We start from the raw sequence: 72,089 nt of genomic DNA, 5'->3' as shown, positions 1-72,089 counted from the left end.
AAGCTATATTGCTCAGCAAAACCTTGGGGGAACTAGTGACTCTTTTCAATATGGTACTAAACAGTTTCCACAGTTTGTTGGTTGGCAATATGGCATCCAAAAGAATGTCCACTTTACTCAGAAGATCTCCCGGACTCTTACTCTTTATGTTGTATCTCTAAACTCACTATACTCTTGAGCACCACCTAATTGGATAGGGCCTCCCAAAATAACAAACAAAAATAAAGAATACATATGGGCGTGGTCATGACCCGATGAGGGCGGAGCTAACTGTAATTTAAAGTGAACCCAGGGTGAGCGTGATATGGAGGCTGCCATATTTATTTCCTTTTAAACAATTCTAGTTGCCTGGGAGCCCTGCTGATCTATTTGGCTGCAGTAGTGAACTAAATTACACCAGAAATAAGCATGCAGCTAATCTTCTCAGTTCTGACAATATTGTCAGAAACCCCTGACCTGCTGCATGCTTGTTCAGGGTCTATGGTTGAAAGAATTAGAGGCAGAGGACCAACATGGCAGCCAGGCAGCTGGTATTGCTTAAAAGGAGATAAATATGGCAGCCTCTATTATTCTCACCTCGGGTTCCCTTTAAAAGTGCAACGCAAAGACAGAGGGCCCAAGTTTTGGTGACCCTTTCCCGAGAAAATTCACATAATTGTGCAGGTTTTCTCAAGAAAATACACGTAATGTGAGCAGATTAGAACAAAAAACACGTTCAATAATTTGTCAGATCTGACCGCAATATGGACAATCGTTGGCAGATCTGACCCCAATATGCACAATCGGTAGCAGATATGACCCCAATATGCACAATCGGTAGCATAATATGACCCCAATATGCACATTCGTTAGCAGATATGACCCCAATATACACAATCGGTAGCAGATATGACCCCAATATGCACACTCGTTAGCAGATATGACCCCAATATGCACAATCGTTAGCAGATATGACCCCAATATGCACGCTCGTTAGCAGATATGACCCCAATATGCACAATCTTCAGCAGATCAGACCACAATATGCACAATCCTCAGCAGTTCTGACCACAATATGCACCACCTGTTGAAAAAGAAAAACCCATTTACTCACCTACAGTCAGAAGACCTCCTGTCCCGTCCTCCCGTCCTCCAGCTCCCACAATCCTCTTCCTTCCCGACGTCTCGTGACTTCCTGCCCACGCTGAGAGCAGGGCTACAGGAAAATGGCCGCCCAAAGCCCTGCGCTGCAGACTCCAAGTCTGCAGAGCAGGGCTTTCGGAAGCCATCTTACCGTAGCCCTGCTCTGCTGCTTCGGGATGCCGCTGTGAACTGACTCAGCGTCTGAACTCAGTTCACGCCAGGGGGTGCTTTGGGGGTGCTTGGACAATTCTAGGGGGTGCTTGAGCACCTCCTTGCACCCCCCTGGCGCCGCCCCTGATTATGATGATGTTGCTTCCGAGGCAAAAAGTGCATTTCCTGATGTTTGTCAGGTGATTGCTTGATGAAGGGTGAGGTTCATCTGAAACTGGCGCTGTATCGACTTATGTTGCTCAACGAGGAAGAGCTTGTGTGCTGGATTTATGAAAAAAAATGTATTTAGTTATTTATTTTGCAATGTGGCTGCAAGTGCAATATTGCAACAAAATATACTCGGGGTCAGTCTGGGGGCCCGCTTCCACTTGTACAGTGTGGAATCGCCGCAGATCCCCCGCTGATGAGATCACATGTGGGTGCGATTCCGCATGCATATTTTACCGCGATTTCGCATAGGTTAGTAGTGATGCGATTTTAACCATGTCACTGCCTATGTGATTTAACATTACTTTCTATGCGAAATTGCATGTGAAAGCACAGTAAAATATGCATGCCAAAACCGCATGCGATTTCCCTATTAAATACATTAGTGGCGATTCGCATAGCGGTGTGCGGGATGCGAATTTTGCGGGGTCTACCGTGCAGATTTCTCCTGCACAGAAAAACGCTCAGGATTACTGACAAGTGGAAACAGGGCCATCCACTTGTATTGGCTATGCGAATCCGCATGCGGACAACGCATGTGGATTCGCGATAGTGAAAACGGGCCCTGAGACTAGCCACATGTAATTCTTGAAACAGCAAGAGGTGTGTGAAAACTCTTCTGAAAAAAAAGAAAACACTTCTGAAAAATCAACATACTAAGCCCCTATTCAATTAACCTTTCTCCTGTGTTTTCTCCCAGGAGATAATTCTTCATCTCACCTACAAAATCCGATTGGGCTTTGCTATTTCCGCCAGAGCCCAAGGGGGAAGATGGTACCGCTGGATCCAAAAGATAAATTTGGCTGCGTGCTGCAGGCTCTACTGTGACAAGCAAATCTTATTTTGGGGCGCCTGACTATGGACAATGTGCGATGTGTACTCAATCTGATGGCCAGGATGAAGCCATGCCAGATGCCTTCTATGCTCCTCTCTTTGGATGCGGAGAAGGCGTTCGACCGGGTGGACTGGAGGTACATCAGACTAGTGCAGCAAAATTTGGGATTACAGGTGGAGGGGAAATCCTGAACGGGGTAAGAAGCCTGTACATGGGTCCCATGGCAACAAGGAGATTTCCTCTTGTATTTTTCAGATTAAAAACGGGACCAGGCAGGGGTGCTCCTTATCCCCTTTATTATTTGTCATATGCATTGAGCTCCTGGTGATCAGGGTTTGAGGCTCTATGAATATAACCGGCATCATTGTTGGTAGTCATGAATTCAATTCTGCACTATTTGCGGATGACACCATTTTCTCCTTAACCACTTGAGGACCGCAGTGTTAACCCCCCCAAAAGACCAGGCCATTTTTAGTTAAATAGGCCACTGCAGCTTTAAGGTCAAGCTGCAGGGCTGTAAAACTCAGCACACAGGTGAATTCCCCCCCTTTTCTCCCCACCAACGGAGCTCTCTGTTTGTGGGGTCTGATCTCTCCCCCACTGTTTGTTTTTCTTATAAATATTTATTTGTATTATTTTTAAATAAAATGTCGTTGTTTTTTTTAATTTTTATTTTATTCACTTCCCTCCCTCCCCTGGCCAGCCTATCAGCGTGATCAGCTGTGAAAGGCTTCAGCCTATAACAGCGGATCGCTTCCCTGTGTCCCAGGGGGACAGCCGTGTCACACGGCTGTCCCCAGTACAGCGCTGCTGCAGATCAATTTTTATCCTGCTGGCGCCTCTGTTCTCTCATTACGATACTGTGTCCACCCCTGGAGGGGTGAGCTACCCCCTTCTTTCCGATCTACAGAGAGAGACATCTTATTCCTGAATGAGGACTGGTCTAATCTCCTCACCTGCCTATACAGTGGTTGTCTAAGTGGTAACCCATGTTTGTGAGTATCTACATCTCACGCTTTACTTTCCACTTGTTCTAATACATACTACACTATATTGAGCTCTTGATTTCTCCATTTTTATCCCTTAGAGAAACTAATGTCTCTATCAACAAAATCTGCTGCTCATCTGTGTGGACAGCACTTCATATTTCCTATCTTGGCATCACCCTGTGAAGTGGTTCAGCAGCATAGACGTCTCATATGGAGTACTGTCGATTGAAACAACTTTTTTTTTAATACTCTATATTAGTGTACACATTACCACTAGTGCTAAGGGCACTTTATTTATTCACCCAGGTCTCTCTCTCGCTATCCCTGTTCAAAAATTCATTTCTCACACAGCTCATAGTAGTTTGGGTCACCCTGAGCTGCTTGGTTACTCTGTCACACAGCTCACAAATATATGTCACTGTGTCACTCACAGCATGCAGCAGACATGAGGAGAAATAGGCTGATCTGAGGTGGTAACAGGTAACTAAATGAGCTGGAATATTGCTGGAATATAACAAGTTATAACACTAGTCTGTGTTTACACTCAGACTGGCTGCCTGCTTGAGGCGATTCACTCCAGGCTGCATCCACTTTACAAGCTGCTGAGAGGGGCAGACCACTGTCTACAATTAGCATTATTAGTATCTTTATCAGTCAAGAGAAGCAAAGATAATAAACACACATTGCTAGAATCTTTAACCCCTTACCACCATATCAACAAGATTGTTTCAGCAAGGCGATAATTAAACTATAAAATGAGGAGTTGATAGCAACTCCCCGGTGCAGAGACATGGTCTAGCCCTCTGGGAGCTCAGTATAGATACATTTTGTATCCAACACTGACGCCAAAACTGAAGGAGGATTTTACAGCTGAGAGGAACAGCTGTGTGAGGAATCAAATTGCTCCTAGTACTTCCCCTAATGTGTGCTACAACATACAGCATTTAAAAATAAATGCATACATCGATAGTATTCCTTTAATCGGTTTCATTTTATAGTATTGTTCTACCAAGCATTTTTTTCCTCATATGTGAAGTTATACAGTTTGTAATAATATGTGGTTATTGCTACATATTGGTTTCAGTGGACTTTCTTTGCTTTGCAGCATTGGTTGTTTTATGTTTATCGTTTTGAAAAAAAAAAAATTCTGAATAAAAAGAAAGCTGAAAAAAAAAAAGAACTGTAATAGAAGGCAAAAAATCAGGCGATAGAGAGAGTCATAGACACTTGTTGCTGTATGCTCTAGTCTATCCCCTATTGCCTGATGAAGCGGGGCCACACGGGCGAAACGCATTGCTTTGTCCCTTTGGCTTATTTGTATAAATAAATTTGCTTGTTGATATAATATCAGCCTGTTTTTGTGTCGGTTTGGAGGAGGTAAGTCCACCACTGCCTCCCCCGTTATTTTTTTTTTTTAAGTTTTAGCTACTTTTATCCTTTTAGCGCCTCTGTTCATTTCCACATTGTTCGAGTTCACCCATGGTGGAAGAGTGCTAATAACCCCTTGTTTCCAGATCTACAGAGAGCGACTTCTTAATCCTGAGTGTGGACAGGACTAATCTCCCCACCTGCATCTACAGTGGCTGCTTTAGTGGTAGCCCATGTTTGTGAGTATAACTTTGCATACTTGCCTCTCATTACCCACATCAATCCAGTACATACTGCACTATATTAGGCTCTCGGTGTTCTCTCTCGTTTTCTCATCGCAAAAATGCAGGGATGTTGGAAATGCATAACGGTGCCTAAGAAAAAATGGAGGATGAAGTCACATCTGAAAAATGCAGACAACAGGTAAAGGTGCGAACAGTTGTTCTCTGCTAAGAACCATAATCTTTTCAACAACGCAATGCCACTCCTATGATGATTGGGTTATGCAACTTAGCACTATGACAAATGTGTCTAGGCTTATCTATATTAGACAGTACATGACTGTTACTGTATGTTTGAAGTGAATGGGAACCGCATTTAAAAAAAATGAGACTGTTACTTACCCAAGGAGAAGAAAGGCTCTGGGTCCTATAGGGCCTTCCGGCTCCTCTCCTGGTCCCTTCGTTCTGGTGCTGACTCGCACGGTAGCAGTTTTTGACTAAATTAGTCATATACTGCTTTATCCGGCCGAAGGAGGCTTCAGAAGTCTTCAGGGATCCCGAGTGCTCCTGAAGAAGGGCGGCCCTGTACTGTGCCTGCACAAGCACGCTCTCTTGCACGCTCACGCCTGTGCAGTATGGAGCCGCACGTCTTTGGGAGGACATGGCTCCCAAAGACTTCCAAATACCCTTTCGGCGGGGGATTGAAACGGGGGGGGGGAAGGGAGCCAGCACAGGATAGAGAGCACCGAGAGAGGAGACGGAAGGCTCTATACGACCCAGAGCTTTCCCTCTCCTTAGGTAAGTATTTGCTTCATTTTTTAAAAAATGCTGTTCCCATTCACTTTAAGTATTAGTTTGTATAATTGGGACATGCACTGGTAATATTACATATTTATGCTCAAAGATTGAGCACTGAAATGTACTACTACACTACTGACGATGTTTACTATGCCATTGTATGACTATACATTATATTGTAAGAGAAGTACTATGTACGAAGGTTTTCTCTTCTCTGTTTATAACTTCTCTCTATTTATCAAATAAACAATAAAAAGATAGTGTTTAAAAAACAAATCTTTCATAATGTCTTTTATCTTGGCTTATTGAATTATTACTACTAGCGAAAAATGAGAACAGGCAACCAAGACAACTTCCGCACTCCTAATTGTTGCAGAATGCAGCACAACTGATCATACCACAGTGAGTGGATGTTACACAAAGCTTAAGGACATGCCCAACCACCACACTCTGATTCTTCCTGCTTTTTGTTTTAACTGCACAGCATGAGAAGAGGTTTGGACTGAGTGATAATTATGTCAATGGACACCTTGGCCCCATAGGAAGAATATTGCAACTTGATGGATAGGGAACAAATATTATGTGACCACAGTATTCATCCTAAAAAGTAGGCAAAGTCCTTTTTTGAGGAGCAAAAGTGACAAACCCCTAGCAGCCATTATGTAAGCCTGTGGACATCTTGTTTACCTGATAAGTTATGTTACTCTCATTGGCCCTTCCATTCAATTCACTTTTTTCCCAAAGTTTTGTAACAAGCATGCAGCTAATCCAGCCAGACTACAGTCAGAGTTCCTGATCTAAGGCTAAACGTATTAGAATCAGAGGATCAGCAGGACAGACAGGCAATGTGCATTGTTTAAAATGAAATAAATATGGCAGCTTTCATAATTCTCTCACTTTAGGTGTGCTATAAACCTTTGACAATGGAGTCTTTATTATCTGTACATGTGTCTGGCTGGCCGGTATTCCTCTTTAAGATGATGTCTGGTTTCAGTGCACATATTTTGCAAACTGGTTTTGAGCAGTTGGAGGATCAACGTCTTTTCTTAGATAGGGCTACGAGGCACAAATATTTACTCAGAGCCTTGCGGAACCAGTTATGATTAGGACAGGTGAAAGTGTGCCCAGTCACTGAATGTTCTACCCCTCATCCACTGAACCACTCTGCTTGAAGTCAGTTTAGCCATGTTCCTTCTGCTTCTAGGTCAAAATTGTTCAAAATTACTAACAGCAAAGATCCACTTACTCATATTCTCAAGAAAATTCATCATATGGTGGAAACAGATATCTATGATAAACATTTTGAAATCTGGAATGGCATAGATGGCCTTCTGAGGATACCTCTTGTCAATTTCCAAAACGGGGGAGCAGGGATGTGTAGCAAGTAGTCCTGTTGCCTACTGCTCCCCCCTTCTCCGCCCCCCTCCGCTATCCTGTAAAGGCTGCTTGAAGCTTCTTCCTGGTTGGCCAGGGTTGGTGAGCAGTGCGCAGGCTCTGCACGGCAACATCATGACTACGCAGTACGCATGCACAGAGTGCACCCGGCCACAGGCACATGACCAAGGACACGTGTTGCCGGGCAGTGCCTGCACACTTCTCACTGACCCTGGCAGACCCAGCAGTAACTTCCGGCAGCCTTTACTGGATAACTGATGGGGCGGAGAAGAAAGGGGGGGGGGTGGCATCATGACTATTTGCTACACATGCCTGTCCCCCCCCCCCCTGTTTTGAAAACTGATAAGAGCTAAGGTAGATGTGGGTTGAAGCTACTGGCTATTCAGCAGTTGGCATTCCAAGATGTATCAGTTGTTGTTTTTTTTTACAGTTAGGCTCTGTGGATGCAAAATGGCATGTTAAGTGAATGTTAAGCGAATCCGCCCAGCACATGTGTTGCACATCCGCGCCATCTGTTTTGCATCTGCTCCATCCGTCCACTCCGTCCGCTTTGATCGCTGTGTTTGATCGCTGATTTTCCCCGGTTCCGCCTCTGCTGACTCCTCTGCTCGGTCCTGAAGCTCACAGACCGAAGGCCCCATTCACCAACAGTGGTTACCGTCCTCAAACGCGACAAGAAACCTTTTGGCCACCAGGTATTGCCACTGTGAAAAAGAGGAACTATAACCAAGGATTGAACTTCAACCCAATCAGTAGCTGATACCCCTTTTCCCATGAGAAGTCTTTACATTTTCTCTAATAGATCATAAGATGGATCTGTATGGCTGATACTGTGGTGAAACCCCTCCCACAGTGTGATGTCATGACCATGGTCCTGACACTTTTCTGTCTGTGAACAATGATGCATTGTGGGAAATAGCGTCTGTTTTCAACTGCCAAGCGATCCCTGTATTCCTCTGTGCATATGTAGATCTATAAGAAAAAAACCTTTTAGCCTAGCTTTATCAGCCTAGCATTGTTAGGGGGCATTGTGGTTGTAGATAATGGCAGTTGGTGCTATCTGTTGTTTTGTTTTTTTTTATCTCTGCCAGTAGTAAAGATGATTGTGTAAAGTCAGAGGATTGCTTTTATCCTCAGCAAAACTAGCCACACATGGATTGATTTATTTTTTCTTACATGATTTAATTTTAAAGAGAATTTGTATTTTTAAAATCGCACAAAAGTAAACATACCAGTGTGTTAGGGGACATCTCCTATTCCCCCACAATTTCACCGCTCCCCACCGCATTAAAAGTAGTCAAAAACAGTTTTAAAAAGTTTGTTTATAAACAAACAAAATGGCCACCAAAACAGGAAGTAGGTTGATGTACAGTATGTCCACACATAGAAAAATACATCCATACACAAGCAGGCTGTATACAGCATTCCTTTTGAATCTCAAGAGATCATTTGTGTTTCTTTCCCCCTGCAGCTCTCACCCACTGAAGAGTTACAGGCTGATTGTTTCTTCCTGCGGACAGCTCTGCCCGTGTCTGTAATTCCTCAGCATGTGACTCCTTTCACAACAGAGGATTTATCCAGCTTGTAAAAAATAAGAGAGCAGAGAAAAGCTGGCTAATGTAAATAACACACACACACATACACACACACACACACACACACACACACACACACGTGCATAGCAGATCAGCACGGAAGAGTTGGCAGCCTTCCAGACACAGGGCGACAAGTCCGACAGGGGAAAGATACATTGATTTATTACAGAGACGGTGATAGTAGAAAATGCTGCAGTAAGCCAGAGCACATTAGAATAGGTTTAGGAACTTGTAGGATGGTAGAAAACAGGATGACATTTTTGTTACAGAGTCTCTTTAAGATTTATCAATTGATTAAATCATCACTTTTTATTATCACAAGTATTTTTGGAATTATGTTTTTTATGAATCAAATAAATAACATGTATGGGTTGGGTGGGGAAAGTTTTAGTCATATGTAAGGTACAGTACATGGAAAGTTTTTTGAGTATTGATTTTGTGAATGATCAATAACATAGTGTGTGTTTATACAGGTATGGTTGAGTATAAAACCTGGGATCAATAACACACTGGTTTATGGTTGTGATCAATATTTTCCTATTTTCCTACATCTATTGATTGCTTATAACATCAAATATAAAATATTGTCACATCAGATCAAGAAAAAAAATTAATTGATAATATAAAAATAATCATTTGATTATATATATATATATATATATATATATATATATATATATAGAAATTTTGCATACTTTTTGCATAGTTTTGTGCCGAACTAAGCTATTAATATCAATGCCCTCATACATGCTATCAACACCAACATGCTATTCCCCTTAACATACCTAGCAATTTTGGTGATGATAGCATGTATGGTGACAATGCTATTAACTACTAAATTTGGTAAGAAATTATGTGAAAATAACCACCTATCTATCTTTCTATCTATCTATCTATCTATCTATCTATCTATCTATCTATCTATCTATCTATCTACGTATTACCACCTTCCCCTAAAGGTAGGTAAGCAATTTTTTTATAGTAATCATTATTGTGCAGTGGATTGATTTGTTTTGTTTTTTTAATTTGGTGTTACCTACATGATCCTTAAAACAATTTAAATTATAAATAATGAAGAATTGATCACAGATTATATAACTGTACTGTATAGCTATCAGTTTTTATTCATGTATGTTTACTGTTCTGTTCATCTACAAAACTAATACTCAAAACGTACAAACTTCCCATATGCTTTACAGTTTCAGTGAGTTCAAGTGAATTTTGTTTCCTCACCTCTATGGAAATATTCACCAATTTGATTCTAGAAAATGTATGAAAATAATCTGTTAAATAAAAAAAAAAAAAAAAAGATCAGTTACAGAGGAACTGTAACCAAGGATTGAACATCATCCCAATCAGTAGCTGATACCCCTTTTCCCATAAAAAAATATTTACCTTTTCTCAAACAGATCATCACCAGGGGGCGCTGTATGGCTGATATTATGATGAAACCCCTCCCACAGTGTGATGTCAGCGCCTAGGTACTGAAATCACACTGTGGGAGCCTTGTTGCATTGTGGGAAATAAGAGCTGTTTCCAACTGCCAAAAAAGCAGCATCTCCTTACACAGACATCACCAGCCAGCAGTAAAGATGTTGCCATGTTATACATTTCAGAATGTAAATCAGAAAGATGAAATATTTTACAATGGGCAAACACTGACTAAATCATTTAAAAAGTAATTATTGTGAAAATGAAGCCCTTTTTTTATTACGTTATTTTCACTGCAGTTCCCCTTTAAAGTGAATTTAAACCAAACTACAGAAAAGAGTTTTACTTACCCGGTCCTTTCACTGTACCACTGCCCTGTGCCTGCGCCAGGACAAAACAATCCTCCGGTCCCTTGCAGTGGCTTAGTTTCTTTTTACAGTGACTGGCCAGTCCATGGCCACTGCGCCTGCATGGCCCTGGCCGTGCGCATCCTCGTTCACGCTCAAGCTGCCGGGAGCATCCTGTGCATGTGCATTACGTGGAAATCTCATACTGCACATGCGCAGGAAGCTTTTGGCGGCGGGTGCATGAACGAGAATGTGCTGGGCCAGGGCCATGCAGGGAATGTGCGGGGCCAGGGCCATGCAGGCGCAGTGGCCATTAACTGGCCAGTCACTGTAAAACGAAGCTAAGCTATTGCGGGGGACTGGAGGATCATTGAGTGATGAAGTGGGCACAGGGCAACTGCAGGGGGCTGTTAGAAACCCCAGGTAAGTGAAGATGTTTTTTTAAAAAATTTTTGCAGTTTGGTTTCGGTTTCCTTCAAGCCACTCTCCAAAAATCGTATTACTAATACAGGTAATAAATTAACACTTTTGCGTTGCAGAATAATTCTACATGTTAGCTCACTGCCCATACAATTCTATGGGGCTGTTCACAGTACTGCGTTATAACTGATCACATTTTTCTAACTCACTGCATGCAGGCTTTGTATGAAAATCTACGTCCAGTCTCCATTCCAGTTCACAGTCATTATAATCATGCATGTGTTATGTAACTGGCCACTGTGAACCTAGCCTTATGGTGTGTACACACTTGAAAGATAAATGAAAGATCTTAGACCAATTTTACCACCTTCCATGTAGTATGAGAGCCATACTCTAGACCATTGGTCCCCAACCTTTTCCGGCCTGGGGACCGCTTTCTGACCACATTTTTCTCTGGGGACCGGGGGGGGGGGGGTATTATGGGGTGATCAGTGGGTTGCGCGACCTAGTGAACAGTGTCATGCGCAGCGGGTTACGGGGGGATTCTGGGGTGCAGCTGCATTGCTAGCATAGTTGCCCAAGTATAGGTAGTTTAGTTGCCCCAGTATGGCTAGTATAGTGACCAGTATAGCTAGTATAGTCCCAGTATGGGTAGGTAGTGCCCCAGTATAGCTAATATAATGTCCAGTATGGGTAGGTAGTGCCCCAGTACAGCTAGTAAAGTGCCCAGTATAGCTAGTATAGTGCCCGTATAGCTAGTATAGTGCCCCAGTATGGCTAGTATAGTGCCCAGCATGGCTAGTATAGTGCCCAGCATGGCTAGTACAGTACCCCAGTATGGCTAGTATAGTGCCCAGCATAGCTAGTATAGTGCCCAGCGTGGCTAGTATAGTGCCCAACATGGCTAGTATAGTGCCCAGCATGGCTAGTACAGTACCCCAGCATGGCTAGTATAGTGCCCAGCATAGCTAGTATAGTGCCCAGCGTGGCTAGTATAGTGCCCAGCGTGGCTAGTATAGTGCCCAGCGTGGCTAGTATAGTGCCCAGCGTGGCTAGTATAGTGTCCAGCATGGCTAGTATGTGCCCAGTAAAGTGCCCTAGTATGGGTAGGTGGTGCCCCCGCTCATGTTACCTTATGAGCAAGCGGGCGGGCGGCCACTTCCGGATTCCCCCAGGCGCCGCTCTCCTTCATGCCTCATCTCCGATACCAGCAGCGCGTCTTGTGGAGGAGGGAGGGAGGAGGAGCAGCAGCTTCCTGTAGCGGCTATATGCTACGCCGCTACCATGGCAACCGCTGCCCCGCCTCCTTCCCTTCTCCGCAAGACGCGTTGTTAGCGGAGATGCTGCATGAAGGAGAGAGGCGCCTGGGGGAATCCGTAAGCGGCCACTCGCTCATAAGGTAACATGAACGGCGGCCGCGGGGGGGGGGGGGGGGGGGGAGGGGCGAGAGGACAGACCCGCCGCGGCCCAGCTGGAAACTGCCAACGGACCGGCAGTGGGCCGCGGCCCGGTGGTTGGGGACCCCTGCTCTAGACAATCTATTCTACTGAGCTGAACTCCCCATCAGATAAAATCTTTGCAAGATGCTGTACACAAAGATGCTGTACACATTCAAAAGATCAGTATCTGCAAAAAATCTGTTCCTGCAAAAGATCCGTTCCTGCAAAAGGCATTCATAGTCTATGATATCTGCAGATCCTCATACACACCTTGTTTAACAGACATTCATCTGCAGATCAGACAATCATCTGCAGATCTGTAGATCCATCCTGGTGGATCTGATCTGCAGATTAATGTCTGTCAAACAAGGTGTGTATGAGGATCTGCAGATATCATAGACTATGAATGCATTTTGCAGGAACGGATCTTTTGCAGGAAGAGATCTTTTGGTGATACTGATCTGTTGCATGTGTGCAGCATCTTTGTGTGCAGCATCTTGCAAAGATTTTTATCTGATGGGGAGTTCAGCTCAATAGAATAGACTGTGTAGGTATGGCTCTCATACTACATGGAAGGGGGTAAAATTGGTCTGATAACTTTCATTTATCTTTCAAGTGTGTATGTAGCATTTTAACAATTAACTTAAGGGAGGTGTCCACCTGTGTAAAGGTAGCCATACTCTGGTCGATTTGCCATCAGAGTCGACTAACAGATAGATCCCTCTCTGATCGAATCTGATCAGAGAGGGATCGTATGGCTGCCTTTACTGCAAACAGATTGTGAATCGATTTCAGCATGAAACCAATCACAATCCGTGAAGCTGCCGCTGCCCCCAAGCCCCCCCCCCCCCCCCCCTCCTGCATACATTACCTGCTCTGGCCAGCGAGAGTCCCCCTCTGTCCCTGCGGCTTCTTCTCCGCGCTGGATTCTGGACCGGCTGCAGCTTCATTGAACTGCCTGTCCGGGGAAGCTTAAACAGTAGGGGGCGCTCTACTGTTTAAACTTCCTGCAGGGACAGGAAGTTCAATGAAGCTGCAGCCGGTCCGGAACCCAGCGCGGAGAAGAAGCCGCAGGGACAGAGGGGGACTCTCGCTGGCCAGAGCAGGTAATGTATTGCCGCTGTATTGCATTGGTCGTCGGGCATTCAAACGCCGCTATCGATGCACTCTCGACCCGCCGGGGATCGACCAAAATCTTCCGCACGGATGGATCGACGGGAACGATTGATTTTGGACGGAAATAGATCGTTCTGTCAGCATTTGCGCAACGATTTCACAGCAGATTCGATCACAGTGATCGAATCTGCTGTATATCGGCCGGAAAATCGTTAGGTGTATGGGCCCCTCTAGTCTGACGTCTGCAAGCAAAGATTAATTCAGAAAGAAATAAGACACTTCTCATGGTGTACAGCACTTACACAAGCTACTCAGGACTTCAAAGGCAGTCACTGTCTTTCATTTCAATATAAAAAAAACCCTAAAGTTTCCCTTCTTAAAACAGAAAGTATTTGCAATTATTCAGATTGGAGTAAGCATATGATATCTCCCATGATGCATCACTGATACATATGCAAATCATCCTGTGTTGGCCCTGTGAGCTAACCTCACCTGCAGAACCACTGGAACAACAAAGGATGATTTGCATTTGCATTTTGCATAGCATTGTAGTAAGGAGGCTTTTTGTCCTCTTTCAGCCCCTACACACTCATAGGATTTCTGGTTCACCATGAGCTGTATTTCATTATAAAATTTGAGAAAAATATTTTTCTTTGAAATAAACACTTTAAGAACATCATACCATCCATTTTGCATGGAACACTAAAATAAACATAGAAATAATTATACTGCTCCTTTTAGATAATATACATAATTACATTATTTACAAAATCAGTAATAAATATATTAAATACCCAAGCAAAGTCCAGTTTGGCTTTGGGCCCCTAAAGAGGTACCTGAGTAACAGTAAACAGTCAGCTAAGTTGCAGGCTTATTCAGTCTCCAATGAGCTTCTGCCTTATTGGGTTGTGGCCAGTGCTCAATAACAGTCTAGCACGTCCTGGGGTACCAAGTTTTATTAAGCTCTCCCTATGGGCAGCTCTTGGGGTTTAGTATCATAAAAAGTCCAGTTCAATATAAATAAATAATTTAGTTTCATAATGTCTGGAAAGGAATTAGAGCCCATTTTACTTATTCAGAAGACGTTCTTCATGTCCTTTCACTGGGATTTACATGATACAGCATGGGTTCAACATGAACTCCAGATAAGTACAGGAAAGAGCTTAATGGTGGTACATATTTCTTCTCTCTCTATAAGACAAGTTTTCGTTCCTATGAAACACAGCAGTCTGGCATCGGTAATTGTCCAGACTGATACAGTCTGTAAGGCTCTATAAAATGTCATTTCAGCCCTCCTCCTGTGGTGGTGGCTCGAAATCCTCCTCCCATTGGGGCATTGACTCGTTATACGTTGGTGGAGGGGTCAGAGGCTCTGGCCACCTCTCTTCCGGGAGAAATCCTGCTGCTTTGATTTCATGAATGTCAGATTGGACCCGTAGGAGCATAGGGTTGGTGATGATAACATTCACTGGCACTGTCCCTCTCCTGGAAGCAAGTGAGCTTGAGCTATGGTAGGGAGGAGGCTCCAGCTCTTGGCCAAGTCTCACTGTCCAAATTGTAGCATCATATTGGATAACATCCTCATACCTCGGGACATCAAATTGTCCTGTATCTCTGTTAAGGATCAAAGACAAATAAACATATTAAACTTGTACAAGTCAATCCACCACCAACAAAAAAACATTTACTTGTTGAAGCTTCAAGCTAGTAGCAGAGTATTGTACCGTATTAAGCATTATATAAAGCAATACTGAATTGACTGTGGGAAATGAAAGGCAGATTCTCACCGATGGAAAGGCAAGACTCTAGATCTCATAGAAAGTTCCCGCACTTCTCTGTGTTCCCCCTCCAGCACTGTCCCGATTCAAATTTGCTGCCTCCAGGAGCCTGTGAAGGCTTCAAAAGCACTTGTGTCCCGAGTGCATCCAAAGATGGGTGGCTCCATACTGCGCACGTGCGAGAGTGCACTTGTGCAGTTTGATGCCAGTATGATGCCACGGAAGCACTCAGGGACACAAGTGCTTTTAAGGCCTCCTGAGGATTCCCAAAGATGTATTGGACCAGTTGGGCAAATACCTGCAATGAGGGTGACAACGCTGGAATGAGGATACTGAAAGAGGGCCAGCAAGGCTCTTTGAGATTCAGAGTCTTCCCTCTCCATAGGATGGGCATCTACCTTTTTTAAATCGTTTCAGTATCACTTTAAAGCAGAACATTTTGGATAAAGAAAACGCCATTAGTTGAATCAAAAGGTTAAAACAGCTAAACTCTCAGCATAACATATATCCGGTTGGACAAGAGTCTTATCCAGAGACATAACTATGGAGAGCAGATCCTGCAGTCATAGGAGGGGAACCCAGGGTTGTGAGAGTGCACAACTTCAGTTTTTACCCATCCTCCAATACCGGGGCCCTCCATTCAGAGAAACAGTTTTTATGGCCACAATTGTTATGGTGCAGTTAGTCATGGTGGCCACACTTGGTATGGTTAGGAGAGTCATGTTAGCAGGGCTGGTTCTAGACTTTTTGTTGCCCGAGGCAAACTTGTGAGGATGCGCCCCCTCCTTCCTGATTTGGAATGATCACACAGCATCTAACAATTTACTTATTTAATTCAAATGAAATACTGCTGCTCCCCTGTCTCCCCCCTCCTCACTCACTGTCAGACTCCTCACACGGCACAACAAGCTACTTTTCCCCAATGATGACCCCTTCATCTCGATCACAGTACAAAAATGCTGCCCCTGTAATCTCTGCGCCTGATGCAAGTGTTTCACCTTGCTTCATGACAGAACAAGCCCTGCATGTAAGCTGCACTTTTCTGGAAAATGATGGTGGTCATACTTGTTATTTGACACAGGCTGTGGGGGTCACCATGGCCCCCAGGCTATGGGGGTCACCACACCTCATAAGTGGATGTGATTGTTGCTGGGGGCCCATCAAAGTCTCGCTGGAATGGGTTATACATTTTCTAGCTACATCACTGGTATAATATTTAGGTTCTTCTGAGCTGGGAAATGTAATCTGATGTCTCCAGTTTCCTCCCACATCCAAAAAACCCATACAGATAAGTTAATTAGCTTCCTTCTAAATTTGCTGTAGACCACATGTGTCAAACTCCAGGCCTGGAGGGCCAGATCCATGCCAGTGTTTAGGATGGACTGAGAAAGAAAGAAATGTGTTCTACCTGATGGACCACACCTTTCCTGAATCAGACCCATCAATTCATTTGAGCTGTATCAAAATTGTGTGAGGATCTCGGCCCTCGTAGGACCGGTTTGACATCCCTGCTCTAGACTATGGTAGGGATTAGATTGTGAGCCCCTCTGAAAGACAGTTAGTGTCTGGACAATATACTCGGTACAGCGTTGCGGAAGATGTCAGCACTATATAAATACTAAATAATAAAGCTATTGTTCCCCATCTTTTTGAATCACATAGTTGAACTTGATGGACCGATGTCTTTTTTTAACCATTAACTATGTTAATATAGTCGCACCTGACCTGACTAGTTTACTAGTTGAGTCCAGGGAGGACTGGATCAAGCTGTACCACAGTGGTAAACACACTTGGCCCATGAGAAAGTATCCTGTCCACCACTTTGCTTTTTATCAAATGTATTTATTATGCTAATTGCTATTACACAGGGCCAGTTCAAGTAACAATTGGGCCCTAGGGAAAAAGTAGCCTGGGGCCCCCCCAACAGACACCCCCGGGCCAAAAAGAGTCATTAGAGGCCCTTTGATGCAGCCAAATTTCCCTCCTGGGCCCCTGAGCTGGCTGCTGACCCTCCCCCAATCACCTCCCAACTTAACAGACTCTGCAGAGTACCTGGGGAGCAACAGTTAAGATGGGGAGGGACACCTTGGGGGCCCCTACAGGCTCTGGGGCCCTGGGGCAATTGCCCATTTTTTCCTATGGTAGCTCCGGCCCTGCTATTACAGTTTGTCTTATTCTATTCTGGGTTTGATCTATTTTTACCAACATATCTGATCAATTCATTACTGCACAATTTCATACTGTTTATAAAAGAAATGCGATATGTCCTTTGCGTAAAGCCCTGTAAACGTTATCTGTACAGGCAGGTTTGGTAAATCTACCCCAATACGCCATATATTTTTGTAAAATGCGATAAAGAGGCACTAGAAAACATAATTTGCCTGTTAGCAAACTTTGCAATATGTTTTTACAACTAAATACTCTGACAAAAATACTGTTTCCATAGCAAAAACAATTTGTTAAATTTTGCATGCTCATCGCTAATCCCCATTCTCAGTGAGGCCTAGTGCACACCAAAAATCGCTAAGCGTAATCGCAAACACTCAGAGTTTTTTTAAGCAATTTGCAGTAATGATTCCATGCATGCATGTACCACTGCCTAGTGATTTCCTGTTAATGACTAACGATTTTTGGAGCGTTTTGGTTTAGCGATTTTATACTCTGTTCGGGGTTTTTTAGAGCAATTTCCCACTTTCCCTATACTTTACATTGAGGCATAATCGCCTCCAAAATGCTGCAGGACCCACGTTTGCATTTGGGCAACAATCACATTGCTCTACTGTGAAGCCCTTGTAAACACTGCTAAGCGCTTTTTGAAAAGCTGTCAATTTTAATAGTGCTGAGAAGAGCTCTTGGTGTGCACCAGCCCTTAGTCAGTTTGATCAACTCTATCAGTGACTAAGTACCCACATGTAGATGGATCAGGGAAACCGCACCATCAAGCAAATGAAAAACGAACAATGCGGCGCGAATGATCATTTAAAGGAATACTTAAGTCAAAATAAAAAAAATGATTTTTACTCACCTGGGGCATCCCTCAGCCCCCTGAAGCTGTATGGTGCCCTCGCAGCCCCGCTCAGATCCTCCTGTCCCCGCCGGCGGCTACTTCCGGGTTCGGCGACAGCCGGCGTCAGGCTGGGAATGCGAGTGATTCTCCGCATTCCCAGCCGCTATATCACCCTCTATGCTGTCGGCGGCTGTCGCCGAACCCGGAAGTAGCCGCCGGCGGGGACAGGTGGATCAGAGCCAGGCTGCGAGGGCACCATACAGCTTCAGGGGGCTGAGGGATGCCCCAGGTGAGTAAAAATCATTTTTTTTATTTTGACTTAAGTATTCCTTTAACCACTTTACCCCCGCGCGTACGTATTTCTCCGCCCCTTTTTCCATCCTTTAAAAACCAGGGACGGAGAAACACGTACTTTCCGCGTTCCCGACGCTGCCCGCGCTCCCGCTCGTAAACACGCCGCCCGCCGCTAGTAAAACCGCCGCCGCCCGCTCGCCCAGAGATCAATGAACGGGAAAATCCATTCCCGTTCGTTGATCTAAGCCCCGCAATGATCAGCTGCTCTCCTATGGGCAGCGCGATCATTGTGAGAAAAAACTCACGTGTCCAGCCTCCTTATTCTTCCTCCAAGCTTCCGGAAGGAAGCTTGGAGGTCGCATTAAAACAAAAAGTTACTGTGGCCATCTTGTGGCCAAATAGTAAACTACACCCTACACATTTTTCACATACAAATAAATGACTTTTACACATAAAATTAACTCATTACCTCCCACACTCCCCATTTTTTTTTTTTTTTGTAATTAAAAAAAAATTAAAAAATTTACAATTAAAAAAAATACATAAATAGTTACCTTAGGGACTGAACTTTTTAAATATTTATGTCAAGAGGGTATAACACTGTTACTTTATAAACTATGGGCTTGTAATTAGGGATGGACGCAAAACTGAAAAAAATGCACCTTTATTTCCAAATAAAATATTGGCGCCAAACATTGTGATAGGGACATAATTTAAATGGTTTTATAACCGGGACAAAAGGGCAAATACGTTTCATGGGTTTTAATTACAGTAGCATGCATTATTTAAAAACTATAATGGCCGAAAACTGAAAAATAATTATTTTTTTCCCCACATTTTTCCTATTTTCCCATTAAAACACATTCAGAAAAAAATAATTCTTGGCATAATGTCCCACCTAAAGAAAGCCTAATTGGTGGCGAAAAAAACAAGATATAGTTCATTTCATTGCGATAAGTAATAATAAAGTTATAGACGAATGAATGGAAGGAGCGCTGAAAGGTGAAAATTGCTCTGGTGGTCAGGGGGTAAAACCCCTCAGTGGCGAAGTGGTTAAACGATCATTGTAGTTTTCATGAAAGTCAATGGACATCTGAACGATTGCTCATTCAGTGATCTCTCATGACGGTCGTTTAATCGTCCTGAGTGGTAAGACATCTTTCAACATTCATTAAGTGATGTTATGCAATGTCGCAAAAAATGATCATTTATTGGATGTAAAATCCCGTTGTGGTTATGGACCTTAAAAGCTAAAAGAACCCGTGTGAAGATGGATGGGGGAAAAAGCACTGACGAACAATTATTCCCTGATCAATCTTTAGTGATCGCAAAAATGAAAAACATATGATGGGTTGTGAATGATCGCTTAACCATTTCAGCCCGCGGGGATTTTTCACCTTATGCATCAGAGCAATTTTCACCTCTCATTCATTCGCTAATAATTTTATCACTACTTTTCACAATTTATTGATCTATATCTTGTTTTTTCCGCCACTAATTAGGCTTTCTTTAGGTGGTACATTTTGCTAAGAATAATTTTTTTTATAAATGCATTTTAACAGGATTAATAAGAAAAAAATGGAAAAAAATCATTATTTCTCAGTTTTCGGCCATTATAGCTTTAAAATAATCCACACTACCATAATTAAAACCTATGTATTTTGTTTGCCCGTTTGTCTTGGTTATGACACCATTTAAATTTTGTCCCTATCACAATGTATGGCGCCAATATTTTATTTGGAAATGAAGGTGCATTTTTCCGTTTTGCGTCCATCACTTTTTACAAGCTTATAATTTAAAAAATGTTCGTAGTATACCCCCTTCAAATGCATATTTAAAAAGTTCAGACCCTTAGGTAACTATTTATGTTTTGTTTTTTTAATTGTAATTTTTTTTTCCATTAAAAATTTTATTTGGGTAATATTTTGGTGTGGGAAATAAACAGTTAATTTTTAATGTTATTATATGTGTAAATTGTAATGTATGTAGATGTAGTTTTACTTCGGTTATTCTGCTGGGGACACGGATTGGTGATTGGGAACCATGTTCCCGTTCACTGATCCCAGGGCTACTGGGGGACAGCACGGGGGCGCGCCTGCGATCGCGCGCCGAAGTGCGGCACCACAGAAGAGCAGCCGGCCGGACGTGAGCTTTACATCCGGGCGGCAGAAATGGTTAAAGATTGTAGTTTTTACGAAAGTCAATTGTCATCTGACCGACTGCTCGTTCAGTGATCTGTCATGGCGGTCATTCAATACAAACAATCACCGCGGGTAGGTGGACGTCTCAACATATTTTAACACATTTGTGTTCAATTACGTTCGGCGATGCCATTCAAAACTATAATTCATTGGCCGCAATTGCGTAAAAAAAATCTCGTCATGGGTATGGACCTTTAGGCCAGTTTCACACTGCCAACCAGCGATAGGAAGCATTGCGGTGCGATGATCACGTCGCACCGCAACACCAAAAACAGCCTTCAGGGATTTCTGCATCAATGCGTGGTAGTCCCCCTTCTAGCTGAAAGCCAAGCAGGAAGTGAGGGCAGAAAACTAATTACGCGGATGTGTATTGACAAGATACGGTTCCGCACATGTGGGCCATAACGCTAACGGGAAAAAATGTAAAAGTAACTGCATCACCCTAAAGTCTAGACTTACATGACTTCCGGTCCGCTGCATGCCGCCTACATGCCGTAGGCCACCAACGCGCTGTTGCTCTGGCTGTGCGGCAAAAAAGTCACTTCCAACGCGTCGCATCGGTATGAAATGCCCTATAGACTTTCAATGGTGTAGTGTTACCCGGCGGTAAATCCAGGGAAATCCAGCGCAAAATATTGTATATATAATATATGGTGAAATATTTTGGAACCACAGCAGCCACAAGTTACTCTTCCTATGATCGTAACTCTGAGTAACAGGTTTTTACGTTTACATAAGAATGTTCTAAAAAGGTTGGAATTCTTTCTCGGTGATGTCATTCGCTGTTTATAGTGATCTCGTCTGTTGTTGTTGATAATTTGTTCTGGAAAGGTGCCCGGGGCTTGTAAAGTTGAGATGTGTTCTGAAGGTATAATTGTGGCTGGTAATTTGTATGCAGTGTCTCAGTACTCTATTCTGAGCGCTGGTTTTGTAAAAGAGGTGTCTTTAGCACCGGTTGCATCTGGTTGGGTCTGGATTGTCACTCGAGTGTGTCAGGTTTTATGTGCTCTGTTATTTTCTCAGGGAAAGAGATGAGTGAGAAATCAGCAATGTGTCCCGTATATAGGTTACCAAAAAGTATAGTATTGAGTTTGCACCCCTTTAATGAATTCATGTAAGTTGAGTAGCACTTTGCGTCCGAGTGGTTGCTCCATTTGGTACTGAGTAAACTCATATAGAGCCAATTGCAAAGGGGAAGGCTACTGTAAGGAGTAAAGAGGGGGGAGGTTAGTGTTAAGAGTGTATAGAGAAGCAGCCAGAGAAGTTTGAAGGTCCTTTCAGAAAAATACAAAAACGAAATCACAGGAGTAGTGTTGAGCCAAAATTTTCGTAATTTCGTGTTTCCTTAATTACGGACACGAATTTTGCCGCTACGACACGAATTCCTAATTTCGTAATTGCCATACAATTTGGAATTCCGTAAGCGAAATTTAGGTTTCGTCATTCCGCGTTTCGTTACAAATTAGTGTTTTTAACGCGAAATTTAGTAATTTCATGTTTTCTATAGAAACAAAGTTATTTTAGTTACAAAAATGAACGTGATTTCATTTCTAATAGTAATTATGCACATTTAGGTAATGACTAAACGCAGGAAAGTCACTCATTGATTGCAATTACTGATTGCAATTACTGATAATGCAAAGGCCCCTGCACATGCTGTCACTTTAAATTTATCAGGAGGCTTTATCTGCAGCCACTTCTCAGACAGGTGCTCTTTGTCAAGGTGCTCTTAGCATGCTGAGACACTTGGGCCCATATGCAATTCAATTTTTCTCCTTAGTTTTCTCCAAGTTGATACTTTTAAACTTGTCAATAAAATGCATTTTAAGCCACCAGAAAGCAAGAAAATACCCAAATAATTTTGATAGTGCTTTTTTGCTTACTTTTTGGTACTTTTTTTAGTTGAAAAGTGCTGGAAAATTATTTTAAATTGAAGATGAAAAATTATCTCCTAGGAGAAAACTCAGGTGAAAAAGTGAATTGCATATGGGCCTTGGTTTTGTGCCTTGCAATATCTGATAATGCAAAGGTACATGCATGTTCTGTCGCTTTAAATGTACCAGGAGGCTCTACCTGCAGCCACTTCTAAGACAGGTGCTCTTTGTCAAGGTGCAGTTAGTGGTCATGCATGCTTAAACACTTGGTTTTGGGCCTTGCAATATCTGCTAATACAAAGGTACCTGCAAGTGTTGTCGCTTTAAATGTATCAGGAGCCTCTGGACTGGAACACAATTTTGAGAAAGGTTGAATTTGCGTGTTAAACATGAAATTCTGATTTGTTTGTGTTATGTAAACGATCGTAATTACGAAAAAGATCATAATTACAGAATTACCCATAAACACGAAATTTTGCGTAATTTCGTGAAATTCATGAAATTTCTATTACAGCCATAATCGTAATTTGTGAATTACGTGAAATTTCACAAAATTTCATGTAATCGTAATTTGGTCATTACGCTCATCACTACACAGGAGGCCCAGTATAGTAATTCATTGCACTAGGTATATGTATTGGTCACAAGTGTGGGTTGCAAGACCAGCAACCACAGTATCAAACGAGTGGGTGAGGACAACCCCTCCTCACTCAGATCTTTTGATCTTCTGTGAATGTATGAGTTGCACTCTTAAAAACTGTTGAGAGTTATAAGGAATTCAAAGAACGATACCCTCTAAAGAGACTAGAGAAGTGGAAGATTTTATTGTAATGAAAGAGGCACCAGAAAAGAAAATCAAATAGTTTTAACCATTCAAAAACTAAAAAAAAAGGGTAGCAGGCAAAAAGGGCGCCAGCTGTGGGTGGATGAAAAGGGCGCTGCCATAGACTCTAAAGAAATTATCGTTACATAGCGTGGATCGGGGAGGTTGGCCCTAGAGCTGCGCAGCCACACTCGCGGCTATGCGGACTGCGTAGCCACGGCCAGAGGAAGCGGCCATTTTGGGAGAGGCAGGGGAGCCCGACCCGGGCCGTGGGGTCGGGAGCCGGCCCGGGGGGCTAATGAGCGGGGGGACCCGGCGGATCGACACAGAGGGTGCGGACGGCGTCCTCCTTGCCGTAAAAGATTATACAGGTAATTAACTTTTTTGACTAACTTGGCCTCGTAAGTCCTTTAATACAGCGAAAAAAGCAGAAAAAAGGGCTCCACAATAAATATCGTTAACAACATTAGAACATAAAAGAAGTGAAGTATGTTATTGTTTTAGAAGCTTGCAATGTTCTAGTTTTTATCACATTATTTTGTTTGTATGTCCATTTTTTACGTTATCAAAGATATTATCGTTTCTATGTGTAAAAGGGTGTTTCTGCAGATGGAGTGGTTAGGCACCACCCGGGCAGCGGTTAGTTTTAGGCAACACCAGGGGGGTTGGTTAGGGTTAGGTACCACCAAGGGAGTTGTTAGTTGTAGGCATCACCAGGGGAGGGTTCTGTGTGAGAGTAGGGTTGGGTTAAGCTGTATTGTTGAATTACGTAAAGATTTTTAACGTTAATATATTTTTGTTATTATTTCCCGTCTGTTTTTACAACAGTATTTATCGTTAACAAAGTTTGACAACGATGTTTATCGTTATCAGATTTCGTTATTCACTGGCACCATTTCATTATCCAGCCGAGCCCTTTTTTCATGGCGCCCTTTCTTCATGCACGTGAAAAAAGAGTTTACCTTAATAATTAAACTACTAATGTAAGGTAAATAGGTACTTAATTGAAACACTTAACACATTTTGCAACTCTGAGCCTGTTTCCTCATGTTAAATACAGTGTCTTCGAGAGAAAAATAGGCCCTCCTAATAACTGACCTTTTTTTCTCAAAATATTGTATTTAACCTGAGGAAGTGGGCTTGGACCAGAAAAACACATTGTTTTAAGTGTTTAATTAAATAACCTATTTACCTTACTTTTACAATCCTCCCTACCCTCTGGTGCCAGTGATGGGAAGAAACATGATCCCCCTAGGCTAGTCAACCAGTATATTACACCTTACTTTATGAAATTATTGTGAGTAGCTCAGTTAATAATTGTGCATGCAGTAGATAAATTGTGAAAAAGTACTTACGGGTCCACCTGCCGAGGGGTTGACTGTCTGTTGTCCACCTCAGTAGGACTCTCCACGTTCTCCATCCTCCGGGACTTTTTAACGCAAGTTGAAACCGTCACTAATAGGTAACTGATGATGGCCAGGCTGCCAGCCCCCAGGAAACAGATCCCCAAGATGAAGACTCTGTCCGATACGGTCAGCAGCACCACCCCGATAAGAAGGAAAGCCATTCCGAGGGTCACCACCGTGCGATGTATGCCCTTCCTTAACTCGCTGGATGCCATCGCCACTTCTAAATGGGTGACTGAAGAAAATCCGTCCATCATTAATACTTTTCTTTACGTAACATAATCCCATATCATACATTGTAATTATTAATGCATAACAATGGCTTATTTATTTTGGTATCACCCTTTCCTGTTCTGTCAAAAATGTAATTATTTATGTATAAAGAATTAGAAAAGTGGGAACACCTTTCACAGTTTTGTAAATATTTATTATATCTTTTCATGGGACAATACTGAAGAGATGACACTTTGATACAATGTAAAATAGTCAGTGTATAACTTGTATAACAGTGTAAATTTGCTGTCCCCATTTCCATTTTAGTAAAAAAAAAAAATATTTCAATGCATTTTGGCTGTAAGTTTACTTTTTCACCACAAGATTGTGCTACAAACACTATCCTGGGTTACAAGAAAGTGTTCAACATTTATTTTTACATTACCTTTTACTTTTGTTAATATGAATGATCTTGGCCCGTGATGGGGGTCATGTCCATTCATTTCAGGCACTTTGATTGGTTTGGGGAACACAAACTCCCCTTTACCAATCACCGTTATTTAAATCCTGCCGTGAATGAGCGGCGGGAGCGTGCACACCCACAGCAACAACACTGGACACATATATGCGTCCAGATAGACTATAGTCATCCAGATAGGATAAGGCTGTTAATGTATAAACTGCTGGCAACAAAAATGAGTATATCCCTAAGTAAAGAATGTGATAATTCTGCCCAGTTAGACATTTACCCTCTCCGAGGTCATGTTACTCATTAGTGTAACAAGATCTCAGGTGTGAATGAGGAGGAGCAGGTGTGTTAAATGTAGTGTTATCACTGTCACACTCTCTCATTCTGGTTCAACATGGCGCCTCACAGCAGAGAACTTTCTAAGGATCTTTAAAAAAAGAATTGCTGCTCAATATAACGATGGCCTAGGCTGTAAGAGTATTGCCTGCACCCTGCAACTGAGCTGCTGTACTGCGGCCAAGACCAGTTAAGGTAGTGCTGGAAAATAATGGTGGTGGGCACACAAAATATTGACACTTTGGGCACAATTTTGGCAATCTCCACTTAGGGGTGTACTCACTTTTGCTGCCAACGGTTTAGACATTAATGGCTGTGTGTTGAGTTATTTTGATGGGAAAACACACTTGCACCATTTTACAAGCTGTACACTGACTAATTTATATTGTATCAAAGAATCCACTGGCGTAACAATAGGGCCTGCAGCCCCCTCCCCCTGGGGCCCGCTTGGGGCCATTTTGGGGGGCTGGAGGGGTCACAGCATGAGGTGAAAGCCATGCTGCACTTCGGCGGGGAGGGGGGACGGTCCCCCTCCCTCACCTCGGGCTCTCCCCTCTGCGCTCCCCTCCAGCGTTGCATAGTTTGTGTATGCAGGCGGCGGGCAGCGGCTGATACATACCTTCCATTCCGTGCGCTCCAGCGTAGACGTTCCTCTCTCTAGCCTCTGACGTGACTTCCTGTTTATACAGGAAGTCCCGTCAGACACCAGAGGGAGAAACATCCGCACTGGAGCGCACGGAAGGTATGTATCTGCCGCTGCCCGCCGCAGCGCAGAGGGGAGAGCCCTAGGTGAGGGAGGGGGGGATGTCCCCCCTCCCCGCCGAAGTGCAGCATGGCTTTCCCCTCATGCTGCGGCCCCTCCAGCCCCCCAAAACGACCCCAAGCGGGCCCCGGGGGCGCTCAGTATTTCTGCAGGGGGCCCGGTGGGACCTTGTTACGCCCCTGAAAGAATCATATCTTCAATAACAGCGCCACGAAATATGTTGGCGCTTTATAAATCAACAATAATAATAATAATAACAAAATGCTTAGAAAACGGTGAGAGGTTACATTTTTAAAAAAACACAACTAAAATGGCTGGAATACAGAGACTGACATATTTTTTTCCTTTTAAACAATGCACATTTCCTAGCTTCCTGGCTGTCCTGCCTATCTTCTGCCTCTAATACTTTTAGCAGTGGACCCTGAACAAGCATGCAGAACAGATTATGGATTATGATTTAATGTGGCTCTGGGCAAGATAACATACAGTATTTGGTAGTAGATTTGGTGCCCCCTTGTGGTCATTTTGGTAAACTGACATGGAGTGAGGTCACAGAAAGTGGCTGGTGGCAGGCCCAGATTTACCTCACAGGAGCCTATGCGCCCTGGTATCTTAGACTTTGCTCTTCATGAACCTACAAACACCCACCGAAACGCACCACAAGTGTACTAACTTGCCCAGCTGTCACTTCTCCCCTACTTCCCTTTCCCTGGTAAATTTGGCCCTGACTGGTGGGCCCCTTGACACCCACTACGCCCCAGGCACCTGCCTAGGCTGCCTGGTGGACAGTCCTGATCTGTTTCTGTTTGACTGGATTAGCTTGTTTCAGGTGTGTGATTCAGATACTCCTACAGCCAAACAAATCAGCAGAACTGCCAGGTAACTGGTATTGTTTAAAAGGAAATAAATATGGCTGCCACCATATGCCTCTCACTTTAGGATCCTTTAAAGGACAACTGAAGTGAAAAGACTATGGAGGCTGCCATATTTATTTTCTTTTTAACAATAACAGTTGCCTGGCAGCCCTGCTGAGCTATTTGGCTGCAGTAGTGTCTGAATAACATCAAAACAAACATGCAGCTAATCTTGTCAGATCTGACAAAAATGTCAGAAACACCTGATCTGCTGCATGCTTGTTACGGGTATATGGCTAAAAGTATTTGAATCAAAGAATTAGGAGAATAGCCAGGCAACTGGTGTTGCTTAAAGGGGAACTGAAGAGAGAGGTATATGAAGGCTGCCCTGTTTATTTCCTTTTAAGCAATACCAGTTGCCTGGCAGCCCTGCTGATCCTCTGCCTCTAATACTATTTAGAGTTGGGCCGAACGGTTCGCCTGCGAACGGTTCCATGCGAACTTCCGTGGTTTGCATTCGCGTCCCGCAGGCGAACCTTTGCGGAAGTTCGGTTCGCCCCATAATGCACATGGAGGGTCAACTTTGACCCTCTACATCACAGTCAGCAGGCCCAATGTAGCCAATTAGGCTACACTAGCCCCTGGAGCCCCACCCCCCTTATATAAGGCAGGCAGCGGCGGCCATTACGGTCACTCGTGTGCCTGCATTAGTGAGAGTAGGGCGAGCTGCTGCAGACTGTCTCTCATAGGGAAAGATTAGTTAGGCTTAGCTTGTTCCTGGCTGCATACCTGTTCTGTGAACCCACCACTGCCTACCTGTACTGTGAACTCACCACTGCATACCTGTTCAGTGAACCCACCACTGCATACCTGTTCTGTGAACCCACCACTGCATACCTGTACTGTGAACCCACCACTGCATACCTGTTCAGTGAACCCACCACTGCATACCTGTTCAGTGAACCCACCACTGCATACCTGTTCAGTGAACCTGCCACTGCATACCTGTTCTGTGAACCCACCACTGCATACCTGTTCTGTGAACCCACCACTGCATACCTGTTGTGTTCAGTGAACCTGCCACTGCATACCTGTTCTGTTCAGTGGACCCGCCACTGTATACCTGTTCAGTGAACCCGCCACTGCATACCTGTTGTGTTCAGTGAACCTGCCACTGCATACCTGTTCTGTGAACCCACCACTGCATACCTGTTCTGTTCAGTGGACCCGCCACTGTATACCTGTTCTGTTCAGTGAACACGCCACTGTATACCTGTTCAGTGAACCCGCCACTGCATACCTGTTCTGTTCAGTGAACCTGCCACTGCATACCTGTTCTGTTCAGTGGACCCGCCACTGTATACCTGTTCAGTGAACCCGCCACTGCATACCTGTTGTGTTCAGTGAACCTGCCACTGCATACCTGTTCTGTGAACCCGCCACTGCATACCTGTTCTGTTCAGTGGACCCGCCACTGTATACCTGTTCTGTTCAGTGAACACGCCACTGTATACCTGTTCAGTGAACCTGCCACTGCATTCCTGTTGTGTTCAGTGAACCTGCCACTGCATACCTGCTCTGTGAACCCGCCACTGTATACCTGTTCTGTTCAGTGGACCCGCCACTGTATACCTGTTCTGTTCAGTGAACACGCCACTGTATACCTGTACTGTTCAGTGAACCCGCCACTGCATACCTGTTCTGTTCAGTGAACCTGCCACTGCATACCTGTTCTGTGAACCCGCCACTGTATACCTGTTCTGTTCAGTGAACCCACCGCATCAGTGCGCATACTGTGTGATATACCACTCCGTGCATACCCGATATGGACAAAACAGGTAGAGGAAGAGGTAGTGCCAGAGCCAGAGGAAGGCCACCCGGCAGGTCTGCGCGAGGTCGTGTAAATGTAATTTCGTGTGGACCTGGCCCACAGTACAGTGCTCGGAAGAAGGCACGTCCCATCACCTCCCAAGATTGTCAGGACGTGGTTGAGTATTTAGCGACACAGAACACCTCATCTTGCTCAGCCACCAGCGCTACTACTAGCACCACTTCCGCTGCATTTGACACTTCGCAAGAATTATTTAGTGTTGAAATCACTGATGCACAGCCATTGTTGTTACAGCCAGAGGAATTTTCACCAGCTCATATGTCTGAGTTACGCGGCAACACTATGGATGTAACGTGTAAGGAGGATGAAGGACCTACTGATGGTGCATGTTTGGATTTGTCTGAGGGAAGCGAAGCTGGGCAGGATGATTACGATGATGACGATGATAGGGATCCTCTGTATGTTCCCAATAGAGGAGATGAAGAGGGGGACAGTTCAGAGGGGGAGTCAGAGAGTAGTAGGAGGAGAGAAGTTGCTGAAAGAAGCTGGGGCAGCTCTTCGTCAGAAACAGCTGGTGGCAGTGTCCGGCACCATGTATCGCCACCTATGTACAGCCAGCCAACTTGCCCTTCAGCATCAGCTGCTGAGGTCCCCATAGTGCCCACATCCCAGGGTGGCTCAGCGGTGTGGAAATTTTTTAATGTGTGTGCCTCAGATTGGACCAAAGCCATCTGTTCGCTCTGCCAACAAAAATTGAGCCGTGGAAAGGCCAACACTCACGTAGGGACAAGTGCCTTACGAAGGCACCTGGAGAAAAGGCACAAACAGCAATGGGATGGCCACCTGAGCAAAAGCAGCGGCAGCACACAAAAGAAAAGTCACCCTCCTTCTCCTCTTCCTCCTTCAGGTGCATCATCTGCTTCTGCCGCTTTCTCCCTTCCACCTTCACAGGCACCCTCCTCCACTCCGCCTCTGCCCTTGAGCGCTTCCTGCTCCTCTGCCCACAGCAGCAATCAGGTGTCCGTGAAGGAAATGTTTGAGCGGAAGAAGCCAATTTCGGCCAGTCACCCCCTTGCCCGGCGTCTGACAGCTGGCGTGGCAGAACTGTTAGCTCGCCAGCTGTTACCATACCGGCTGGTGGACTCTGAGGCCTTCCGTAAATTTGTGGCCATCGGAACACCGCAGTGGAAGATGCCAGGCCGCACTTATTTTTCGAGAAAGGCCATAGCCCAACTGCACCGTGAAGTTGAGAGGCAAGTGGTGTCATCTCTTGCGAAGAGCTTTGGGTCAAGGGTACACCTGACCACGGATGCCTGGTCTGCCAAGCACGGGCAGGGCCGCTTCATTACGTACACAGCCCATTGGGTCAACCTGGTGGTGAACGATGGCAAGCAGGGCGCAGCGGACCAAATTGTGACACCTCCATGGCTTGCAGGCAGGCCTCCTGCCACCTCCTCTCCTCCTGCTACATGCTCTTCGCTGTCCTCCTCCTCCTTGGCTGAGTGGCAGTTCTCCTCTCCAGCTACACAGCCCCAGCTCCGCAGGGCCTATGCTGCATGCCAGGTACGACGGTGTCACGCCATCTTAGACATGTCTTGTCTCAAAGCGGAGAGTCACACTGGAGCAGCTCTCCTGGCTGCTCTTAAAGTGAACCTTAAGTGTCCAAAAAAAAATGAGTTTTACTCACCTGGGGCTTACCTCAGCCCCCTGCAGCTGATCGGTGCCCACGACGAGTCGCTCTGATGCTCCGGGTCCCGCTGGCGGCCACTTCCGGTTTCGCCGTCAGGACCCGTCAGGCTGGGGAACGCGGCTGATACTACGCGTTCCCAGCCAAAATAGCACCCCTATGCGGCCATATGTCCGCATAGGCACCCGTATGCGGACATATGGCCGCATAGGGGTGCTATTTTGGCTGGGAACGCGTAGTATCAGCCGCGTTCCCCAGCCTGACGGGTCCTGACGGCGAAACCGGAAGTGGCCGCCAGCGGGACCCGGAGCATCAGAGCGACTCGTCGTGGGCACCGATCAGCTGCAGGGGGCTGAGGTAAGCCCCAGGTGAGTAAAACTCATTTTTTTTGGGACACTTAAGGTTCACTTTAAGAAACAGGTGGATAAGTGGCTGACTCCGCACCACCTGGAGATAGGCAACGTGGTGTGCGACAACGGCAACAATCTGCTTGCCGCTTTGCATATGGGGAAGCTGACACACATACCCTACATAGCACATGTCATGAATCTAGTTGTTCAAAGATTTGTGGCAAAGTACCCTGGCTTAGCGGATGTCCTGAAGCAGGCCAGGAAGTTCTGTGGGCATTTGAGGCGGTCTTACACAGTCATGGCACGCTTTGCGGAAATTCAGCGGAAAAACAGCATGCCGGTGAGACGCCTCATTTGCGATAGCCCGACTCGCTGGAATTCGACCCTGCTCATGTTCTCCCGCCTGCTAGAACAGAAGAAAGCCGTCACCCAGTACCTCTACAACTACAGGAGAATGAAACAGTCTGGGAAGATGGGGATGTTCTGGCCCGACAACTGGACACTGATGAAAAATGTATGCAGGCTAATGCGGCCGTTTGAGGAGGTGACCAACCTGGTGAGCCGCAGTGAGGGCACCATCAGCGACTTAATTCCCTACGCTTTCTTCTTGGAGCGTGCTGTGCGTTGAGTGGCGGACGAAGCTGCGAATGAGCGTGACCAGGAACCGTTACGGCAGGAACAGGCATGGGACCAATTTTCATCAGACCCAGCTGTTTCCTCAACACCTGCGGCAGCACAGAGGGAGGAGGAGGAGGAAGAAGAGAAGTCGTGTGCAGAAGATGAGTCAGACTCAGAGGATGATGAGCAAGGTGTTTCTTTGGGGGATGAGGAGGAGGAGGGGACGGCAGCAGGAGAACACCCGCAGCAGGCGTCGCCGGGGGCTTGTGCTGCTCAACCTTCCCGTGGTATTGTTCGCGGCTGGGGGGAGGAGGTTGACTTACGTGACGTCACTGAGGAAGAGCAAGAGGAGATGGAGGGTACTGGATCCGACTTTGTGCAGATGTCGTCTTTTATGCTGTCCTGCCTGTTGAGGGACCCCCGTATAAAAAACCTCAAGGGGAATGAGCTGTACTGGGTGGCCACACTACTAGACCCTCGGTACAGGCACAAAGTGGCGGACCTGTTACCAACTCACCTGAAGGTGGAAAGGATGCAGCACATGCAGAACCAGCTGTCAACTATGCTTTACAATGCCTTTAAGGGTGATGTGACAGCACAACGCCAGCAAGGTACCACTGCCACTAATCCTCCTCCCGTGTCCACGCAGTCAAAGACAGGACGCTCCAGCAATCTCATGGTGATGTCGGACATGCGGACGTTCTTTAGTCCAACACCTCGCCGTAGCCCTTCCGGATCCACCCTCCACCAACGCCTGGAACGGCAGGTAGCCGACTACCTGGCCTGAAGTGTGGATGTAGACACTGCTGTGAACAGCGATGAGGAACCCTTGAACTACTGGGTGCGCAGGCTTGACCTGTGGCCAGAGCTGTCCCAATTTGCCATCCAACTTCTCTCCTGCCCTGCCGCAAGCGTCCTGTCAGAAAGGACCTTCAGCGCAGCTGGAGGCATTGTCACTGAGAAGAGAAGTCGCCTAAGTCACAAAAGTGTTAAGTACCTCACCTTTATCAAAATGAATGAGGCATGGATCCCGGAGGGCTGCTGCCCACCCCAAGACTAAGTCAGTCCCCGCACACACAGCATCTCTGCCTGCACGCCGTGTGACTGGCTGCCTGGCCTGCCCCAAGAAGACTAAGTCGCTCCCAGTCCCTCCACACAGCATGTCTGCCTGCAGGCCGCTTGACTACCTTCTCCGCCACCACCAACAGGGTCCGGGACTCCAGGCGGATTGCTGAATTTTTTTAGGCCGCTGCTAGCAGCGGCCGCTGTAATAATTTTTCTGGTGCGTGTACATGACTGCCTAATTTTTCTGGCTGCACTGCGGGCAGCTGCAACAATAAAAGAAAAGGCATGTACATGCGCCCATTCCCCTTCGTGATCATTACCTTGCCGTGGTGAAGGGGCTTGCGTATCACAATGAAGCAATGACCGGCGCCTAGATGAGTGTCTCGGGGGGCACACAAAAGATAATAAGGTCGTTGCTTCATTGTGGTCAGACCAAATTTGATCAGCTGGACAGTCACTGTTCTGTCATTCAGCTACATCAGCCAGGCGACCATATGGGCTGTAAAGCCACCAAAAGCTGCACTCTCGCCATGGTGCGCACCAGTCCAGCACGGCCGTCACTACACAAACAGCTGTTTGCGGTGAGTTACACGGTGAGTTTGGTGTGTCAGTGTGAAGCAGTACCTTAAAGAGAACCCGAGGTGTGTTTAAAGAATGTTATCTGCATACAGAGGCTGGATCTGCCTATACAGCCCAGCCTCTATTGCTATCCCAAACCCCACTAAGGTCCCCCTGCACTCTGCAATCCCTCATAAATCACAGCCGTGCTGTGAGGCTGTGTTTACATCTGTAGTGTCAGTCTCAGATGCTCCCCCGCCTCCTGCATAGCTCCGGTCCCTGCCCCCGTCCCTTCCCTCCAATCAGCAGGGAGGGAAGGGATGCAGGCGGGGACTGGAGTTCTGCAGGAGGCGGGGAGAGCAGCAGACTGACACTATAGAGATAAACACAGCCAGCTCTGACAAGCTGTTTGTCAGCAGCGTGGCTGTGAGTTATGAGGGATTGCAGAGTGCAGGGGGATCTTAGGGGGGTTTGGGATATCAACAGAGGCTGGGCTGTATAGGCAGATCCATCCTCTGTATGCAAATAATATTCTTCAAACCCACCTCGGGTTCTCTTTAATTACACTACCTGATTGATGTATACACATGCAAGATGTTTTAAAGCACTTTAGGCCTGTCATTTAGCATTCAATGTGATTTCTGCCCTTAAAACGCTGCTTTGCGTCAAATCCAGATTTTTCCCGGGGACTTTTGGCGTGTATCCCAATCCGCCATGCCCCCCTCCAGGTGTTAGACCCCTTGAAACATCTTTTCCATCACTTTTGTGGCCAGCATAATTTTTTTTTTTTTTTAAAGTTCGCATCCCCATTGAAGTCTATTGCGGTTCGCGAACTTTAACGCGAACCGAACGTTCCGCGAAAGTTCGCGAACCCGGTTCGCGAACCTAAAATCAGAGGTTCACCCCAACTCTAATACTATTAGCCCTAGCCCCTGAACAAGCATGCAGCAGATCAGGTGTTTCAGACTTTAAAGTCAGATCTGACAAGATTAGCTGCATGCTTGTTTCTGGTGTTATTCAGATACTACTGCAGAGAAATAGTCCAGCAGGGCTGCCAGGCAACTGGTATTGATTAAAAGGAAATAAATATGGCAGCCTCCGTATACCTCTTACTTCAGCTCCCCTTTAAAGGGAGTCTGAAGCCCCCAAAAAACAAAAACAAAAAAACAGATACTTACCTAAGGAGAGGGAAGGCTCTGGGTCCTATAGAGCCTTCCCACATTAACAAGAAATAAATATGGCAGCCTCCATATCCCTCTCATTTCAGTTGTCCTTTAAAAGTGAAGCTCTACTTTTGTAAATATCAATGACAAACAATCCATTACAGCCCAAAAAATGCATTGCCAAGATTTTAACAACATTCACTACAAATTCTGATTTAGGATCTTAGTGATCATCCATAGTCATTAGAGATGGTCAGTAAAATGCAAATAATTCTAAACTCATAGAAATGTTATGGGAATATTATGCAAATGCATGCAAGTTGAAGATGCAGCCAGTGGTGGGCCAAAATTTCGCATATGCGAAATCTCGCATCGAAATTCGCAATTACGCTTTGTAATCGTAATGTGAGATTTCAAAGAAAATCATAATTCATTTTGTATGTAATAGTAATATTTCATAATTTTGCGTAATTTTTTGTGTAATTTCCTCGTCAATTTGTGTAATTTTCTGCCAACTTTATCGGTTCATAGCAAAGCCCCCATACAAGCTATTGCTACCAAAATTGCTACATATGTTAAGGAGAATAGTGAGAATAATTTTTCAAAAAGACCTTGTAGTTTTTGAGAAAGTCGATTTTAAAAATGCAAAGAAAAATGGTTTTTAAACTATAATTTTTCTGAGTTTAAAAACATTTTTTCTTTGCATTTTTAAAATCCAATTTTCTCAAAAACTACAAGGTCTTTTGGATTTTTTTTTACTTGTACTCACTATTCTCCTTAAAGGGAACCAGAGACGAACCAATGCTAAAAATATAATAATGATGTTAAACATACCTGGGGCTTCCTCCAGCCCCATAAGCTTGGATCGCTCCAACGCCGCCGTCCTCCGCTACCTCTATCGCTGGTATCGGGTCTCGTCACTTCCATAGGATGCGGCCAGTCTTCCGCATGCACAGGGGCTCCCGCCGGCTTTGTACGCATGTGCCTGCGCAGTACGGAGGGAGCGCACTGCACTTGCGTCGACTGGCTCGACTGGCCGAAATGACGGGACCCGGTACCGGCGGACAGAGGCAGCAGAGAAAGGAGGTGTGGGAGCGATTCAGGCTTATGGAGCTGGAGGAAGCCCCAGGTATGTACAAATATGTTATCTTTTCATCTCTGGGTCTCTTTAATACATGTAGCATTACATGTGGCTGGATAGTGTACTGGTTAAGGTGGCCATACACTAGTCGATTTGCCATCAGATTCGACCAACAGATAGATCCCTCTCTGATCGAATCTGATCAGAGAGGGATCGTATGGCTGCCTTTACTGCAAACAGATTGTGAATCGATTTCAGCCTGAAACCGTTCACAATCTGTTGTGGTGGTGGTGCTGTGCAGGAAGAAGTGAAGTCTGCCGGACCCAGAGACCAGACCAGAGCAGAGAAGAAGACAGCGGAGACCAGGGGAGTCGCGCTGGCGGAGCAGGTAATGTTTTGCAGCTGTATTGCGTCGGTCGTCGGGCACTCGAACGCCGCTAGCAACGCGCTCCCTACCCGCGGGTGATCGACGGTAATTTCCCGCACGGAGCGATTGACGGGACCGATCTATTTCAGGACGAAATAGATCGAAATTTAGCGTTAACATTAACGATTTAACATCAGATTCGATCCCATTGATCGAATCTGCTGTCGATCGGCGGGGAATCGGCCTAGTGTATGGCCAGCTTTAGTGTCTTCTCTTGTCTAGCAATTTGTGACAATAGCATGCATGGGGGATATGACTATACGAAATCAATTCAATTTACAAATAGTAATTACGTATAGGCATAATTGCAAAAATGTATCTAAAATTTTGCGTAATCGTAATCTCCTGATTACGATCATCACTAGATGCGACTTGGTTTGAAAAACGTTTTTCCTTTGCATTTTCAAAATCTATTATCTCAAAAACTATGAGGTCTTTTTGAAAAATGCTTTTGACTTGTTCCCAATATTCCCAATTGAGAATTACGATGCAAAATTATTATTGTTCGTTATTTATAAAGTGGCAACATATTCCGGGGCACTGTACAAAGTAAAATTACGATTATGCAAAATTTGTGCTCATCACTTATCACAGCGGGGGCATAGGCAAGTTCAGGGGGGGATTACAGCTGTCCAGAATCCCCTCTTAAGGTGGCCACACATGATACAATAAAATTATCTGATTTTAAGGCAATTCGATATAAACGATCGGATCTCCCGAAACAAGCGAAAGCTTTTTTTTTCATTCGACTGAAAAATCCGATTGGATTTCCCGTTTTCTTCTATTGTTATCGATCCGTAATGGCAGATATTTTTCTTCAATCTTTCTAAAGATTGTATGGTGTGTGTTAGATTGTCAATGTATTAATATACACATCCTATCAATTTTGTCAGAGTTTCCAATCATTTTTATCATAATTGGGGACAAATTGAGCATAGGTACATTGGTCATATTTTTGAAATGTTACAATCAGTCAGAAAAATTGATTGCAATTCTTAAATTGAACAGATATTTTAAAAAAAAATTGTATGGTGTGTGGCCACCTTAAAACTGAGGCAAGTGTCTAGAGACAGGCACAAGTTGAGGCATCCTGCATCTCACAGCACCATGCTGCTGCCTGCACTATGTGCCACCACACCCCTTGTCTTTTCCTGCTACAGCTGACTTTGGATGTAGCTGTGGTGTGTAGCATGGAGCAGCTCTGGGGAACTTAACAGAGCACAGAGCCAGGTATGAGCACAGCCCTGTGCCCCTGAAGGTTTCACTTTCCCCTTCATTACCAATGCTGGCTGTCCTCATTATTATCTGTATCCAAATTGCTCCTGATCAATCCCGTTGTTGATCGGGAGCAGATAGGACGTGTCGGAAATAACCATCAGATCCTGTTAATCGGATGGGAAATTGCTGTGTGTGTACTCAACATGATGTCCTACCATATTATTGTATTGGGTGTGGCTGAGGGAGACATTTCAGGAATCCCACCTTGAAAATACTGGATTTTCCCCTGCAAGGGGTCTCAGGAGATGTGTAAATGGCTGGCTGAGCGAGTGCAGTGTCAGCGACTACTGCAAGAGATTTTCTTTTACGTACACTTTAGAACCCAAGTTTATTTTTATTTTTTAAAGTACAGCACTTGCATGAGACAGTGTTTTAGCAACCCCCACTAAGTTCAAATGGGACCCGAGGGTTGCAATCTATTACCACCTAATAGCAGACATTATTTTTTACAAAAATAACCCGCACAAAATTGTTGGATCACTTATGACAGCCCCATTGGAGATACTCGGAAATCCCAGGCGATGCCCTAGGCTTGAAAAGGCTATTTTAAGTGACCATTTAAAGTAGAATATAATTAAGTCAATAGGCATTTAACAGTACTTTTAAAAATGAATTACATTATCTCTAACAAACCAGGGGAGTAAACATATTTCCTTAATTGTCCAATAGAGTAATCTGGTAGATACCTGGGCAACAATACATTCATTAATCGCTGGTTGGGTACTCTAGTCTCAGTGTCTTTGTTTTTGTAAACACATTTAACAATAAAATTAACTGATCTGACAGGGCCTAATTATACCCTTCACACAGAGCCTGAGGCGGACTACATGTATACTGGTACCAGCAGTCCTGCATGTTCCTGGGAATACATCTCATAACTGCACTGCAACAGTCATATCACTGTAACAGGCAGACCCCCTACGGCAGGCTCACATGGTTTAGTAACTACAGAACCAGGTAAAAATTACCAATACACTTTGACAAGTGTCATGCAATGAATGTGCGTAGTTTACATCTATTTTTCTTTTCAACAAAACTGAAACCATTTTGTTTTAACCTTGTTTTAGATAGACATGAGAAGTATTTAATCTTTTTTCAGGATTTTAATGCTGTCAGAGTCCCAGTTGGAAAGATTTCCTGTCACTTCCAGTTGGGGTAATTCCAGTCACTTAAACAGGAAGTGAGTGGGAGTATCATGCGTCAGTCTGGACCAGCCTTTCTCAACCTTTCTACCCTGGAGGAACCCTGCAAATAACTTTTGGATCTCATGCAACCCCTGCAAACAATTTTTTTGATCTTGAGGAACCCCTGCATTTATTTTGCAGGAGGCATGGTCTTTAAAAGTAGCTGTGGCTGTTTATTTCACTACCCCTATTACACTGCCACTCATTATACTGTCTCCTGACCCCTCAATTTAGTGCTTCTTGTTGAACTACCACCTATTATAATGTGCTCTATTATACTTGCCCCTCAATGGGGAAACGCCAGGGAACCCCTGCAGAGTACTCAAGGAACCCTGGTTGAGAAAGTCTGGTCTGGACAGAGAGGGCAACAGGAACTTCTCACTCTTTAAAGCATCCTTACAAGTAAAGTGCTTTTATTCATGTTAGTTGTCAAGGCAACCGCAATCACCTAGACAACAAGTACAAGAAAATGTCTCATCTGGGACACAGACATCGATAAACACCTAGTACTCATAGCTTTTACTGATATCATCAATCAGAGGATTCATTTGCCTTCATTTCCTGTTGAAACAGGAAGTGAGTGGAAACTTTCTCAGCAGGGAAAAAGGCAGAAATATAAGACCCAACTCAGTTCTAACCCTCCACCAATCTATCCAAATCTACATGAAAGGTTTTGGCTGGATCTCCACTTTAAATCCCAGTTATAACTATGTCTACCACAAGCTAGTGATAGTGAAATGACAGCCCCCTATTGGATCACAGCCAAGAATAACCTACTGGATCCCCATTATAGCCTACTTGGTAATCTGAGATGGGAGAGAAAGTGGCAGGGGTCCCTCTGACACATACTAAGCCCCAGGCACCTGCCTAGGGTGCCTAGTGGATGATTCAGCTCTTAATGAACCCAGGCCCAATTTGCCAATTTACGGTGACACTTGGGACACACACAGTACAGAGTATGTCCATAGAGATAGACTGAAAAAAAACAAAGATTGGCCAAGTTTGAAATGATATGGTTGAATCTCACATTTCATGAAGCATTTATTGCCTTTGTTACTACAGCCAGTATTACAGGAACCGGAATTCGCCATGGGAACAACAGAACCAGAAGCTTGCCAAGTGGGGAGAATTTGCGGTTTAATAATGACAGCAAAAGTACTTTACAAACAGAAGTTTGGTATTCGTGAATATACAGGTACTCAGGTGTCATTATTAGGGATGAGCTCAAGTTTTGCATAATCGTCATTTTCCATGGTAATTTGCAATTACAATGCAAATTCGTAATGCAAAGTTTCGGGTAAAAGCATAATTCATTTTTTTTTGTTTTGTCTTTGTAAAGGTAATCAGGAACCACAATTTCACGTACTTTTTGCGCAATCTTGTGCTGACTTTAGTGGTTCATTCATGCTGCCATCACCAGAATTGCTATGTGTGTTAATGGGAATAGTGGTAACAAGGCAAAAACATTTTTTAAAAAAATCTTGTACTTTTTGAGAAAATCAATTTTAAAAATGCAACTGTATTTTTTTTTTTTTTTTAAAAACAAAACATTTTTTTCCTTTGCATTTTTAAAATCGGTTTTCTCAAAAACTACAAAGATTTTTGAAAAATCATTTTTTTTGCCTTCCTCCTTAACATACGTAGCGTTTTGTTGACAATAGCATATATGGGGACTTTGCTAATAACCACTAAAGTCAACAAGAAATTATGCAAAAATGACATGAAAATTATGAGACGTTACGTAGGGATTACACAAAGTCAAACGAATGTCCAAATCGTAATTACGTAATTATAAAAATGTATGTGAAATTTTACATGAAATTTTGCGTACTCGTAATTATCAGATTGCAATCATCACTAGCCATGATTGGGCAAAACTGTCATTCACCTTTTTATAAACAGAGCTACTAATTTATTGCCAATCCCTAATTACTGGTGACACTTACCAGCTAGCTACTGCTGGATCCGCGGAAGGATGGTATCCACTTACAGTTCCCGCCTGAATGCCTTAAACGACTTATCGCTCTCTCGCTTATCCTGATATCACCTATTCTTGCTTCCCACTTTCATATCCAGAAATGATTTATTCTCTACTTCCAGAAGCTGCTTGTCAGTGTTCCTCAGGAATGAATCTCTTAAATCCTGGAGACAGACCACTCAGTGAATCTTCAAGAAGAAGGATTGCTGCTCAGTGGACCTTGTAGAGGAACTTTTTTGGCTGATCTCAAAGATGCATAGACCAGTGGATATTTTACAGATGGATCAGTCAGTGGACCCTTGATCCGACCGATCGGTGGATCACAGAGATGGATTGGTCAATGAATTTTAGAGATAGATCGTTTAGTGCATCTCAGAGATACACAGCTCAATGGATTTCAGAGGCAGATCGGTCAGGAGATGGACCAGCCAATGGATACCGAAATTAGTGGATCTCAAAAATTGATCATTCAGTGGATCTCCGCAATAGATTGGTCAGTGGATCTTGTAGGCTGATCAATTGATGGATCTCAGAGATGGATCATTCAGTGGATTTCTGCAATGGATTGGTAAGTGGATCTTGTAGGCTGATCAGTTGATGGATCTCAGAGGTGGATCAGTCAGTGGATTTCGGCTCCTCTTCAGTCAGCAGGTGGATCAGTCAGTGGATACTGCAGTTGGATAATTTAGTGAATCTCAGAGATTGTTCAGTCAGTGAATCCTCAACTTTCTGCTTCTTCCAATTCTGTTAGGTGTTTTAAAGTTTTAGGGAACAGCAATGAGGATGGCAGGAAATTCCCAGAAAGTTGCTCAGCAGCTCCTGTGTGACTCAGTAGTACAGTCTCTCTCTCTCTTTCTCTGTTTGACTCTCTCGGAGACTCAGGCAGTTAGCAGTGTTCCCTCTCAGTTCTGTCCAGCCATCCAGGAAGCCTGTGTATATATGTTACTCTGATGACACAGCGTCACTCCCTCTGTACTCTGATAAGTCACATTATGCCTGCCCCAGTCACTCACATGGTGACACTGAGCTATGTCTAACCTGTCTCAGACCAGAGAAACTTCTCTCCAGGGCGTCCCTGAGCTGCAGCTTGTGTCAGGTTATATAAGAAGAGTCGCAGGAACTCACAGCAGAATAAAGCTCAGTATAATTCTCTACATATTACAAACACGCTTGTCTTGTGCTACTATCAGTCCCTATCAGTGATTAAAATGCAAGATTCTGTCAGTGATTAAAGTGCAGTCAAAGTCTCAGTAGTCAGAGTGTAGTCTCTGTTTCTACCAGTAGTGATAGTGCTGTGTCTCATCCAGGGTTACATGGTTGCATGTAGCAGTATCTGCTAGTGGTCAGAGTGAGTTGACAGTCTCTGTCAGTGATAATGGTAAGTGTATCTGCCAGTGGTCAGAGTGGGGCATCAGTCTCTGTCAGTGATAAGAGTGTGGTAACAGTATCTGCTAGCGGTCAGAGTGGGGTTACAGTCTCTGTCAGTTATAAGAGTGTGGTAACAGTATCTGCTAGTGGTCAGAGTGGGGTTACAGTCTCTGTCAGTGATAAGAGTGTGGTAACAGTATCTGCTAGCGGTCAGAGTGGGGTTACAGTCTCTGTCAGTGATAAGAGCATGGTAACAGTATCTGCTAGTGGTCAGAGTGGGGTTACAGTCTCTGTCAGTGATAAGAATGTGGTAACAGTATCTGCTAGTGGTCAGAGTGGGGTTACAGTCTCTGTCAGTGATAAGAGCATGGTAACAGTATCTGCTAGTGGTCAGAGTGGGGTGACAGTCTCTGTCAGTGATAAGAATGTGGTAACAGTATGTGCTAGTGGTCAGAGTGGGGTTACAGTCTCTGTCAGTGATAAGAGCATGGTAACAGTATCTGCTAGTGGTCAGAGTCAGGGTGACAGTCTCTGTCAGTGATAAGAGTGTGGTAACAGTATGTGCTAGTGGTCAGAGTGGGGTTACAGTCTCTGTCAGTGATAAGAGCATGGTAAGAGTATCTGCTAGTGGTCAGAGTGGGGTTACAGTCTCTGTCAGAGATAAGAGCATGGTAACAGTATCTGCTAGTGGTCAGAGTGGGGTTACAGTCTCTGTCAGTGATAAGAGTGTGGTAACAGTATCTGCTAGTGTGGTCAAAGTGGGGTTACAGTCTCTGTCAGTGATAAGAGCATGGTAACAGTATCTGCTAGTGGTCAGAGTGGGGTTACAGTCTCTGTCAGTGATAAGAATGTGGTAACAGTATGTGCTAGTGGTCAGAGTGGGGTTACAGTCTCTGTCAGTGATAAGAATGTGGTAACAGTATCTGCTAGTGGTCAGAGTGGGGTTACAGTCTCTGTCAGTTATAAGAGTGTGGTAACAGTATCTGCTAGTGGTCAGAGTTGGGTTACAGTCTCTGTCAGTGATTAGAGTGTAGTAACAGTATGTGCTAGTGGTCAGAGTGGGGTTACAGTCTCTGTCAGTGATAAGAGTGTGGTAACAGTATCTGCTAGTGGTCAGAGTGGGGTTACAGTCTCTGTCACTGATCAGAGCATGGTAACAGTATCTGCTAGTGGTCAGCATGGGGTTACAGTCTCTGTCAGTGATAAGAGCATGGTAAGAGTATCTGCTTGTGGTCAGAGTGGGGTTAGTCTCTGTCACTGATAAGAGCGTGGTAACAGTATCTGCTAGTGGTCAGAGTTGGGTTACAGTCTCTGTCAGTGATTAGAGTGTGGTAACAGTATCTGCTAGTGGTCAGAGTGAGGTTACAGTCTCTGTTAGTGATAAGAGTGTGGTAACAGTATCTGCTAGTGGTCAGAGTTGGGATACAGTCTCTGTCAGTGATAAGAGTGTGGTAACAGTATCTGCTAGTGGTCAGAGTGAGGTTACAGTCTCTGTTAGTGATAAGAGTGTGGTAACAGTATCTGCTAGTGGTCAGAGTTGGGTTACAGTCTCTGTCAGTTAAAGAGCGTGGTAACAGTATCAGCTAGTGGTCAGAGAGTGGTCACAGTCTCTATTGGTGATACGAGCAAGGGGTGAGTATCTGCTAGTGGTCAAAGTCTCTGTTCGATAGCACATTGCTAGGTCTAAAGATCTGGGGCCCTTGCTCTGACCTATGCTGGGGTGCCCCAAACGCCCCCCAGAACCCTCACGGCAGAGTTGTTAAGGCCACTTGGTCTCTGAAGTGTGGAGACATCTTCTCTAGTTGGCTTCTAGTGTTTGGGAATGAATAAGAAGCTAGGGCTATAGTATATGATGCTCAGAGACTAGGTGGGCAAAGCCCCAGCTATAAAAGATATTTCCAAACTGGGAGAGCGAACAGAGCAGGTGAGTAGTTCTGCCTGCAGCGCAACTCTGCTATGGGGGGTCAGAGCCCTGGGGGTGCAAAGGAGGGGTCCACTAGAAGGCCAGAAAATACTATGAAGGGGAGGTAGAAGGACCCACTAGTAAGCCAGGGAATAGTTACTATTGGGGGAGAGGATAGGGACGGTCAGCTAGACAGCTAGGAATATTATTGGGAGGGTCCACTAGAGGTTCAGGGAATACCATTATGGAGGATGGCAGACCACTAGACAACCAGGGAACACTATCGGTGGGGTCCATTAGATGACCAGGATATACAATAGGGGTGCGGGGAACCACTAGACAACCAGGGAATACTATTGGGGTTGAAAGGGACCAGGAAGTAGTGTTGAAAACAATGGTGCACAAGCCAGCCTGGGGCCCCAGGAACTCTCACTGCCCGGGGCCCCAGAACCAGCATGTAACACCATATGTGAGCGCAGTCAAGCCCTGGAGCTGCCACCCCCAAGAGCCTGTCCCCAACTGCTCTGAAACTTACCAAACACACAAAGAGGGAAATACTCACTCCCAAACAGTCCTCTGCTGCTTTATAAAGCCTGCAGGCTGCTTATAAGCCAATAAGAAATGCACACACACGTTACACCTAGTCTGCAGTGATTAATCAAGCAAAAGCTGAGCAGGTCAGCCAATCGTTGGAGAGGGCTTCAGTTGCATATAGACAATGGCTATATGACCAGCAGGGGGCACCAGTGTGCAGGATATTCCCTCTCATCTGCCCCCCTCCTAACTAAACTGCATGGGAATCTACAATAAAATTAAAAACAATGGTGCACAAGCCAGCCTGGGGCCCCGGGAACTCTCACTGCCCGGGGCCCCAGAACCAGCATGTTTTATAAAGCAGCAGAGGACTGCTTGGGAGTGAGTATTTCCCTCTTTGGGCTCTATTCATAAACCGTTACCGCAAGTTTTCCGCTCAAAACAGCGGACTTTCCCGACCATTTAGCAAAGTAAGCATTCATAAAAGCTGTTCCCGCATGATCTACAATCCCCCAGCAGAGCAAGAAATTTCCGCCTTCTCCAGTGTTTTTCTAGATTTATCTAGAAAAAAGTAACAAAATGGCCATTCATAAACTTTAGAGGAAGCGGTATGTGGACGGGAAATACCGCTTCCTCTGATTTTGCGGATTACATACAAGTGAATGGGACAGACCTCCCAGAGAGAGCAGTGCACGGAGGGACTCTGCCGGCTGAAGTGTTTCCGCATGCCTTCCGACAGCTTACCGCCAGCTTTCAGCAGGACATCTCCGCTCTTGCATCGCAGCTGGCAAGATTTTTTTGAATGACCACCCAGAAGTGTAAAATACCGCTGTGGTATTTTACCTCTATGAGTATTTACGCCACAAGTTTTTTATGAATAGAGCCCATTGTGTGTTTGGTAAGTTTCAGAGCAATTGGGGACAGGCTCTTGGGGGTGGCAGCTCCAGGGCTTGACTGCGCTCACATATGGTGTTACATGCTGGTTCTGGGGCCCCGGGCAGTGAGAGTTCCCGGGGCCCCAGGCTGGCTTGTGCACCATTGATTTTAATTTTATTGTAGATTCCCATGCAGTTTAGTTAGGAGGGGGGCAGATGAGAGGGAATATCCTGCACGCTGGTGCCCCCTGCTGGTCATATAGCCATTGTCTATATGCAACTGAAGCCCTCTCCAACGATTGGCTGACCCGCTCAGCTTTTGCTTGATTAATCACTGCAGACTAGGTGTAACGTGTGTGTGCACTTCTTATTGGCTTATAAGCAGCCTGCAGGCTTTATAAAGCAGCAGAGAACTGTTTGGGAGTGAGTATTTCCCTCTTTGCGTGTTTGGTAAGTTTCAGAGCAGTTGGGGACAGGCTCTTGGGGGTGGCAGCTCCAGGGCTTGACTGCGCTCACATATGGTGTTACATGCTGGTTCTGGGGCCCTGGGCAGTGAGAGTTCCCGGGGCCCCAGGCTGGCTTGTGCACCATTGCTTTTAATTTTATTGTAGATTCTCATGCAGTTTAGTTAGGAGGGGGGCAAATGAGAGGGAATATCCTGTACGCTGGTGCCCCCTGCTGGTCATATAGCCATTGTCTATATGCAACTGAAGCCCTCTCCAACGATTGGCTGACCTGCTCAACTTTTGCTTGATTAATCACTGCAGACTAGGTGTAACGTGTGTGTGCACTTCTTATTGGCTTATAAGCAGCCTGCAGGCTTTATAAAGCAGCAGAGGACTGTTTGGGAGTGAGTATTTCCCTCTTTGTGTGTTTGGCAGGAAGTAGTGTTGCTCATCACAAGCTCGTGATCATGGGTAACCCGTGATCTTGAGCCGTTTTTCCTGATCATAAGGTCGGATTCTGAATTTGTGCCTCTCAATCGAGGATTCAGTTCCCGAATGCACCCGTGATCATGGTCCAAATTCGACTTGTGATCCCGGATTTAGCGGGCCGTGATTGTTACCTAAAAACTCGTTGGCTTTAGCGGTTAATAGCAAAGCCCACTTACATGCTAGAAACACCAAATTTGCAGGATATGTTAAGTGGAAAAGTGGGAGCAAGGGAAAAGAAATTTTCAAAAAATCATTTTTAAAGTTTCAAAGGAATAGTCTACATTTAAATGCGGTAAATGACAGTTAATGCAGCAAACCTAATGGTAGTGCAATTTTACATATAGCAAAAGAAAGAGCAATGAATTTCCTGTCAGCTCTGTACGCAGCGCGTATGGACCGCCTGGAAACCCCTCCGGAGCCGCAACGCTTTGGCCAGGGATAGCTATACAGCAGCAATATGGCTGTATAAAGATCGCTGGCATCTTTTCCTATTTTTTTAAGCTTTTTTTTTAATGTTCAGAGGGTGGGAAATTAAAAAAAAAATTACATGGGGTCCCCCCTCCCAAGACTCTTTAACCCCTTGTCCCCCATGCAGGTTGGAATAGCCAGAATGTGGAGCCCTGGCCGGGTGGGGCTTTGCACCCTGACTATACCAGCCCGCATGGTCCATGGTATGGGGGGGCTCTGGGGGAGAGGGGCGCTCTTCCTCATCTGCCCCAGGAGGAGTTGGAGTGACGACTCACTGGAAGGTTCATGGTGGCATCTGGGAGACCCCTTTAAGAAGGGTACCCCAGATGCCTACCCCCCCTCCCAAGAGAAATGAGTATAGGGGTACACAGTACCCCTTACCCATTTTCACAAAGGGTTAAATGAAATAAAAACACAATGACGAGAAAAGTCCTTTAATAAACTTAATTACCCAAGAAATACTTACTTGTACATTTAAAAAAATGTTCCCACACCAATATCCTCGGAAAAGATCTAACGCCAATATCCTCTATCTTGAGATCTTCAAGTTATTATTATTATTTATTACTTATTGCTTTTATATAGTGCCAACATATTACGCAGTGCTGTACAATACATACGATTACAGACAATGATAACAGCGGTGACAGACAGCGCAATACAGGTAATAGACAATAGATATAACAATACAGGTAATAAAAAGCAATAAGATACACAATACAATGCAAGTAGTGTAATGCCAGTTCATACACTGGAGTGGTAGTGCAAATAATACAGGGTTACATATTCTGGGTACGGTCTGGGGAGAGGGCCCTGCCAAAGGCTTGCAATCTAGAGCAGCTATTCTCAACTGGGAAGGGGGGGGGGGCGTGTGGTGTGGTGGGTTTGCGGTGATCTTCAATCAACTTAATGAAGATCGCCAGATTAGAGGATATTGGCGTGGGACCTGTCCGAGGATATTGGCATTGGAACATTTTTTTAAAGGTACAGGTAAGTATGTCTGGTTAATTAGGATAATTAAAGGACTTTACTCGTCGTTGTGTTTTTATTTCATTTAACCCTTTGTGGAAATGGGTAAGCGGTACTGTGTACCCCTATACTCGTCGGCCTGGCATCGGAGGTGGGGAAGAGCCCATTGTTCATGGATTGGGCAAGGGCTCCAGGGGGAGGGGAAGGCTTGGCAGCCCCTTTCCCCCGGAGAACCCCATACCATGGACCATTCAGGCTGGTATAGTCAGGGTGAGAAGCCCCACTCGGCCGGGGCTCTGTATTCTGGCTATCTCAGCCTGCATGGGGGACAAGGGGTTAAAGATGCTCGGGATGGGGAACCCTACATCATTTTTTTTTAATTCCCCACCCTCTGAACATAAAAAAAAAAGTTTAAAAAAATAGGAAAAGATGCCAGGGATCTTTATACAGCCATATTGCGGCTGTTTAGCGATCCCTGGCCAAAGCATTGCAGCTCCGGAGGGGTTTCCAGGGGGTCCGTACTCAGTGCATACGGACCCCCTGGTAACCCGGTCAGGAAATTCATTGCTCTTTCTTTTGCTATATGTAAAATTACACTACCATTAGGTTTGCTACATTAACTGTAATTTACCGCATTTGAATGTATACTTTTTTCCTTTGAAACTTTAAAATCGATTTTCTCAAAAACCATAAGGTCTTTTTGAAAAAATGTTTTTTGGCTCCACCCACAACCACTCCTACATTCTGGTGCCTGGCCATGCCCATTTTTGGTGTAGCGCCCTAAACGCACTGCGGGAATGCCCACTGGTGCTTTGGATCTTTTAGGATCCTAGCAATGCCTCTGTCTGTCAGTGATTGGGATGGAAGGAGAGTATCCATTAGAAGGGATAGCAGTGAAATGTAAATATTTCTGAGTTGATGCAAATTGATATGCTAGTGAAATAAAGCATGGGTGTGTGTACCAGGCTCTAGGGTACATACATACATCCAATTTTGATTGGCCAACCTTTGGACAATTTTACCACTTTAACCACTTCAGCCCGCGGGTTGTTTTCACCTTATGGACGAGAGGAATTTCCACATTTCAGCGCTCCTCCCATTCATTCCCCAATAACTTTATCACTACTTATCCCAACAAAGTGATCTATACCTTGTTTTTTCTGCCATCAATTAGGCTTTCTTTGGGTGGTACATTATGCTAAGTATTTATTTATTGACTTGATGTGGTCACGAGCGAGTAGGAGGCAGCGCAGCAGCACTAGTTAAGAATGATCACTGTTTTTGAACAAAAACAGTGATCATTTTTGGCGAACAAGAATGGATTGGCTCAGGGGACTTTTGACAGCTGCTGCTGCGGACGTGAGGCTCACTTCCCAGCGGTGGAAATGGTTAAAGGAAACCTAATGGCAATGGAGAGAAAATGTATGCACTAGTGAGCGATCAGCCTGGAGGGGGCGGGCGGAAGCCCTAGGTATGTATAAATTTGCTTTCCTGCCCCATCTCATGTGCACTTTAAATGTATCTACGCACCAAGTAAAACATGCCTTCACGCAACATTCTATCACTACAGATAATTTAAAAGCCATTTTCCATTTTTTTATGCTGAAGCTGCAGCTTTAGATCTGATCTCAGATTAAGCTGTAGCCTATGCAGTGAGTACTATTGCTGATTCAGGTATAGGTGACAGACAGGCAGAGGATGTATGGCTGCATGCGTAAGGGATAGAGTGCATACGTATATATTGACGGGTGCACTCTTCCGGTTGCTTAGCAACAAGGGGTGGCACAGCAGAGAAATATCTGGAAGTAGAGGGGGGTGCTCGCGCTGAGAGCGCGAGGATTAAAGGTCAGGTGGCGCGTGGGGGAGCCGTTGGAGAACCTGGGATATAACCAGATTGCTGAGGTATTGCGCAGCAGAAAAAGGCGGCGGCGTGAGGAGAGGGGACAGGGCACAGCTGCGCAGCGAGACGGGTCCTGAGAGGACATCGCGGAAAGAGAGCTGGTCTCAGCGAGTAACGTCGAGAGAGCGAGAGGCATTTGGTCAGGAAAGGGATAGGTAAAGATAAAGGAAGAAGAGTCAGTATCAGCTACCTCAGGAGAGAAAATTCCTGATGACGATGAGTATAATTAAAATGTATACAGGGCAAAAACGGATGGAAGGAAAATGAAGTTTGATTATAAGTATCACCGATGTGAACCAGCAAGAATAGATACTTAATATTTTGAGGTAAAGACATCCTCATTACTGCCTGTCATTCGTTTTTTTTATGCCCAGGCCGTAGCTTCATGACAGGCCTCAATTAACTAAGCTCAACTCCTGTCTTTAATAACTCTCCCCAGCTGTTTTACAGTTATCACCATGGTGATATAATTGTGATAACTGTAAAACAGCTCTGAAGAGTTATTAAAGACAGGAGTTAAGCTTAGTGAATTGAGGCCATATGTGAGTAAGTTTGCTACTGACAGAAAAAAAAGAAACCTTTCTTCTGAAAAGTGACTATCCCTCAGTAGTGTTGGGCGAACAGTGTTCGCCACTGTTCGGGTTCTGCAGAACATCACCCTGTTCGGGTGATGTTCGAGTTCGGCCGAACACCTGATGGTGTTCAGCCTTTTAAGTTCGGGTTCGCCCCGAACTACTAATTGGCCGCCGAACAGAGCCCTGTTCGGCCGAATACTGCCCCCCTATGGGGTCGCAGGCATAAGGGGGGAGCATGCCCCGATTGCGGGGGGGGGGGGGTCGGAAATTCCCCCCAACCCCTCCGCTAGCGCTCCCCCCTCTGCCCGCTTCCCCATACAAAAGTTTCAGGAAGTACCGGTCCGGTGGTAGTGGGTGGCTGGCAGAGGGCGGCACTGTGAAGTGAGTGACTGAGGAGGAGGAGTCCGGAGAGTGACGCGTTGAGGGAGGCCGGGCAGCGGGCGGTTCAGCAGTAGTACCGTACTACTGCTGAACCGCCCGCTGCCCGGCCTCCCTCAACGCGTCACTCTCCGGACTCCTCCTCCTCAGTCACTCACTTCACAGTGCCGCCCACTGCCAGCCACCCACTACCACCGGACCGGTACTTCCTGAAACTTTTGTATGGGGAAGCGGGCAGAGGGGGGAGCGCTAGCGGAGGGGGTGGGGGGAATTTCCGACCCCCCCCCCCCCCGCGATCGGGGCATGCTCCCCCCTTATGCCTGCGACCCCATAGGGCCCCCAAAAGCGGGATGTTCGGGGAGTTCGGGGTTCGGCCCGAACATGCCGAACATTGCGGCCATGTTCGGCGAACTTTCCCGAACCCGAACATCCAGGTGTTCGCCCAACACTATCCCTCAGCAGAGCTGATACCACTGGTTTACCCCTTTTAATCCCTATCCTGAACCTATGAACTGTGGGAAGATAGGAAGGCCTATATATACGGTGCAACCCAATAAGGGGAATACATTAATCCTCCTGACCACATGAGAGATTGCTAGATCATTCCCAGGTTTTTACTAGAAAGTGATTGATCCTAATGCTGTTCTAAATAGATGCATACACATTAAACTGTCTCAGCTGCCCACATTTTGAATACCCGAATAGATATATAACAGTTTAACTAAAACTGTACTTGTTATAAGTATGAGCAAGATAATTTGAATAAAATACTCACCTTCAGTAGGGATGATCGGAATGAGCAAATTCCGTTCTGCCGGAATTGCTGAATTCCGCTAGCGCTAAATTCCGTCGCCATTACATTTCCGCTGAATTTTGCGAATTTACGCGGAATTCTGCATTCCGGCAGAAAAATGAAAGTAATCGCAAATGAAACCTTGTTTATGCTAAATGGTAGCCCATGGGACCTAGTGGCTGTTCCCCTGGTCATTTTTTTTTTCAGCAGTAGGTGTCGCTTAAGACATGGGACCTAGCGGTGGTCCCATGACGGTCATTTTGGTGCCGCAGGAGGTGTCGCTTAAGCCTTGGGACCTAACGGTGGTCCCATGGTGGTCGTTTTGGCACCGCAGGATGTGTCACTTACACCATGGGGCCTAGTGGTCCCATGGCGACCTGGCGGTGGTACCATGACGGTGGTTTTTGCGCCGCAGGAGGTGTTGCGCAAGCTTTGGGACCTAGTGGTGGTCCCATGGCGGTCATTTTGGCACCGCAAGACCTGTTGCTTAAGCCTTGGGACCTAGCGGTGGAGCTGATTGCTAACATAGGATTGATTGGATTTTGTTAACACTGTAATTGGTGCTGAAATAATTCCGATTTTCATGCAGAAATCCGTTTGGGTGGTTTTTGTAAGCCTGTGATTGGTGCAGAAATTCCGATTTTCATGAAGAAATGCTGTTGTTTTCACTTTAAACTTCTTCTAGGGGCTTCCTTGTGATTGGCTTACAAAAATCCGCATTCCGCCGGAATTACGCATCGTTCCGCGGAATTTCCGCTATAGCGCTAAGGCAATTCCGTTCCGATGCGACGGAACGGAATCATCAAATTCCGGCCAGAATCGTGGAAAAATGAATTTTGCGGTACGCAGTGAGCATCCCTACCCTTCAGTCCAAATAAATTAGCGGTTGTTCCTGAAATAGAAAAAAAAAGACATTTAATAAGAAATTTACCAGCATACAGGAAAATGAATGGTTAATAAGATCTTTGCAGATTTTTTTTGTTTGTTTGTTTGTTTGTTTATCTTGATTATCCTGTGAAGGACTGTACAACTGTTTGTTTTTGTTATTTGGATTATCCTATGAAGAAAAGAAATGGGATTATCGACAGAGAGAATTTTGTTTTAGTTTAGTGCAAGAAGAATAAGATCTATTTTTTTTTTCTTGTTTTGGAGTGACGCACCTGTTTTTTTTTTGTTGTTGTTTTTTTAAAGGTGTCGGTAATGGAGATTTGCCTGCAAAAAAACAAACAACACTATTAGTCATCTGAGAAAGAGAACATTTATTTATGTATTTATTTATTACTAATTCATGAATTCACTAATTAATTAATTAATTCATGTATTTATCTATTTATTTATTTACTAACCTGGTTATATATATTTTTTTATTTATTAACTATTTATTTATTTTATTTATCTCATTTTTTTTTTTATTACTCAAACTGAGCGTAACTTCTATCACTACAAATTAGAAGTTGCTTACAAGGACAGCATAAATGTTACTATGGATAAGGGTGGGAATGAGCCTAAGTGGGAATTTGCTGATCAGCAAAATTAGAATTTAGTATCTTTCTGGACTGATTCTTATTTCCATGATTTCTATTTTATGAATGTAAGGATTTGAAATTGAAGAAGTGAAGTGTAACCTAGTCTGATAAACTTATTAGAGAATGTAGTGCGAATGTACTGATTTCAGTGGAAGACGTGATGAATGTGTTGACAAAATCTTCCTTTTTAGTTTTTCCTGGATTACCTGCTGCAAAGTACGAAGATTGTTAAGAAGACTGAATTGTTATTGTAGGACCAATTTTGTAGTAATTTTCATTGGTTGAGATAACTCAATTCTGGACTCATTCCTGTTCTTGGGGCCAAATAAAATTTTCTTTGCTTTCACTATACTGTGTCAGTGTCTGGTGAATTTCCCTCGGTCAGCACTCTATCATACTGGTTACAAAGCTTTTTCTGAAGTCATAAAACAACAAATTCTTGTTACCAACCCAACATCATTCCCCAAATAACATGGCAGCCGCCGGCTGAGATGTATGTGTGGTCTGAGGTACACATATGTATGGTGTGATCATTTGCCTCTGGGTACCCAACCCTGACATCTCTGCAATGCCCTTCAGGAGCCCATAAAACTTACCTTGACCCATCTCTGCTTGTGTCATGTGCTCATTGTGTCATGTGTAGTTTTCAGACTGTTTCATACAAAATGTAGGGAAGAAAAGAAAACTTATTTCCCATAACAACCAATCAGCTGCAAGTTATTGTCTGATTTAATCTCCAGAATCAATGCTGAGGCCTGATTGGCTAACAGGCAATACCGTATGTATCCTTTCATTGACTCGTTCATTGATAAAATAAAAGTCAAATGTTGCACTTGGACAAGATGGCAAGAAATTAGGCATGCAAAACTTGTATATTTATGAAACTACTAGTTAACACAGAGGTCCATAGACAATTAACTTTTTTTATCATATTAATAAAATCCCTTTTTAAAATATTAAAAGCAAGAATATACTTAGAATTTAGACAGGGTAGATGAAATATAACAAAATAAATACATGCAGAAGTTTCCTATTAGGCCCCTTTTACACTTCCATTCAGTGGCGGACATACGGCCGTGCAGGCCGTGCCGCCGCACGAGGGCCCCTGAAGTTCCGCTGCTTCAGGGGCCTATTAAGTATTGCAGGTTTTTTTTTTTAATTTTACCTTTTATTTTTATTTTAACCTGGGGGGCCCCTACTCCTGTCCTCCCCCCTCACATCGCCCCCCCCCCCTCCCCCTCATGCGATGCGGCGGGAGAGCAGAAAATACAGGAAGTCTCCGCCGGGGCTGCAGCAGACACTAGAGGCTGCTGCCGCTTGGTCTCCCGTGTCTCCAACTTTGTACACTGCTCGCTACTTCCTGGTTTAGTAGCGAGCAGTGTACAAAGTTGGAGACACGGGAGACCAAGCGGCAGCAGCCTCTAGTGTCTGCTGCAGCCCCGGCGGAGACTTCCTGGATTTTCTGCTCTCCCGCCCGCCGCCGCCGCCGCGCATACCGGGAGGGGGGCCCCGAGGTGAGTGAGGGAGGATAGGAGTCGGGCCCCCCACCCGGATAGCTACACACCCATCCACCCGGCTACCTTACCCACCCGGATACCCACACACCCACCCGGCTACCTAACCACCCACCCAGCTACCTACCCGGCTACCTAACCACCCTGCTGGCTACCTACCCACCCGGCTACCTACCCACCCGGATACCCACACACCCACCCGGCTACCTACCCGGCTACCTAACCACCCACCCGGCTACCTACCCACCCGGCTACCTACCCGGCTACCTAACCACCCTGCCGGCTACCCACCCACCCACCCGGCTACCTACCCGGCTACCTAACCACCCTGCCGGCTACCTACCCACCCACCCGGCTACCTACCCACTCGGCTACCTAACCACCCACCCGGCTACCTACCCACCCGGCTACCTACCCGGCTACCTAACCACCCACCCGACTACCTACCCACCCGGCTACCCACCCACCCGGCTACCTAACCACCCACACATCTACGCACTCACCCGGCTACCTACCCACCCGGCTACCTAGCCACCCACCCGGCTACCTACCCACCCAGCTACCTAACCACCCTGCCGGCTACCTACCCACCCACCCGGATACCTACCCACCCACCCGGCTACCTACCCACCCAGCTACCTACCCGGCTACCTAACCACCCACCCAGCTACCCACCCGGCTACCTAACCACCCACACATCTACCCACCCGGCTACCTAACCACCCACCCGTCTACCTACCCACCCAGCTACCTAACCACCCTGCCGGCTACCTACCCACCCGGCTACCTACCCACCCGGCTACCTACCCACCCGGCTACCTACCCACCTGGCTACCCACCCACCCGGCTACCCAACCACTCACCCGGCTACCTAACCACCCACCCGGCTACCTACCCGGCTACCTACACACCCACCCGGCTACCTACACACCCACCCGGCTACCTACCCACCCAGCTACCTAACCACCCTGCCGGCTACCTACCCACCCACCCGGATACCTACCCACCCACCCGGCTACCTACCCACCCAGCTACCTACCCGGCTACCTAACCACCCACCCGGCTACCCACCCGGCTACCTAACCACCCACACATCTACCCACCCGGCTACCTAACCACCCACCCGTCTACCTACCCACCCAGCTACCTAACCACCCTGCCGGCTACCTACCCACCCGGCTACCTACCCACCCGGCTACCTACTCACCCGGCTACCTACCCACCTGGCTACCCACCCACCCGGCTACCCAACCACTCACCCGGCTACCTAACCACCCACCCGGCTACCTACCCGGCTACCTACACACCCACCCGGCTACCTACACACCCACCCGGCTACCTACCCACCCACCAGGCTACCTACCTACCTACCCACCCGGCTACCTACCAACCCAGCAGGCTACCTACCTAAAGACCCACCAGGCTACCTACCCACCCAGCTACCTAACCACCCACCTACCCACCCACCAGGCTACCTACCCACCAGGCTACCCACCCACCCGGCTACCCAGCCACCCACCAGGCTACTTACCCACCCGGCTAAGGGCTGCCTACCTACCTACCCACCAGGCTACCTATCCACCCAACCACCCATGGGAGCTGCGCGCTGGATGGAGGCTGGGACAGGGGGTCTGCTGCTGCAGGTGAGTAAATGTTTTTTTTTATTATTTATTTTAGCAGGTGTATGTTCTGGGCAGGTCTGCCACATGATTGCATGTATGTTCTGGGCAAATTTGCTACATGATTGCATGTGTTTTCTGGGCAAATCTGCCGACATGATTGCACGTATTTTCTGGGCATATCTGCCGACATGATTGCACGTATTTTCTGGGCATATCTGCCGACATGATTGCACGTATTTTCTGGGCATATCTGCCGACATGATTGCACGTATTTTCTGGGCATATCTGCCGACATGATTGCACGTATTTTCTGGGCATATCTGCCGACATGATTGCACGTATTTTCTGGGCATATCTGCCGACATGATTGCACGTATTTTCTGGGCATATCTGCCGACATGATTGCACGTATTTTCTGGGCATATCTGCCGACATGATTGCACGTATTTTCTGGGCATATCTGCCGACATGATTGCACGTATTTTCTGGGCATATCTGCCGACATGATTGCACGTATTTTCTGGGCATATCTGCCGACATGATTGCACGTATTTTCTGGGCATATCTGCCGACATGATTGCACGTATTTTCTGGGCATATCTGCCGACATGATTGCACGTATTTTCTGGGCATATCTGCCGACATGATTGCACGTATTTTCTGGGCATATCTGCTCACATTATGTGTATTTTCATGAGAAAACCTGCACAATTATGTGAATTTTCTGGGGAAAGGGTCACCAAAACCTGGGCCCACTGTCTTTGCGTTGCACTTTTCAAGGGAACCTGAGGTGAGAATAATATTGAGGCTGCCATATTTCTCTCCTTTTAAGCAATACCAGTTGCCTGGTTGCCGTTCTGGTCCTCTGCCTCTTATTCTTTCAACCATAGACCCTGAACAAGCATGCAGCAGGTCAGGGGTTTCTGACAATATTGTCAGAACTGAGAAGATTAAGCTGCATGCTTGTTGCTGGTGTAATTCAGTTTATTACTGCAGCCAAATAGATCAGCAGGGCCGCCAGGCAACTAGTATTGTTTAAAAGGAAATAAATATGGCAGCCTCCATATCACTCTCACCCCGGGATCACTTTAAATTACAGTTAGCTCCGCCCTTATCCGGTCATTGCCACGCCCATTTTTTGCCGCGGCGCTACGCGCCGCAGGTTCTATCCACACCCATTTTTTGCTGCGCCGTGCTTCGCGCGTCGTAGGTTATAGCCACGCCCATTTTTTGCCGCTTCGCGCGCCGCAGGTCAGGGGGGCCCACAATTGATATTTTGCACAGGGGCCCACTGCTGCCTGTGTCCGCCACTGCTTCCATTAGAAACTTGCGTTGCATTACCCTGTTTTACTGCAGGATAATGCAATGGCAATGCCAGTCAATGGGGCCTAGTACACTTTCCGTATTGCACTAGAAGTAACCGATCTGCCGCTGAGCCACCACAAGGTCAACAGCACATTACCGGACGATTTCCGTGGCAACAGAAGTAATGTAAGTCAATGAGTGAAGCAGGAATTTTAAAATTGTTTGTGGCGGGCGGCAGTACAGCGCACATATGCGGAACAATGGAAGTATGACAGGGAAACCCGGGAATCCCAGTGATGCACTTCCTGTCCAACAGAAAGTACGTTATTGGGCAAGGAGTGGCGGCGCTATGCATATGACCCTGTCAGCGCACTCTGCTGCAGGGTCATATGTGAGTCATTTTGTGCATTGCGATGCGGCGAGGGGCAGGGTTTGCACTGCAAATGTACATTTCAGGTGTGAAACTGGCCTTAAAGAGAACCTGTACTGAGTAAAAATATTTAAAATAAACACATGAGGTAACTTCAAATGAACATTACATAGTTACCTTGCCATCAGTTCCTCTCAGAATCTCACCATTTTCTTCTGACAATAATTCCTTCCAGTTCTGACAACATTTTGTCAGATCTGAAATATATCAGTTGCTGTCAGTAAAATATCAGTTGCTGTCAGTTATAGCTGAGAGGAAAACTGATGTACCAGGTAATGTCCACATTTCCTTATGGCTCAAGTGGGCGATGTTACAGTTTAACTGTGTGCTGACCAGAAAGCTGTTATGGGTAATAGCCATTTTCAAAATGGAGGATGGAAAATTCCCTTGATCACAGTGAACAAACAGGACGCGGGACAGGAGAAAGACACTGAGGAGTAGACTACATGGAAGGTAAGTATCACTTGTGTATGCTTATTTTGACTTTTAATTTTCAGTTCAGGTTTTCTTTAAACAATACAATTTGCCTGGCAGTTCTGCAGATCCTCTGCCTCTAATACTTTTAGCCATAGACCATGAACAAGCATGCAGATCAGATGTTTCTGATTGAAGTCTGACAGCATTTGCTGCATGTTTGTTTAAGGGCCCTTTCACACTGAGGCAGTGCGGTGCAGTACATTTACACCTCTCCGCAGCCTAATTAAAGTCTACGAGGAAGTTCACACTCCCCACATTGCGGTATGCTGCGCCGGAAGTAACCTATCAAACTTCCGTTACTGTATGGCTCCTACGGCAACCTGCGGTGATCTCTGTCGGACTGGAAGTCGTGTAAGTCTATGGTAACGCGCGTGTTGTTTAACCACTTGAGGACCGCAGTGTTAACCCCCCTAGTGACCAGGCCATTTTTAGTTAAATAGGCCACTGCAGCTTTAAGGCCAAGCTGCAGGGCCGTACAACTCAGCACATAAGTGATTCCCCCCTCCCTTTTCTCCCCACCAACAGAGCTCTCTGCTGGTGGGGTCTGATCCCCCCCCCCCCCCCCCCCCCAGTGTTTGTTTTTTTCTTTACAAATATTTATTTGTTATTTTGTAATAAAATCTTGCTTTTTTTAAATTAATGTTATTACCCTCCCTCCCCCGCCAGCCAATCAGCGCGTTTGGCTGTGATAGGCTTTAGCCTGTCATAGCGGATCGCTCTCCGGTGTCCCAGTGGGACAGCCGTGTCACACGGTTGTCCCCAGTACAACGCTGCTGCGGATCGCAGAGCTGTACAAAGTAATTAGGCGGCGGTTTCGCCGTCTAAGTCTCCCGAGCGGCAATCGCCGCTTGGGGACTGAAGGGTAGGCAGAGCTCCGCCCCCCGAGCAGGAGATGCGTGTGCAGCCTGTGCGCGATCTCCTGCTAGCCCCATAGACAGCCGTTCATGCCAATGGGCGTGGATCGGTCCTGGGGCTGCCACACTGCTCACGCCAATTGGCGTGGAGCAGTCGGCAAGGGGTTAAAAACCGAAAAGAAAAAAAGTTAAGGTAAGAAATGACATCAGTATTTAGCCTCACACTGTGGGCAAAAGATATGGTTCCCACCAGGAACACAATTCTCTTCATTTATTATATAAAATTCACTGAAATGAAAACGTGGACAGTACAATACATGTGTTATGTAAGTAGATCAAGTATTTATCTACTTATATATGTATTTTTTCCCTGGGATAGTATGGCTAATCCTCCTGCTTTAAGGCGTGCATGTTGCTTTGGTCAGTAAAGGAATTGAGCATGATAGAGTTTGAAGTCTAAAAAAATGGAAACTGTTTATTTTTATTGTCACTGCAATTGCTACCAACTGGTGACAAGTCTGCAGAGCAATGGGGAATTGTTACCTGGTACAGACTTGTACAAACATTGACCCCATTTAATAAAGCAGGTAGGTATAGATAAGGCTGCTACTGTGTAGTCAAGTATCTCATAAGGCTGCCAGGTGTGACAATAGCCATTGATAAGAAGAAAGATAGGTATTAGTGATAACACTTTCCATAACTATTAACGCTGACTTTCTTCCTGTATTACTTAACAATTTAATGGCAAGCATACGTATTAAAACGTCATGCTTTAGCCTATTAATGGCAACATGACGTTTTAATACGTCGCGCGTTCCCGCCGCCGCTCTGCACGTGTCCGCGCCGCTACCGCCGCCATTACCGTCGGGTTTCCGTGCTATGTGTTTGGGGAAGAGGACCGAGCGGTCCTCTACCCAATCGTAGTGCCCGGAGTGAATGGACGTAACCGCAAACGGCGGCTACGTCCATTCATAAAAACAGGAAATTGTTACAAGTTTAATAAAGTGTAAAAAAAAAAGTGATCACTTCCTATTACGGAGAGTGTTCACTAGCACCATCTTGTGACCAAAAAGTATATTACACATACATGCACATACACAATATGAACATACACAGTATTAATAAATTAATACATTACACTTCCAACCCCCCCCCCAAAAAAAAAAACCCTTGTAAAAAAAAATCAGCTTCAAATAAATAAATAAATAGTTGCCTTAGGGACTTTTTATTATTTTATGTGGGAAAATGTATTTTACTTTATTACATAGGGGCTTGTAATTACGGCCAGAACAACAAAAAAACCAGAAAAATAACACCTATATTTCAAAATAATATATTGTCGCCATACATTGTGATAGGGACATAATTTAAACGGTTTAACAATCAGGACAACTGGGCAAATAAAATTAGTTGGTTTTATGCACTAGAGAATGTTTAATTTTAAAACTATAATGGCTGAAATCTGAGAAATAATGATTTTTTTCCATTATTTTTGTATTTTTCCCATTAAAACGCATTTAGAATAAAAAAATTCTTAGCAAAATGTACTACCCACAGAAAGCTTAATCGGTGGCGAAAAAAATGAGGTATAGATCATTTTCTTGTGAGAAGTTGTAATAAAGTTATTAGGGAATAAAAGGGAGGAGCACTGACAGGTGAAATTGCTCTGGTCCGTTAGGGTAAAAACCCTTGGGGGTGAACTGGTTAACCACTTTACCCCCAGCGGTGCGGACATCTCCGTCCCTTTTTCCATCCTTTCACCCCCAGGGACGGAGATATCCGCACCTCCCACGCTCTCGCCGATGCGCGCGCTCCCACTCTCGTGCACGCCGCCACCCGCTCACCCGGAGATCAATGAACGGGAAAAACCATTCCCGTTCATTGATCTAAGCCCCCGCAATGATCGGCTGCTTCTATAAGAAGCAGCGATCATTGTGAAAAAAAAACAGTTTCCCAGCCTCATAACACTTCCTGCAAGCATACTTCCTGTACGCTTGCAGATTGCATAAACAAAAAGTTACTCTGGCCATCTTGTGGCCAAATAGTAAAACTACACCCTAAAGCATTTTTCATATACAAATACAATAGTTTTACACTAAAAATTAACTCATTACCTCCCACACTCCCCAATTTTTATGTTTTTGTAATAATACAAAAAAATTACAAGTTGTGACTTCTCCCTTACTCCCCTTGTCCATTGTAGATAACAGTTGCCCTTTAGTATTAGGTAGTCAGAGATTAGCCCTCAGTATTAAGTAGCTAGCGGTGCACCCGACTGAAGGGATATCCCGTCAGTGGAATGCCGAGAGCTGGGTAAGTAACATTTTGGTGATGGTGAGGAACCTCCCTCTCTGGACTCTACATAGGGAAGGAGGGAGGCACTCGGTTGGGGGGGGGGAGTAAGCCACCTTTCCATCATCAGGCACCTGTAGGCACGTGTCTACAGTGCCTTATGGCAAATCCAGCCCTGAGTGTCAGTGTGTGGTTGTTTTGGTTCAAAAAACATTGTTTTATTGTTCTGGCGCCTCCAAGTGTCAGTGTGTTATTATTTTGTGACCCTCAGATGTGAGTGTGTCATTGTTTTGGGATCCTCACATCATTGTTCTGTGAACCCTCAAATGTCAGTGAGTCTTTGTCCTGTGACATCTAAATGTTAGCGTGCCATTGGTTTGTCCCCTACTATGCCTGGTAAACAGGGTCGGACTGGGACACTAAGGGCCCACCAAGGAAGTTTCAGCCTGGTGCCCGCCCCCCTCTCCTCCTCCTCCCCCCTCCCCCCCCAATTTTGGGCTCACATACACATGTACTCTACAAATTTTGCATGACTTTATGGTAGGGAATAGATTGTGAGCAATTCTGAGGACAGTCTCCAATAGGGATATGTCTAAATGTGGCGCGCGCAGCGCGTCGCAGCGAGACTAAATGGGTGTCACCACGCACTGGAACATCGCCGTGGTCATGATGAGTCATGGGCAGACTTAAAAAAAAGAAAATACAAAACACAAAATAAGTAGTGGTGTTATTCACAGAGATTAGGTCTGACCAGATACATTTTAGATAAAATATTAGGTAGTAGGTACATGCCTCATGATAATTCATCAAGTAGTCAAATGGCAGCAGATACCCCCACTAGTGTTGGGCCGAACAGTTCGCCTGGCGAACCTCTCTGGGCCTCTTACTACTTCCGGGTCGCAATGACCCGGAGTAGTACGCCTGCGCTGCCCGTGGGAGCGCGTCCTAGATCGCGCTCCTGTTGCCGGGCACTCTCTGCGCATGAGCGTGACGTCACTCATGACGTCACACACATGCGCAGAGAGTGCCCGGCAACGGGAGCGCGATCTAGGACGCGCTCCGCCGGGCAGCGCAGGCGTACTACTCTGGGTCATTGCGACCCGGAAGTAATAAGAGGCCCATGTATTGAGAGATGTTCGCCGGCAAACGGTTCGGGAACCGTTCGCCACATCTCTAACCCCCACAAAATGCAATCAGGTTGCCGGCAGATGCCCCCAAAAAATGCAATCAGGTTGACGGCAGATGCCCCCACAAAATGCAATCAGGTTGGCTGCAGATACCCCCACATAATGCAATCAGATTGGCTGCAGATACCCCCACATAATGCAATCAGGTTGGCTGCAGATACTCCCACATAATGCAATCAGGTTGGCTGCAGATACCCCCACAAAATGCAATCAGGTTGACGGCAGATGCCCCCACAAAATGTAATCAGGTTGGCTGCAGATACCCCCACAAAATGCAAACAGGTTGGCTGCAGATACCCCCACAAAATGCAAACAGGTTGGTGGCAGATACCCCCACAAAATGCAATCAGGTTGGTGGCAGATACCCCCACAAAATGCAATCAGGTTGGTGGCAGATACCACCACAAAATGCAATCAGATTGGCTACAGATACCCCCACATAATGCAATCAGGTTGGCTGCAGATACCCCCACAAAATGCAATCAGGTTGACGGCAGATGCCCCCACATAATGCTATCAGGTTGGCTGCAGATACCCCCACATAATGCAATCAGGTTGGCTGCAGATACCCCCACATAATGCAATCAGGTTGGCTACTGATACCCCCACATAATGCAATCAGGTTGGCTGCAGATACTCCCACATAATGCAATCAGGTTGGCTGCAGATACCCCCACAAAATGCAAACAGGTTGGCTGCAGATACCCCCACAAAATGCAAACAGGTTGGTGGCAGATACCCCCACAAAATGCAATCAGGTTGGTGGCAGATACCCCCACAAAATGCAATCAGGTTGGTGGCAGATACCACCACAAAATGCAATCAGGTTGGCTGCAGATACCCCCACATAATGCAATCAGGTTGGCTGCAGATACCCCCACAAAATGCAATCAAGTTGACGGCAGATGCCCCCACAAAATGCTATCAGGTTGGCTGCAGATACCCCCACAAAATGCAAACAGGTTGGCTGCAGATACCCCCACAAAATGCAAACAGGTTGGCTGCAGATACCCCCACAAAATGCAATCAGGTTGGCTGCAGATACCCCCACACAATGCAATCAGGTTGTTGGCAGATACCCCCACAAAATGCAAGTAGTCCCCCCAGCTTGAAAGGGGGGGGGCAGCGGGCACAGATCAGCGGGGAAGCCTCCCCCCTCCCTCACCTAGGGGCCCCCTCTTCCGCGCATCCCCCTCCTCCAGAAGTGCAGCCAGCAGCGAGCGGAAAATAGCTTACCGAGCTTCAGATGATGCTAGCTCCCCGCATGCCTCTGCTGCCCTGCTGGTCTCCGTCTCCTGTAGTGACGCTGTTCAATCACGCTCTCGCAGTACTTCCTGCGAGAGTGTGATTGGACAGCGTCACTACAGGAGACGGAGACCAGCAGGGCAGCAGCAGCATGCGGAGCTAGATTCATATGAAGCTCCGTAGCTATTCTCCGCTCGCTGCTGGCTGCACTTCTGGAGGAGGGGGGTGCGCGGAAGTGGGGGCCACTAGGTGAGGGAGGGGGAGGGAGGCTTCCCCCCCTCCCAGCCGCTCTGTGCCCAATTGCCCCCTTCCAAGCTGTGCCCCCCTCCCTCTTAGCTCTGGGGACCCCAGGAGGCGGGGCAGTCGGGGCCCACCGATGGGACCATCGGTGGTTCGGTGGCTCAGTCCGAGCCTGCTGGTAAACACTTTCAGTTATGATTGGCAAATCACTGACCGATTTCACCAACCCCATGTAGTATGAGGGTCAACATATATTGACTTACGATAAGCAGATTGTGTAGGTAAACCCTCATACTACATGGAGGTGGTAATATTGGTCAGTGACTGGTCAATCATAATTGAAAGTGTGTACCAGGTTTTAGTGTCAGTGTGCCATTGTTCTGTGACCCCCCCCCCCCCCCCCAAGTTTCAGTGTGTCATTGTTCTGTGGCCCCTAAGTGTCATTGTTGTTTGACCCCGTAGTGCCAGTGTGTCATTGTCCGGAGACCCTCACATATCAGTGTGTCCTTGTTCTGTGACCAGTGGTGCTCTCACGGATGGCCGTGATCACGGGTACGCGTGATTCACGGCCATTTTTCCGCATCACGAAGGCCGTGATCCGGATGCCATGATCCGCATGGATCACGACATCGTGTCAAATCCGGATCACGGCATGCGTACAAAAAGACGGGTCACGACCCGTAATCATGGCCTTGATGCGGCCGTGATACGGATTTTTCCCAATACATGTCACTGGGCCAATCAGAGGCCCCTGACGCAGGCTAGAGCGACCAATCACAGGAGGGGAGGCTACATGCGGATTTTTATGTCCGCATTGCCTACTGATACGCATGCGCATGCGCAGTTAGTCAGTACGGGTACCCACTCATACGCATTGAACAATACGACACGAACATACATGCGGATTTTTATGTCCGCATTAACTACTGATACGCTTGCGCAAGCGCAATCTCAGCTATTCAACACGTACATTTGTACGCATGGCGGCATGGCGATACGTATGAAGCATTACGGGTTACGACTGCCCACGACATGACATTGCGGATTTCAACAATGCTGAACACGGGTCGAGCCGGTTGCGGAAAAAAATACGGCACGCGATCACGGGTAGATACGGATGCGGCTCCAATAATCACGCATGCGGATCCGTGATTGGGGGGGTATCCGAGCATCACTGTCTGTGACCCCTAAGTATCAGTGTGTCCTTGTTCTTTGACCCCTAAGTATCAGTGTGTCCTTGTTTTGTGAGCCCTAAGTATCAGTGTGTCCTTGTTCTGTGACCCCTAAGTATCAGTGTGTCCTTGTTCTGTGACCCCTAAGTATCAGTGTGTCCTTGTTCTGTGACCCCTAAGTATCAGTGTGTCCTTGTTTTGTGACCCCTAAGTGTCAGTGTGTCCTTGTGCTGTGAGCCCTAAGTATCAGTGTGTCCTTGTTCTGTGACTCCTAAGTATCAGTGTGTCCTTGTTCTGTGACCCCTAAGTATCAGTGTGTCCTTGTTTTGTGACCCCTAAGTGTCAGTGTGTCCTTGTGCTGTGAGCCCTAAGTATCAGTGTGTCCTTGTTCTGTGACCCCTAAGTATCAGTGTGTCCTTGTTCTGTGACCCCTAAGTATCAGTGTGTCCTTGTTTTGTGACCCCTAAGTGTCAGTGTGTCCTTGTGCTGTGACCCCTAAGTATCAGTGTGTCCTTGTGCTGTGATCCCTAAGTATCAGTGTGTACTTGTTCTGTGACCCCTAAGTATCAGTGTGTCCCTGTTCTGTGACCCCTAAGTATCAGTGTGTCCTTGTTCTGTGACCCCTAAGCAGGGCAGCCATCAGGGGGGGACAACTGGCACTGCAGTGAGGGGCCCCCCCCAAGTACTTGAAAGGCTGCATGTGCTGGCTGCGGGCCCGTGGCTCACTAAAAGCACACCGCGTTCCAGCACTGAGAGAAGAGTAACATCCGCGCTTGAACGTGGGGAGCAGATAAGTGAGCCCGCTACAGCGGACTTTCTATACTGGGCCACCACCTATATCTGGTTACAGGCTACCTATACTGGGACACCACCTATACCCTGCTACCTATACTGGGGCTGGAACCACCTATACCTAGATACCTATACTGGGGCACAACATATACTCTGCTACCTATACTGTGGCACCATCTATACTTGGCTACCTTTACTGAGGGCACCACCTGTACCTGGCTACCTATACTGGGACACCACCTATACCTGGCTACCTATACTGGGACACCACCTATACTTGGCTACTTATACTGGGGCACCTATAGCTTGCTATCTATACCAGTGGCACCTGTACCTGGCTAACCTATACTGGTGCACCACCCATACCAGGCTACCTATACTGGGGGAAACTATACCAAGCTACCTATACTGGGGCACCACCTTTAGATAAATAACTATAGTGGGGCACCTGTATCTTGCTAGCCTATACTGAGGCACCAGCTATACCAGGCTACCTATACTGGGGGCATCTACACCAGTCTACCTATAATTGGGCACCACCTATAGCTGGCTAATTATACCTATACCTTGCTACCTATACTGGGGGCACCTATACCTGGCTATGGCAGGGGGACGAGCTGAGACAAAAGGGGACAAGAGGTAACACAGGGGCAAAAAAGAGGCCCAGGGGGAACAGAGGCAGACAAAATAAGGCACAGGAAGAAAAGAGATGAGACGGAAACATGAAGCCACACAGAGGGACAAAAAAGAGGCACAAAAGAGGGGGACAAAAGAGGCACAGGAAGAAAAGAGGGGAACAAAAGAGAACAGATAAAGGGTAAGAACGGACCTGCAAGTCACTATCTCATTTGTTAACGGGGGCTAGGGCTACCTGTATTTTGCTAGTATTTGGCTCCACCCACAACATGCAATGGTCACGCCACTTTTTTTCCACGTCACGCTGTGCATGCCGCTTTCTTCAGTGTTGGAGCCATGCACATTCTTCATGCATATTCTTCACGCACGGACATGAGGGTGGGTACAGCAACCAGTGGGTGGGCCCAGGGAGGGTGGAGCCCAGGCCTGAGGATGTGTGAGGGGCCCAAAATTTCTGATGGCGTCCCTGCCCCTAAGTGCCATTGTTCTTTGACCTCTAAGTGTTATTATTCTGTGACCCCAAAGTGTCAGTGTGTCATTTTTCTGTGACCCCTAATTGTCAGTATATCCTTGTTCTGTGACCCCTAAATGTCATTGTTCTTTGACCTCTAAGTGTCATTGTTCTGTGACCCCAAAGTGTCATTGTTCTGTGACCCCAAAGTGTCAGTGTGTCATTTTTCTGTGACCTCAAAGTGTCAGTGTGTCATTTTTCTGTGACCCCTAATTGTCAGTATGTCCTTGTTCTGTGACCCCTAAATGTCATTGTTCTTTGACCTCTAAGTGTCATTGTTCTGTGACCCCAAAGTGTCAGGGCCCGTTTCCACTTGTGCGGTGGGAATCGCCGTGGTAAAAATTTGCATGCGGTTATATGCGAATTTTCATGCGAATTCGCAAACGCTTTCGCATGGATGACGATGTATGCGAATTTAACCATGGCATTGCCTGTGTGCTTTTCCATTGATTTCAAGCGAAATCGTATGCGAGTTTGCATGAAAATTTGCATACCAATACCACATGCGAATTCCCTATTAAATACATTGTATGCGAATCGCATAGCGGTATGCGAATTCTGATGGCTCTGCCGTACAGATTTTATCTGCACAGAAAAACGTAAAGGAATCCTGACAAGTGGAAACAGTCCCATCCACTTGTATTGGCTATGCAAATTCGCATGCGGCAAACGCATGCAAATTCACGATAGTGGAAACGGGCCCTTAGTGTGTCATTGTGCTGTGACCCCTAATTGTCAGTATGTCATTGTTCTGTGACCCTGAAGTGTCAGTATGTCCTTGTTCTGGAACCCGCATTGTCCACGCATTGCTCTCAAGGGCATTGAAGTTAGCATGCAATGAGGGAATGAGGGAATGACAAGATGCTTATCATAAGTTCACAACAAATACATTCCTCAGAGAACAGCAGCTCACGTAGTATGAATCTGCTGTTTTCCCAGACACCATAAAGCCATGATGAAATGCTTATCACAAGCGATCATATATTCCTCAGGGAAGGAAAGGCGTAGTATGAGTGTGCTGTTTCCTGGGTCCAGTCAGCATGAAGTGGCAGACTGGAGGAGATGGGTAAGGATTCTCCCGCTAGACAGCGTTATTGGCAAGAAGCAAAGTCCATGAGGCGTTCACTACTGACCTGTTTCACAACCCTCAGCTAACTACTCAGTACCTGGGAACAATCCTTCCTTCTGTCTGCAGCTGTGTTCAGCTTTAATGCATGACTGATAGCACACAAGGAAGCTGCTATATGATTCACATACTAACATTTGTATCTAACATCAGTATCTGTTTTAAGTGTAACACAAACATTAATGTAGCAGAATGCAGAAATATGGAAGACTATGCAAAGTATGCTGGGTTGTCTGATGGGAAAAGTCAGAAAAGGGCAGGGGCGTAACCAGTGGCGTAACTAGAGCTCACTGGGCCCCCCTGCCAAACTTTGGGTGAGGCCCCCCTCCCTTTCACCCTGCTGAACACTGAATAGGCACTGTCTACAAATCTTTGTCTGCCAAACTTTGTATGATTCCTTATCAGTGGCTGAGCATATGCAGTCAGTAGAACAATGGTGCAGAGCAGAAAGTTTTTTCTCTCCATGCTCTTAGTTGTCAGTTGCCTCTAAGGACAGGGGAAAGAAACTTCTCCCCCCACGGGGCTCCCTGCTGCTTCTGGGCCCCCCTGCAGCTGCATCCCTTGCAGGGTGTATTGTTACGCCCCTGGGCGTAACTAGAAATCACTGGGCCCCCTTGCAAAACTTTGAATGGGGCGCTCCCCAGTCCCCAACTGTCGTAGCTGGAGGGCGGAGTGCTGATTGTAGCCCAAGGTGAGAGAGGGGGTGAATTGGACCCCCCTCCCCACTGCTGTTTGTGTCTGCTGCCCCTCCTGCCCCTAAAAATGGCCCTGGAAGGCCCCAGAGCCAAGGGCACTCCTCAGGCTTCTCCCCCTATGCCCCCCCCCTACGGCTGCATTCCTTGCAGGGGCTATTGTTACGCCCCTGGAAGCGGGGCATATATGGAGGCGTTCTGTGTGAAGTTCATGCAACAGCACAGTTTTGTTTGTATTGCTGTTGGAAAGGAGCTAAGGTGTGTATCCCCTCCGGGAGTCATTCTGCAGTGCAGTGCAATGTGATCTCAGAAGTGTAACATTCAATTGAGCACTAGTATTCTCTGCCTGTTGCTGTTAGCAGTTGTTTAGCAAAGGCTAAGTAGTAGAGTCCTTGGGGCATACATATCATGCAAAACTTTGGATGGGGACCCCCCCCCCCCCCCCCCAAAAAAAAGAAAAAAAAACAGACATTGGAAAGCCAGGCCAGGCAAACTATGTTTTAAAAAAACAAAAACATACCCTTATATAGGTGCCCTTGTATAGGTTAGTCAGGTATAGGTCCCCTTCAGCATAAGTTAGTCGAGTATAGGTGCCCCAGTATTGCCATGCATAGGTGCCCCCAGCATAGGTAACAAGATATAGGTGTCTCAGTATAGGTTAGCCAGGTATAGGTTCCCCCAGTATAGATTAGTCAGGTATAGGTCCCCTTCAGCATAGGCTAGTCGGGTATAGGTGCCCCCAGCATAGCCAGGCATAGGTTTCCCCAGCATAGGTAACAAGGTATAAGTGCCTCAGTATAGGTTAGCCAGGTATAGGTGTCCCCAATATAGGTTAGCCAGGTATAGGTGCCCCCAGTATAGGTTAGTCAGGTATAGGTGCCTCCAGTATAGGTTAGTAAGGTATAGGTCCCCCCCCCAGCATAGGTTAGTCAGCTATAGGTGCTTTCAGCATAACCAGACGTAGGTGCCCCCAGCATAGGTAACAAGGTATAGGTGCCTCAGTATAGGTTAGCCAGGTATTAGTGGCCCTAGTATAGATTAGTCAGGTATACATGCCCCCGATATAGGTTAGTCAGGTATAGGTGCCTGCAGTATAGGTTAGTCAGGTATAGGTGGCCCTAGTATAGATTAGTCAGGTATACATGTCCCTGATAAAGGTTACTCAGGTATAGGTGCCCCCAGTACAGGTTAGTCAGGTATAGGTGCCCCCAGTATAGGTTAGTCAGGTATAGGTGCCCCAGTAAAGGTTAATCAGGTATAGATGCCCCTCAGCATAGGTTCATCAGGTATAAGTGCCCCCAGCATAGATTAGTCAGGTATAGATGCCCCCAGCATAGCCAGGCATAGGTGTCCCCAGCATAGATAACCAGGTATAGGTGCCCAAGTATAGGTTTGCCAGGTATAGGTGCCCCCAGTATAAGTTAGTAAGGTAAAGGTTCTCCCAGTATAGATTAGTCAGGTATAGGTGTCCCCAGTATAGGTTAGTGTAGGCTAGTCAGGTATAGGTGCCCCCAGTACAAGTTAGCCAGGTATAGGTGCCCCCAGTATAGGTAGCCTGAAGAGGAAAGCAGCGGGCACACAGTGGCAGATAGGGAAAACCTGACTAACCCCCTCCCTCACCTCAGACCCTTACCTTCAGAGCTACTGTCTGACCCTCCAGAAATGAGTCCAGTGACAGCAGGCGGGGAACTCACCTCTTCCTGGTTCCAGGTAATGGAGCTCTGCGTGGTGCCAGTCTTCTAGAATGCTGCTAACTCTACTTTTACTAGTCAGAAAATAGAGTCTGCGATATTGAAGACGCTGAAGACTGGCAGGAGACCCGAGGTGAGGGAGCGGGGAGTCGGACCACCTTCCCTAACACTGTGTGCCTGCTGCTTCCCTCCTGCGCTGCCCTCTCCTCCTGCCCCTAAAAATGGCCCTGGTTGGGCCCCTCTTCAAACTGCTCCCCCAATGGGCCCCCGTGTGGCTGCATTTATTGCAGGAGCGAATGTTACACCCCTGGTTGGGATGTAGAAGGGAAAGAGTATTTTAGGTTGAGGGCAGAGGTGATTATGCTCATTGGGGGGGGGGGGGAGGTTATGATGGGGGGGCTATGGTTGTGTAGGGGACACAACTAATTGTGTGTCGAAAGCCTGGTGCTGAACTAACGAGTGTCAAGCTGTCAAAGCTGAATGCCCAAGCTGTGGCTCTCAACCCTTTTTTCATTATTCCCAGATTTTCTCAGTCTGTATCTATGAAAGTACTGATCATTTCCACATGGAGTTCTCAGTATGGACAGTCACTGAGATTGTACTAATTCTCAATTGATACAAAGTTTAGGAGAATTCCTTCATCTTGTAAATGGACCAATCCAATCCAGCATTTGACTGTTCCATTTTCAAACTGCATAAAATTTGCATCAACTCAGAATTCTTAGCCTCTCATTGACCCTCCCTACTCTATTGCTTATATTAGTGACCACATTGCTTTCCTACACAACGACTGGCAGCAGAACTCTTCTCACACGTATACAGGGCCGGATTTGTACTTTTTACCGCCCAAGGCCAACTATACCGTCTGTATGGTTATCTCTGTGTGCCCCAATGAGAACTTACTTTCCATCATTGGATGTCACAGACAATAACTATTTCAGTAATACGCGTATAGATTATAAATTATGTTTTCGTTAAGAACCTATATGTTATGTTTGCCATCTCATTATTGATGGACCCATTGTGTCACCATGAGAGTTAGGCCCCGTTTACACTTAATCAGTTGGTGTGCATTAGTGTGCGTTAGTACGCATTGGCATGAGTTAGTACACGTTTTTTCCATAGCAGTGCATTGGGATGAAGATTTCAGTTAAAACACGTTAAGTGTAAAAGGTGCCATAGGAAAACATGGGCATTACTTTGAAAATCAGTTTTCTTTCCGTTTTAACTGAGAGCAACTGATTAAGTGTAAAAGGGTCCTTAGGTTGATGTGTACCTGCAGGATAGAGCTTACAGTTCTTGCAGGGACAACACAAGTACAGGATAGAGAGTTCAAAGGTTAAAGCTGTCCTTGTAGATAGGGATGGCTGCATAGAGCAGCTTTACT

At 45.9% G+C, this 72,089-nt stretch overlaps 1 protein-coding gene across 1 annotated transcript; it reads right to left on the bottom strand.

Annotated features, from left to right (window-relative positions):
• Positions 1 to 13,461: 13,461 nt before the first annotated feature.
• Positions 13,462 to 41,626, bottom strand: TMEM139 (transmembrane protein 139). Its single transcript, XM_068258791.1, has 3 exons — positions 40,661 to 41,626; positions 24,787 to 25,072; positions 13,462 to 15,068 (listed from the first exon to the last, which is right to left on the bottom strand). The coding sequence occupies exons 2-3, from the start codon at positions 25,050 to 25,052 to the stop codon at positions 14,741 to 14,743; spliced, it is 594 nt and encodes a 197-aa protein (XP_068114892.1). The 5' UTR covers positions 25,053 to 25,072; positions 40,661 to 41,626; the 3' UTR covers positions 13,462 to 14,740.
• Between the last annotated feature and the right edge of the window lie 30,463 nt (positions 41,627 to 72,089).

This window comes from Hyperolius riggenbachi, chromosome 10 (genome assembly GCF_040937935.1).
Source record: "Hyperolius riggenbachi isolate aHypRig1 chromosome 10, aHypRig1.pri, whole genome shotgun sequence".
NCBI lineage: Eukaryota > Metazoa > Chordata > Amphibia > Anura > Hyperoliidae > Hyperolius > Hyperolius riggenbachi.
The sequence above is the reverse complement of the archived record's forward strand: the minus strand, read 5'-3'. Positions and strand labels throughout refer to the sequence as shown.

Bases quoted from the DNA above. Each gene is read 5' to 3' on its own strand.
- TMEM139 (XM_068258791.1), bottom strand. From the start codon at position 25,052: ATGGCATCCAGCGAGTTAAGGAAGGGCATACATCGCACGGTGGTGACC. The intron at 15,069-24,786 runs GTAAGTACTTTT...GATCCTTAACAG, and splicing joins ACCCCTCGGCAGGTGGACCC to AGATACAGGACAATTTGATG.